The sequence below is a fragment of the Gossypium hirsutum genome, chromosome D01 (genome assembly GCF_007990345.1).
Source record: "Gossypium hirsutum isolate 1008001.06 chromosome D01, Gossypium_hirsutum_v2.1, whole genome shotgun sequence".
NCBI lineage: Eukaryota > Viridiplantae > Streptophyta > Magnoliopsida > Malvales > Malvaceae > Gossypium > Gossypium hirsutum.
Genome location: NC_053437.1, coordinates 42,667,955 through 42,740,043, shown reverse-complemented (window position 1 = coordinate 42,740,043; position 72,089 = coordinate 42,667,955). Strand labels below are relative to the sequence as shown.

General features: G+C 32.1%; 2 protein-coding genes and 1 long non-coding RNA gene across 4 annotated transcripts; all 3 read left to right on the top strand.

The window, feature by feature from the left end:
* Nucleotides 1-8,939: 8,939 nt before the first annotated feature.
* Nucleotides 8,940-11,239, top strand: LOC121213681 (non-specific lipid-transfer protein 4). The gene is made up of 2 exons (XM_041086568.1): nt 8,940-9,699; nt 10,954-11,239. The coding sequence occupies exons 1-2, from the start codon at nt 9,351-9,353 to the stop codon at nt 10,968-10,970; spliced, it is 366 nt and encodes a 121-aa protein (XP_040942502.1). The 5' UTR covers nt 8,940-9,350; the 3' UTR covers nt 10,971-11,239.
* A 963-nt stretch (nt 11,240-12,202) lies between these two features.
* On the top strand, nt 12,203-14,625 carry LOC107937129 (uncharacterized). 2 transcript variants are annotated; one of them, XM_016869950.2, is made up of 6 exons: nt 12,203-13,206; nt 13,332-13,498; nt 13,602-13,686; nt 13,815-13,994; nt 14,090-14,365; nt 14,467-14,625. In XM_016869950.2, exons 1-6 carry the CDS (start codon nt 13,101-13,103, stop codon nt 14,487-14,489), a joined length of 837 nt encoding a protein of 278 aa, XP_016725439.2. In that variant the 5' UTR covers nt 12,203-13,100; the 3' UTR covers nt 14,490-14,625. The 2 variants fall into 2 exon arrangements, with proteins under 2 accessions (XP_016725439.2, XP_016725438.2); XM_016869949.2 differs by having other exon boundaries at nt 12,824-13,206; nt 13,599-13,686.
* A 44,126-nt stretch (nt 14,626-58,751) lies between these two features.
* LOC121213680 (uncharacterized) lies at nt 58,752-62,120 on the top strand. The gene is made up of 2 exons (XR_005909127.1): nt 58,752-60,326; nt 61,830-62,120. It is a non-coding gene; the product is annotated as an uncharacterized lncRNA (long non-coding RNA).
* The last annotated feature ends 9,969 nt before the right edge of the window (nt 62,121-72,089 follow it).

The following is a 72,089-nucleotide window of genomic DNA, read 5'->3' as shown; positions in this document are numbered from 1 at the left end:
ACTATTATCACAATGCAATGATATAGCTTTTTCCATACCAGGAATGGCTTCAAGATTGGTTAAAAATCGTTGCCTCAGAAACAACCACATACTTGGCCTTTATAGTAGAGTCAGCAATGTAAGTTTATTTTACACTTCTCTATACTATGGCTCCATGGCCTAGGACGAATACATTTCCCAATGTTGATTTCCTCAAATTTTTACAGGTTTGGAAGTCTAAGTTTACGTATCCAATAGGAGTAAGGTTCTCCCTAGAATACACAAGCATATAATCCCTATTTTTTTTAAATATACCTTAATATATGCTTTACATCTTGCCAGTGCCTAAGCCAGGATTCGCCTGATATCGGCTAACCATTTCTACTGGGAAAAAAATATTTGGATGTGTGCAAAGCATCACATAAATAAGGCTTGCAACTGCTGAAGCATATGGAACCTTACTCACATGCTATCTTTATTCTGTTGTCTTAAGACAATCATCTAAAGAATCGCATTGGTCATTGCAAAACGTTCTAATACCTTATCGATGTATGAAGCTTATGATAGAGCTATCATTTTATTCTTTCAATCATTAATGATTCGAATTCCAAGAATATAACTAGCTTTAGCCAAGTCATTCATGCTAAAATGTTTATCTAACCATAATTGAACTGATGACAATCCTCCTACATCATTTCCTATAAGTAGAATGTCATCGACATACAAAATAAGGAAGTCCACCTTTTCGTCTTTTATACATTTATAAAAACAAGGTTCATTAGTGTTCTGCTCAAACCCAAAAGTATTGATCGTTTGATCAAATCTTTTATTCCATTAGCAGAATGCTTTCTTAAGTCCATAAATGGATCTTAGTAGTTTGCAAACTTTCTCTTTCTTTCTTTTGACAACATAGCCAGTGGGTTGAATCATATAAATGGTCTGATGAAAACAATCATTCAAGAATGTTGTCTTGACATCCATTTTCTAGATCTCGTAATTGAGAACAACGACAATGGATTAGAGAATGTGGATAGACTTGAGCATGGCTACTGGAAAGAAGATCTCATCGTAATCGATGCCTTCTTTCTATGTGTAGCCTTTCCATGCAAGTCTAGCTTTATGCGTTTCCAGTTTCCCTTCCATATTTCTCTTCTTCTTGTAGATCAACTTACACCTTATGGGTTTAATCCCAACCGGTAAGTCTATAAGTTTGCACACCGTACTGGATTTCTAGTATTTTATTAAGTGATTTTTGATGAATTTTTTGATTAGAGACTAAATTATTAAAATAGTAAAAGTACAAGGATTTGATGTGAAATTGTTACAAATATGGGCTGATATGGGTGCCATGAATATTTGGCTATTACAAATTGACATAAAAAATGGTTAATTTGCATGTTTTGGGCCCAAAGACTAAATTAAATAAAAGTAAAACTTTAGGAGAAATTTTTTAAAAATGTCAAAAATGACTAAATTGCATAAAATATATTATTTTATTGTCTAAATTAATAGGTTAAATGAAATTATTAATTTAAATCAAGATTAGGTAGAAAATTGAGGAAAATAGAAAATTACCAAAATGTCCCTATATTTTGACATTTCTGCAATTTTGCCAAGTAAGTTCATATGAACTAAATTCTATATAATGCTGATTAATTGAATGTTAGTATGTGATTCTTTTGTGATTGAATCAATATATATGTGTTATTTTATACAATTTATTGAGTAAATGGATGATGGAAATCCGACAATGTTTCGACAACTATCGAGCCCCGTTTGAACATTAAGAATTCGTAGGATGCAAATGACATGTCACTAGGGTTTACATGATTCAAGTGCTAGTCTTGAATGTCCTATCGATGATTGTGGTCCGGCATGTGTTGCGAATACTCCACAGCTTGTGTGAGCAGACCCATTTTCATAACTCGTTGATAGCACAAAGAACATAGGTTTTCCTGCTTACCTATTCGTTAAATTGTTCCCATTTAGTTATCCTTAGCATATATTTTAGCATTTTTAGTTTAGTAAATATTGTTTTATAACTCAGTGAATCCTAACCTATTTTATCTTTAATTTTGCTATCTTTTTGCATTAATGTCGCTGCATGAGTTAATTCCAGATTGCATCCAGAAATTTCATCGCACATGATAGCTGTTCAGATAAGAACTAAAAATACGTGAACTGTCTAGTCCGGTATAACCAACCTGTACGTACAAGGACAGAATAATTCTGAGGAAAGGACACTTGTACTGTTAGAGGAGGAGGAGGACATAAAAGGTTGACATGAGAAAAAAGGGGAAACTTGTTCTTGACCACCATCTTCTTCATCTTACCTTGAAGCTTGACAACTTAAGCCTCTCACGGGTGAGCCAACATGAAAATTGATGCAGATTAGCTTCTGATGAGGAGACCTAAGTAAGAGACAAGAGGGAATAGGGAGATTCAGTCGATTTGTCTAGAAATAGTATTCTCCACTCGATTCTTTCTTATTTCTTTCTAAATGCTGGTGATTACTCTCTGTTTTCTGTTTGTATGGAAGTACAGATGAATTCTTGGTTAAATGTTATCTTATTCAATCTTACTTTTATTGTTTAATCGTGGGGTTTGAATGTTTCTTAACACGGAAGTGTTATTGTAGTCACTGACACTGGAAAGTGCAGTGATAGTTCGAGCCAACAAACATTACAACGGAAGTTGAGTGAGGAATAGAGGAATTTAGTCCACTTTTTCTTAATAGTGCCATGTTGCCATCATCGGAAGGTTGGGTTAATGTGCATGTTTAAGTCTTAGATTAAATAGATGAGTGATGCTTGGTAAGATATACATTGAATTTTATTGTCTCGACAATTACCTATCCTTTTATACCTTATGAGCACTTAGTATTCTGCTGAAGATTCATGTTGGGGATCCTAGTTTATCAGTACCATATTTGATTTTATTGTTTTCAAGTTATTGCATCAACAACTATTCTTACAATTTATCTCATTTTTATCTAGTTATTGCACCGACATTAATAGACAAAATACAACCATCCCTATGGGTATGTGTACACTGCATATGCATGGGTCGGGATACTGTGAAGAAGGAAGTACTTTGATCCGAATTAGTGGCTAAGCCACAATGCTGATAGCTTTAAATCTGGCACTTAGACGCATTCTGATTTAGCAGTTAAGCTGCAACTCTGTAAACGTGTCAGATAGATACCCCAAGGTGTGTAGGTTGGACAGGCGTTGAATGCCCTTATTGGTGTGTTAGGTTGGTCGAAGATGATGTGTAGAGGCTGGGGGTAGGAAAACTTGCATATGAAACTGATTTGTTCTGTAAATGAAACTGAAACCGCTTCTGCTTCTATACTTGAACTGTTCTGTATCTGAACTGGAAAGACTTTCATTGCTTAATCAGATGCCGAGATTCAAGAATGATCTTTCAATTGTATTACACTTGTATGAACCTTCTTTTATATATTTAGTTCACAACTCATTTATTTTCTGATTGAATTGTAGGTGGTTCACAAACTTGAATGGGTTAGCATTGCAGGAGCTCGGTTAAGATTTAGCCTTTTGTTTAATAATTACTATTAGGGCTTTCTGTATTTTATGATAATATGATGTTTTTGGAAATTGCATACTTAATTAACCATGTGCTGGCTAATATATGATGAATGGTTTTGTGTTATTACGTTATAACTGTGAGATTTTAAGATTGATGATGTAATTATCTAGACTTGGTTTGGACGTCCAAGCTGAGTTTTGGGTGTTACAATGGAGGCCGTAGGTCTTGTTCAAGGATCTTCTCCCACTTAATATTTTAAAATAACATGCAATGTTTTTTTATCTCATATTTCAAGAATGATTATAAAATAGTCGTAGTGGCATTCTTACCTAATCTATATGATATGCTTCTAACATATGAATGGTATGCTATGATAAGTTGATAATATTCACATTCATTTATTCACAAGAATCAATTATATTATAAATAATTATAAAACAAATACATAATGAGATAGGTAATTAAAATAAAATTGTCAGCCAAGATTTTCCGGATTCTATTTCTAGAAAATAAAAGAAAAATAAAATTACATAGTTTTTTGCCACAAAGCATTCATTGGGTCTTCAACCACCAGCGCTCCATCTTCTCCTCGTCATGGACTCCTTATGGAAAAATTACATTTAAGTCCTATGTCCATTTTCGGCTCATAAGAATTCTATGAATTAAAAAAAAAGCAGTCTTACGTGGAGATGATAGTCCACGGTCTATTTTCTAAGAACCATAACCTTCGCAAAAAAAAAACAATTATATAACAAATATATAATATTGCATCCATGCCCATATAACTCAAAGCATGCATAAGATCTAAATAATGTCACTTTTTATGTAATCAAATCATTCAATAAGAAGAGATATTTATTTTGGCTATCTATTTATACTTATAGATAAAGCACAACCCGGTTATGATACTAATTCTTGAAAAATCGGGTTTGGAAAACGCAGGTGAAAATAAAATTAGGGAAAAACTAGAGTTTTAATTTTTTTTCCAAAACAAGAACTTGGTTGTGATATCTAAAGTAATAAAGACTTAATTAAAATTGTACATTTTCAATTCGTCTAGGATGAATGCTTTGACCGAGTAGTCTTCTCCATTATCTTAAAGGTCACGTCTGTCGAGTGTGGGCTCGTTTCAAATCAGAAAATTTTTCACAAAAATTACTAGTGTAATTTCGCAATTTCTCTAAAATTTTGGGTCGAGTTGTAAATAAGAAAAATATCTCTACAAATTTTCTGAAATAATTTCTTTAGAGAATTTTCTCTACAACTTTCTCTTGAATTCAAATGTGAAAAATAATTACCTAAGACTCTCTTTATATAGGGAGAGTTTAGAAAGTTCAATTATTATTAAACTTAATCACTTTAATATTAAATTAAATTAATATTAAATCTTATTAAATTAATAGATATTTATCTAGAAGATAAATATTAAATTTAATTTAATATTAAGATAATCACTTTAATATTAAATTAATAAAATACTATTAAGATAAGTATTAAATTAAATTTAATATTAAATCTATTAAAATAATATTATTTTTGGAATAGTTAATCTGAAATCAAAATTCTCTAGTAGAGGCCCAATAGGAATGTAAATCTTCCACTACTTAACCACCGAAGACTCTCTGTCGTCGACCATTTTTCGGCCACCGGAATGTAGCCGTCGTAGCCACTGGCACCTCTAGCTGGTTCGATTTCTGCCGGTTCGATTCGAACCAGTGACGATCTGACTGGTCTAGTTCAGCCACCGGTCGAACCATCGACTCAGTTTCACATATCATGCCCGGTTCAACCAATTTTTGGGTCTTGGTCTCAGTTTTGGGTTCCCGTGCCCAATTTACGATCTTAGGTCTATTTTTCAAATTGAATTTCCCATTAAGCCAATTTTTTGACTTAAAAATTAATTTCTAAAAATATCGTATTAATTTTAATTGATTTGATTAATTTAATTTTACTTAATCAAAATTAATTTTCCCACAAATCACTTAGATTTTCCAAATTAATTTTTTAAGAAAATTCTTTAATCAAATTCTCTAGTTGAACAAATCTTACACCCACCCAATTTAATTCCCCCATCAAATAAATCAACTCAATTAAATTATTTCCAAACTCGTAGAATTTACTTCTAATTCAAATGCAGTCCAAATGAGCTTTTGTTGACCTAACGGAGAGACCAGCCGGACATATACAATTAAGTTCTAGTAATTGCAATTATGTCTAGAAGCATCATTACGAAAGCAATTCATCCAACTACTTTGTCCAATGGCCTCGTCATGTGTGTGTTACCCTCATATGATATCCTTAATTCCTTTAAGTTAAATTCGTTCACTCAATACAATCCTATTTTATCTCATTGTCACCATTGTGTCTTCTTAATGATTAATATGACCACTTTCAACAAATGGCTATGATAAATTGCTCGTTCAAGAACTAGCAACCTGTGACCACGTTTCATATTTATCAATCCACGCAATGCTAATGAGAGGATATCGTTAACTCTTTCATTGAGCTATGAATTCCACTGTTGCTAGTAAAGTCATGCTATTCACAAGTTATGTACCCAACATACCGATTATCGTCCCAATCATCTTTAGAGCATAAGCCTCCACTTATATTAAAGCACATGAGTTACATACGCATGGTCTGTGACTAACTTAGGATTTAGGTAAATCACACCATGAATGTCACAAGTAAATTAATTTACAAACGAATTCAAAATTAATTCATCTTGGGTCTAATCCAATGTATTATTCTACAAATGAATATATCTGTGTCTCTACTCGTGCATTCAACTGCTCCGATAGTCAAGATTAGTAATCTCCTTAATTAGAATTGTAGACGACATAATAATCCTTTTCAGTATTTGAATCAAATGCTCACTTTGATTCTCTTACGGGATTACAAACTCGTTTAGATTATCTACTGAAGTAAGTTGTCTTTCTCACAATAAACGTTCTTTCAACGCCATTTATCATCAGTTTGAACTTTAACAATCAATGAGAAAATATTTGATTGTCACAATTTTTCTATGCATGCAAAATATGAAAGACAGAAATACAAAAGGCATAACAGTGAAATGTGAAATTTATTTATTCATTGTTCAAATAAATAGAAAACAATTACATGTTTACTACAATATGGGAAGATTTCCCAATAGATGGATACCTTTAGGATGGGAAATTCATATTGGTAATGGGCATCTTGATGCCCATTTGCAACAACATTGGAATCATCTCCTCAAATTTAACTATGCATCCAAAATTATTACTCTCGATTTCATTATTATTTGGCCTAATGTTACTGATAAGTGGTAAAAATAACATTTTTAACCTCATTCTTATCACATTTTTTTGCGTGATTTTTCGATGTTAATTTTGAATTTTATACTCCTAATCTTTTAAATTCATGTTTTAATGCTTAATGGGGAACTTGGGCGAAAATTGAAGTGTCAAAGCAAGTTGAAGGAACCACACGAGCTACACTTTTTCAACGGCCAGACCATATAGATTTGTTGTAGGTCATGTCGATTTCACAAGATTGTGTACTGAACAGTGAAAAATCATGATTTTTAGGTTTTTCTAGCAATCTAAAATGTACATATGAAAAAAAAGGAAGATAAGAGGGAGTCGGCAAAGAATACTTAAGAAAACAACTTGAAAAGCATCATTGAAGCCGACTTGGAAGAAGATTTCTATCAAGATTGAAGATTCCTAGTTGATTTCTTAGGAGATTATCATGAGTTTCTTTATTTCTTTCGGTTATATTGTATCTTGGATTTTTCTATTTTCGAGCATAAACTAATTTTCTAAATACCTAGGGGAGATGAATCATATAATTGATTATGTCATTTGATTTTTATTTTATGCAATAAATACTTAGTTTCTTATTCTCAATTATGTGTGCTTAATTCTTGGTTTGATATTTCTAGAGTATTGATCCATGGTCGATGTGCTTAAATCAGTGGTGAAATAGACTCTGTTTACGATTCGATCTTGTGTAATTGAGTGGAGTTGTTGCATGCAATCCTAGAAATAGGACGACATAAATTTACTGGATTAGAGTCAAATCTAATAAGGGAATCTACTGGATTAGAAAGAAATTTCATTTAATCAACCTAGAGTTAGTTGCACTTATGCTCGAAAGAGATATTAGCATAATTTAGGGATTTTTACAGATCAATGTGTTAAGTAAAGAAGTAATTTAGATTGCTGGTGAAAGATTAAATCTAGACAGATTCTTTTCTGGGTATTGTTTCATTTATTGGATGTTACTTGATTTTTTCGTATTTTGCATTTTGTCGTGTTCGTTAGTTAATTAAATTAGTTAATTTTAGTTTTAATCGATCATTCGAATTATTCAGTTAAATAATTAAAAGACAATAATTACAAATACTTATAGTTACAATTGATAGGTGCACTTGTCTTAGTTAAAATTTTAGTTAATCTCGTGACCATTGGTTACTTGCATTAACCAATTTACCAGAAAACCTAGTTTCACTTCTTTCACAAACTAGCAAATTTCAAAAAAACAAAAAAACCACAATACAAAAAAGCTACTAAAAAATCACCTTAACTAAAGAGGACAATTAGTGAAAAGAAAATATTGAAGTGCACTCAACAATTAGTAAAATCAAAACCTGTCATTAAAATTTAAACAGTTGGTGGACCTTTCATTATAATATTTTTGTCAAGAAATTAATATCAATCTCAAGACTAGAAATGTGGTAATAGTGAATAATATATATTCTCTTAATAATTTATAAAATAAATATTTTATTTTTAATAGTAAAAAAGTATATTAAATTTAGAAAAAAGGTATAAAATGAAATAAATAGTAATGATGTAATAAGATGTGGAGAAAGGATTGTATGAAAATGTGATTCCATGTCATCTTTATCCCTGTCCAATGTGAGAATGACAAATCAGATTTTTCTTCTTGATTTTTAGCTTTTTTTCTCTTGAAAAAAATTCAAATCCAACTAAAACTGCAGAAAATCAGGAGGAAATCTGATTTGTCATTCTCACATTGAAAATGGACAAAGATGATGTGGAATCACAGTTTCATATAATCTATTTCCATAATATGTATTCTTTTAGCTGGAGTGTGTTTTGGGATAATAATGACTAATAATTAGGTTGTAATCCAATTTACTTGACTCTTGATTTAATTTCAGATTTTTGGTTGAAATCACTAAATATATGTTGTTTTATTTATTTTCTGCTTTGATTTTCATTGATGATGCATGGTGTTGATATTTAAGAAACAATTAGGATATGAAAGTATATAGGAGAGCACATACGTCATGTATATGCTTTTCTTATTGAGATAAGGTCATATCCAGCAGTAGGTTAATAAGTTTAAGCCACGTATAGTCTAATATATTTCAATATATCATAGTGGAGCAAATTATTGAAAGTCTCCAAGCATGCCAAAAAGATAACGGAAACCCTTCGATGCATATGTTCACACTGCCACCTACCCTAAGGCAACCTGAAGAAGAGAACATAACAGAAAAATTTAACAAAATAGCCAAGGAAATAGCATTCTATTTATGAACCAAAATCTACCAAAGTAACAAGCGATGGATCCTTTCAGTGGGAACATTCAACTAATCATTACATCTTGAATAACCTAAGGGAAGAAGAAGACACAAAATGCTTCCACGTAAGTCTCCCACAACCACCGCACTAAACCCAAATTTTACCACCCCTAAGGTCGAACCCCCCCCCTTTTTTTTTTTTAAATGTGTGTATAAATATGCATTGGTGGAGGTCAGCAAAATCAGTGTGGAAAAAGAGTGAGTTTCGCAGAGTGTAACAGAGATGGCTTTGAGCTTGAAACCTTATTGTCTCGTTGTTTTGTTTTTGTTTTGGATAAGTTTGAATGCATTGGTCAGTGATGTAGGTGCAGCAGGAGAGTGTGGAAGGACCCCAATCAGGTCGGCTGCAGCAAGCTTAAGCCCATGCCTGGGAGCGGCTCGGAATGCAAGGGCTAAAGTTCCTCCAGCTTGCTGCGCCAAGGTGGGTGCCTTACTCAGGACCTCTCCAAGGTGCCTTTGTGCTATTTTGTTATCACCATTGGCAAAGCAGGCCGGGATCATGCCTGGGATTGCTATTGCCATTCCCAAAAAATGCAATATTAGGAACAGGCAAGCTGGCAAAAAATGTGGAAGTAAGTACACTACCCCATTCTGTTTACTTTTTACCCTCCTTTTTTACTGCTTTGCTCTTTATCTTTTGAAAGTGGTGGTTAAATTTATCCAACTTTTACATAAACTAATGCCACGTTTTGGGCTCAAGACTGGCAAATGGTAGGTTATTTGCATATTTCCTTTTGGGGCTTTTGAAAATTAATGGGATAAGCCTCAAGTGATGAGTGGTCCAAGACACCCTCATTCTTTTCAATGGGCTTTTACTTTTTTTTTTCCCATTTACTTTAACAATGAGTCTTTTAGGAATATAATAAAATCCATATTGTAATATAATTTAGGCTTAATGATAAATTTGATTATTAATGTTTACATTTTTTTATCAAAATGATTCTAATTGTATTTTTAAGCCTTTTTTGGTCATCAACTTTTGTTTTTCTTTAAACTGTTTTTTGTAATAGATTTGATGATGTGAAATATTTTTAATGAGATGTAATTTATTACTTAAGTAACCCAATAAGATAATTACATGTGAAAAATAATAAAATAAATAAATCACACATGAAATTAAAAAAAACTCTTAATTTAAAGAAAATAAATGTAATTATCTAAAAAGGATTTCAAAATGAATGCATACGAGAGGTTTCAAAAAGATAATTAATAAATCAGACTGAAAATACTAAGTGTGTGTATTCATTTTGAAACTTTTTTTAGATAATTACGTTTATTTTCTTTTAATTAAGAGTTATTTTTTAACTTCATGATTTATTTATTTATTTTATTATTTTCCACATGTAATTATTTTATTGGGTTATCTAAGTAATAAATTACATCTTATTAAAAATATTCCACGTATGAAATTTCACATCATCTTGTTAACTTTACTTTCATCAAAACGGTTAAAAAGAAGCAATTTGAAAAAAAAGAACAAAGGTTGATGGCCAAAAAAAACTTAAAAATACAATTAGGAATATTTTGATAAAATATGTAAAAGTTAATGGTCAGATTTGACATTAAGCCTATAATTTAATAATATCTTTTTTATGTCTAGAAACACTAATTAACCCTAAACCCTAAAGAAATCCCACTATTTTCACTTTTTTACTTGATTGGTTGTCAAGAAAAGAAGTGAAGCAAAAAGTAAAATCCTAAATTTAAAGTGCATATTAAAACACTAGTTAATTACTCTTCTTCTTTTTTTTTTCCTTTAAAGGTTTTATTAATCTTAATTATGCTAATATGCTGAGGCTAACAATTAAAATTTTGATACTTTTCAGGGTACAACGTCCCATAAGAAAGAAACCATGAAGGAGAAAAATTATGAGTAATCTCAGTTATTTACTAGTAGGAGAGAGAGCTAATAAATAAAGTATTGATGCTGCATTACTGCACGGTTACTGGATGATTCACCCCTTAATTAAGGCAGTTCATACATATATATATATATGTATCAATTTTAGTGCAATCTTGGGAAATTGTGTTAGATCTCGAGGTTACTTCACCATGTTGTTATTTCTTTTATATGTGTTCACCTTTATATTATAGTAATCAGTGTTCTAAATATAGACTTCTCTCTCAATACATGCAAAACATAGTAATAATCATTTATGCACCCAAAAAAAAACATAGTAATAATTTGTTATTGGTGAATTATTATGTTATAGAATGCATATGATATGGGTGGATTTGAAATGCCAGGTCAAAACAAATCATTATCAATATATCAATTATGAGAGTAAAACTAAAACAACAATCTATACTGTTGTGATATATTTTGTTTGGTGAATTATTATGTTATATAACCCCCCCCCCTCTCTCTTAATCATTCATTCAACATTTAAATTCAAAACTTTCAAAATAACTATTAATATTTTATATATAACGTTAGGCTAAAATCTATTGTTTATGAATTAGTTGATGGCTATACTGGTTGGCACAATAGTATTTGTTGATACAAGTTTTAAGTTGGGAGTTTGAGAATAGTTCATCTTTAAGGAGCGAAGAATTGCAAGACTGAATGGGGTTGAAAGTATGGTAGAGAAAGAGGGAAAAGAATATAGTTCTATGATAATATAAACTCTCTTGGATATTCATAATATCTAAAAAGAAAACCGGGGGTCTCTCGTGGGGGTGAAGAGACCCTTCTCTTTTGTCCTTTGAGGATATGTATACATGTTTTTTCTGTTTGGGGCTCGTGTAATCATGCCCTACCATCTATAGGGTGGCTATAGAATATGGAAGATGTATAATATTATTAAAGATTCTTAGAAGCTGTGAGTTTGAATGGACACACTTAATATCCTCCTTACGTGAGTTTAATTAGCTAAGGATTTAGAAATTGTTTGATACATTGGTGAAGGGTGTTTACCTACATGCCCATGTTGTGATTATTTATTATTGATAAATGTGGTAATGGTTTACTTTTATTAATAATATGTAACGTTATCGTCTCAAGAAATACAATATATTATTAAAGGCGTGATCTTATTATTATTATTGTAACAATTAAGAGAATTGATTTAAAAATTAGAGAAAATTATAGATAATAGCAAAAATTGTATAAAAAACCTTATAACCAACGCGTACTGTATGATATACATGATTTTAAAGGGACACTTCACACAAAAAACAATGTGGGTAACAGAGATGTTGAGACAAAGTTTTTGGACCATCGAAACTCCATGGAGTGAAAAAGGTTTGGACCCACATCTCCACCTCTCATCTTCCTTGCATGTTGCTGAAATGCTGCACCTGGACCCCACAAGCATGCTAGTCTGTGGACCCTATCGCCACCTAAATGGAGAGGGTGAAGGATGAATTAGACAAAGATTTGCATTCCTTAATTTCAAATTTGATAATATAATTACATGGATATATAAAAGAAGGCACAATGGTGAGAAGGTGGTAGGGAAAAAGTTGCCAATAGGAGAAACGGTTGGTAACCATATATCAGAAGGAATGGAAAAAGAATAGCTGAATTTTGAATTATGTCTATCTACCCATGTTTTCTTTTGTCCTTTAATCTCAAAAACAATCCCTCTGCTTTTACATGAAAAACAACAGCATATGATATCATAACTTTTTCAATTATTTAGTCCCCCATATACCAAACCCCACATTTATGATTAAAATTCCAATCCCCAGCACAGAGAACAGAAACCCAATAAATATTTAGAATATATATTTCAAAATAATGTTTTTTTTCCATATCCCAAGAAACACTCTTTTTTCTCTCCATTGCCGTTGACTGATTCCCTTCCTTCTTTCTTTCTACAATCATGTAGTTTTCACCTTTTTTTTTCTTTTTTTTTCTTTTGGTTATTTAGAACAACCCAATCAAACCATTACAAGAAGTTGGAACCAATGTTATATTATAAAATGATTTCTTGTTTAGCTATTTAAGAGACCCTAAACCCCAACAAACATGGGTGAGCTTAACTCTATGGCTTACACTAGTAGCAGCCTCCATAGCCCTTCCCTAGGTTGGGATCTTCAAAACCTTGGAGTTCTCAACGCAGACATGTCTTTAGGTACACACTCTTTTCTTGCTTTATTGTCTTCCAGTCTTTCTTTCACTGTTTGTTTTTCCTTTATGTTTTTAGTTTAAAGGGAGTTTAACCCCATTTATGTTTCTCTGCATGTGAATGGAATGCAGTCATGGATGGAAGTGGAACTGCCCCATTCTTTCCACATCTTGACTCTGATTTCTCTTCTGGGTATCTGGAAGATGCATTGCTTGAATTCACTGAACCATCCAAACGAAGACGCCTCTTGTTGTACAATGATCATAATCAATTCAATGGTTTAAATGATCTTGCCATGGTATTTTTCCTTTTTTCTTTTTTTCTGGTTTTCTTTTGTTTTTGTTTTACCAAATTAACAATGTGATCTGAACATGGCTAGTTCCACTGTTATCATGCAGCAGGGATATTGGAATTATAGCTGCAACTGGGGCCTATCTGAGAATTTCAGCTGCATGAGCCAGTTAACAAGCATTAATGGAGTTTCAGGTAATGATTTACTATTCATTTTTCTCTTTTACTAGCCACCACGTACTTTCTCCCATCCCATGCATATATCAAATCGTATACAATGTTGAAATGATGCTTTGTATGGATTTTTTCCCCTTATACTTTAGATGAACCAATGAGCACATCGGTGAGCAGTGAGGAAGCAAACATTGTCACGGAGATAAAAACACCAGAAGAGGCAATACCACGCAGCCCTGAAGAAGCTTTTGATTCATCATCTTCTTCTTACAAAGTATCAACAGCCAAGAGCAAGTCATTTTTCAACAAAGACACCCAAATTTCTTCTGGTAAATACGAAGGGAATTGTTACAATGCTTCTGTTGATGTTATTATAGCTAAATGATTTAACATTGATTTATGGTTTTATTGGTGGGTTTTATAGGAAGTGAGGATAAGATGAAGAAAAGGGTGATAACAAGGGTTGTTTATCCATTTGCATTGGTTAAGCCCGGAGGGATAGAAGGGGATATGACACTAAACGACATTAACGAAAGGATTCTAATGCCACCGACAAGGCCGGTAAGGCACCCAGTGGGGGATTTCGCTTGTAGGCCATGCGTATCTGCGGATGGTCCTGGGCTTTCTGGAAAAGCTGTGGTGGCCCTCACCAAAATACACACTCAAGGGAGAGGCACCATCACTATTATCCGAACCAAAGGTTAAGGAAAGTCAATTTCAAAAACTTGTTTCTGCTTGCTTTTTTTTTTTTTTTTTTTTACTTCTTCACCATTGTTCACGCTTTTGTTTGAAATTGTATAGGAGGAGAGGGAGGAGGTGTATGAATCATGCATCGATGTAAAATATCATCCACTTTTTTTTCTTTTTACACACATTATAGCTACCGTTAATTGTTGGGTTTTCATGCTTAAATTTAGATTTGTACCTTTACGAGGGAAAAGAAGTTAAATTATGCTCTTACTCTCTTTAGTACGCATAAGTCGGTATTTTTAGTCCTTTTAATTTTTAAAATTTTAGTCCTTGGTAGTTATATTTATTAGATTAAATTATACTATTATTTTCTTACTATGTGTGAATTTAAACTATATTTTAAAATTTTAATATTGATTTAAACCGTAATTGTTAAATATATTAACTAAAATAACGCAAGTTTTTGTGAAAAAAATAAGCTAACATGATATTAGATATATTATAATATTTTAGCTATGCACGATTTTGAAAATAGTAAAATTTAACTTAATATATGTACCCATCAAAAAAATTTTAGGTTAAAGTTGAAATTTCAAAATTTGAAAAATACAAAATCTAAAATACTTAAATTAAAGTATAAATATTAAATGGTAACTTATAGTTACATAAACTAGTAGAATTTGACAGACTTAGAATCAAATGGAACGTGAAGAAGAAGCAAGAAGAAAGAAAAGACAGGGTAAAAAGAGGAAAAGAAGGAAAAAGATACAAGCAAAGGAAAAGGTAGCGGAATTATTGTTTTCCAATTTTTGATTGACAAAGACAGCAACCAAAGGGAAGCAAAGCCAATTCTAGCTTTCCCTTTGATGTTTGAACCATCATGAACCTTGACCGTGTGTGAAGCCGTTGGTGCTTTGCCATATTCAGGTTTAGTAAACTTGAAAACCATCCACTATGCCAACCAAATTCACCTGAGCCTTGTTTGAAACATAAGATCACTGCATTTGGCTACGTATTTGCCACCACTCATTGTTGATTTAGCTCCATTTTTGTCCTTGCCTTATTAATGAAACAGAAAATCACACAGTCCCTTTTTTAACTTTTTCTCCAATTCCATGGCTAATAAACAATAAGCACTAGTGGATTTTCCAGGGATAAAAGGAAAATGGGTATCTTATAAATTATAAAATTCATGAAATGCTCCAATCATTAGTCTAACATGCCATTTAAAATCTTCATGTCTCTTAGCTACTCAACATTGATATTTGTCTTCTTCCCCTTAGGTCAATACCCACCCATTTGCAACCTGCAGACAAGAATATTAAACGAATTGGGACCCCAAAAGTAAACCTAATATGTTCCCACCATCTCTTCCTTCTCACCTGCACCCTAAATCACCACCACTCATACCCTTTGACTTCTCTATGTGATGGAATTATCATCAAATCCATCGGTTCTGATGAGAGGCAGTGGGAAGTCCTTAATTTCTCACAGCTGTAAGGCAAAAAAAAAAAAAAGTCGCAGCACCTACGTGGTTGGAAAAAGAAAACCATTGAAATGATGGAGATTTAGGGTTTTGTCTCTTTAAAACATTAAAAATTATATGTTTAGGTGAAGAAGATATTGACCTTTTTAGGTTATGTATACCTATCCTCGTTGCAATATCATATTAGATAGACCCCCCATTCAGATGTTTTTTCATAATTATTTGAATTTTAAACAAAAAACAAAACAAAATACTAATATTCACTTTTCCATAAAATATATAAATAGCATCATATAGTTGTGATATGCAAATTTATATACCAACATATTAATAGCAGGATGTTCACCTCAAGCAGGTTGTTTTAATTAAATTTGGATTTTTTTTTCTACTTAATGATAAAATGTTTAAAGAAATAAAAATTGATTTTTAGTGGGTAAATTAAAAAAAAAAAAAACAAAGCCTTGTATATGATATTGGAGATGGAAGAAATAGTGTGAATCAAAAACATAGATTTAGGAGAGAAAAGTTTAATTTTTAAAACTTAAAATAATAATTGAATAAAACTTAACAGATCCCTATAGCTATAAGCAAGATTTATGTTTGCGTTAGACCTTTTGGAAAAGAAAAGAAAATCTTAGGTAGACGTGAGAATATATCTTGCTTTTCTGCCTTTTATCTTTTTTTACCAATCCCAAATTGGCGTGATTTTTTATATTGCAATTCCAACATCATTTAAAAAAAAAAAAAACCATTAACTAACATATTTTCTATTTAAATACTCGTTTGTACGGATATTAAAACGTGTAATGACGTCATAAAGAACACCTGGTGACGTTGCAAGACAGTCTCCTCAGTAATCTTATTTAAATATTTAAATAATGAATTGGCTTCAATTTTTTTTATTCACTTAAATTATATTTTGATATAAGTACAAGAGGGTACTTAATATATAAACAAATATAAATCTTATTTAACATTTCTTCTCTACATACGGTAGAAGTTAATATATGTAAACTACTTTTAATAAATTACTACAAGATGATAATTATTTGTTTTCTTCCTTTTTCATTTCTCTTTACTTTTTCTTGTTTTGATAAACTTTTTGGCAAGTACATATGATTTTTTTTTTGTAAAATTTTATGATACAAATTAATTTAAAAAATACCAAAATTAAATAAATTAATGGTGTTATGTAATAAATAATAGAGTAAAAGAATAAGAAATATGAGAGCAAAAAGAGGATTACATATTTTTATTGATTAATAGAGGATATTTACAATGTTTCTTTAAAGTTTATATTTATAGACATAACAAGTATAAATGAAATAAAACACTAGTTCTAATTAATCTTAGAGTTCTAAATTATATCAAACTCATCTTGATTTTGATGGCCATCTACTTAATAAAAAAAATTTCATAACGCTTCCCTTTAGATATTCATTGGTAGATAATATGTCTTCTTAAAACCTTATTAAGATAAAAACTCTATGGAGAAAAAAATATTATTGAAGGAAAAAGAGTTCACATTTTTATAATATGCATAACATATTGTCTCATTAAAAACCTCGCCAAAAAAAAACCCAATGGGACAAAATCTCGGTTAGGGGAAAAATGTTACAACGCATATTTAGTACCCCTCATGACAACATCACATGATATCTCAAATTCTACGTATTCTAATATTGAACATTAGCTTTTCAAATGATCACTTGAATCTATTCGCTAAACATTTATATCACCATTCTTTTGAAAGTCATGAGTGAAGAAAAATTTGGGGGAAATATATTTTGATCATTTCAGGAGTTCCAACAATAATTATAACAAACTTTCGTTATGATCCTTCTATACATGCGCATGTTGGATCATTTACCACATATGTTCAAATCAATTTAATTCATATAAATATTTACACAAATATGTTGAACAATTTTTCAAAAAATCTATATGCTTCCAGCATTCTATACCCTTCAAGGAATTTAATATAAATTTCACTATATAGCGATTCATATAAAAGCCTGTAATAACAATGATTAGATTGCATATTAAATTTTCATTAACTGTCATTCTAATAAGATATCAAAAGGTTATTGGATCTACCACAAAGGAATATTTTTCATTATCAATGTCAAGACTTAGTGAAAAACTTGATATTTCTTATTTCGTTTTAGCAAAATTGCTCGTTTGTACGTTAATGGCTTTATTGTACCTTTGATGTTTGGACTACCGGTGCAAAAATTTTTCGAATTTAATACTACTTGAATTGCGTCTTTCCATTTTGGCCAATATGTTCCATGTCTATATTTCTCAATGAATTTATTCAAGATCCCCGTTTTCTTTCATTATTTCAACAATAATATTGCTTGCAAAACTGTTGTTGACAACTTTTATTTCCACGGTTTCATATTTCTTGTACTAACATATAACTTATTGAGATTTTTTTATTTTCATCATTTTCATATCCAGGTACATGAATCTCTTATGGATTTTGAATAATTAGTTATGTCTTGGTTCTCTTTAGGAACACCTGCCTCCACTATATGACTATCTTGATTTATTATTTTCTTTTACGATAATTTTCATATTTGAAACCAATGGATCTACCAAGCATGCATTACTTTCAATTTATTCTAACAGGTTGTCTTACTGAGACTTCAACACATTAGTTGTTATTTTCATTAGGTCAAAAAATACATCTGGCAATCAACTTACAATAAATTGAATTATCCTTTTGAACTTCTGGTTCAAATTACTTTCTATAAGGATCTAAATAATAATAATTCTTCCAAGTAATTATTTCATCCAACTACTATTTCTCTCCCCTAATGTTGGAAAAATTATCAAATGAAAATTACTATAAACACATATCATAATTAAATCTCTAATTTGTTCAAAACATCTAATAATATAAAGAGATTCATAATAAATATATATTCCCAGCATTCTTTGAAAACCCATTTTTGTAACACTTCTTAACCCAACCAGCGTACCGGATCAAGGTTTCGAAATGTTACATTCGTCGCCAAGGCCATTATGCTAGGTTTATAATACTTATATAACAAGTTTATATGCTTAGAATTTAGAATACCTACTTACTAAAAAAATCATTTTATGTTATTTTAATATGGAGTATCAATACCAAATTTATTGGTATCGGTACCTTGGCACCATGTATCGATACCCTTTAATGGTATCCATACCAAATTAAGCCTCAATGTTTTAGAAATAAGTGGGCAAAAATTCAAAGTATCAATACATGTTGTTAGGTATCGATACTATCTGTACAGTACTAATACATTTTAAAGTATCGATACAATTTTGAGTTTTGATGTTTTTAGAAAAATCGATTAAAAAATGATAGTATCGATACCTTCACTAAAGTATCGGTACCTTTTACCAAGTATCAATACTTTTAACTTAGGTATAGATACTATTATGAGGTTTGATGTTTAGAAAGATTTGGAAAATAACTCATACCAAAAACATCATGCTATATGTTTTAAAATGAACTTTTTCAATTACCAATAATTTCTCATCTCATCCAAAAACTACTAAGAGCATAACCAAAATACAAAATTTAACAACAAAGTTCGTTACCCCAAGGTTAAAATTCTTGACCTCTTAAAGCACTTCCAATGGCTCCTATGTACATGCCAAGACTATATGCCAAAATGTAAAATTACATACTTCCTTTGGTCGGGAGATGTGATAAGATGAGTTAGCTTTGCTTCTCATCTACTTCCTTCAAAAAGATCTACACCTACGCGTTGAAAGAAATGCATTAAGCTCAAAGAGCTTAGTAAGTATATCAAGATTTATACTTGTAACACACTTGACCCGTCTCCGTCGCTAGATTAGGGTTACAAAGCATTACCATAAAAATTAGAACATTTAACTTTAAAACAAAAAATAATTATGCAATTTAATATCAACATCCAATAGCTAAACATAACCATAGTAAAAATACAAAATTAGGCCTTAAGCCGAGCCTTCGAGGCCCTAAAAACAACTTGGAATCAATCAGGGATCAATTTGAAACAAAATAATTTTTTTTGAAAAAACATGAAAATTTGGAAAACAGGGGTCACACGGCCGTGTAGCCAAGCCATGTAACATAGCTCGGACCATGTGGGCATTCGAAATCTGGACACACGATCGTGTCCCAGCCCGTGTGTCTACCCGTGTGAGTATTCGAAATAGGGTCACACGACCATGTCGCAGGCTGTGTGCCAGATCGTGTTCATATTGATTGAAGACACATGGCCATGTGGCAAGTTGTGTCTCAGACCGTGTGAAACTTGTACCTAAAACAATAATGACACATGGTCGTGTGACTGCCTGTGTCCCAGGCCGTGTGTAGCTTAATTTTCCCCTAAAATAAGCCAAAACATTAACCTTTTCTTGCACAACAAACCATACCATTTTCCATCATTTTCACATGACCAAAACACTTTAAAACATACCAAAAACATACCAAACCAACCATCCTATAAAACTAACTAATATGCCACCAAAAGGAACCATAATTCATACACTAAAAATCAATCCAGCATCTCAAGTTCATTAACTAAGCACATTTCAAACATACCAAAACCATTTCAAACATACATGCCATTCAACCATGGTTTACCTATTATCACAAGGCATGCATAAGTATTTAACAACCTATCAATTTATACCATTAATTACGATCCATTAGCTATAAACATTAAGGCATAAATAAGCTTGGCATCACTCAAACATACCAATTTGCCAAACTACAATCAAGCCTTATTACATGCCAAAATACACATATGTCATTTAATTTAAATATCTATCCAATGTACCCTCATTGGTACCACAATTTAACCACAAATCCAATGCCACAAATTCATACCTTAAACTTATCATTCATTTACCATGTAACCACTTCATTCACCCTTCAAAGAACCATAAGCCATCTAAATCACAAAACATTCACAAGTGACCAAAACCCATACTTACATAATATATATACTTATAAATCAACATCAAAGCACATAGGAAAATAAACTTTAAACCACATTACATTGGCAAATTGCATAAAATAAACTCCTATTACATGCATTTATAACCGATAACCAAAACTACCAATGTGACAAATAGATAATGTGATGATGCTCCGACGAGATTCCAATCGATTGAGTTTTCTGATGACCTACAAAATAAAGAAAACAACTATATAAGCAACTAGTGCTTAGTAAGCTTGTATAAAGGAACTTAAACTTATCAAAATATTAAGTTAAACAATCAACATACTTTCAATATAACACATGCCAAATTTCCTTCCCTATATACACAATCTCTCAAGGTTAGTAAATATAACATTACTTATAAATTCCAAGCAAGTCAAGACATACACATAATAAGCTTTTAGACTTTATATATATATATCATCCATCACATACTTTCAATACACATTCTTCCCTTTTCATAAACTTATATCAAAATTTCATATCATTTCTCAAAATCGGGAATTATATCATGTATTCATATACTCATAAAGGCTTTATTTAGCCGTTGAACCAAATGAAACAACGTTGGATACTTAGGAACCATGCTCACACAAAGTGTGCATGCACATGTAACTATAACCGTATCTGTAATACTCACACGAGCTATGAAATGGGCCTGTTCACACGAGTTGTGGGTCAGGATGTTAGCTACACGATGCTGCTCACACGAGCTGTGGAGAATCTGCAACAAATGCAGGACCTCAAGCATCGGTAGGACATCCAAGACCAGCACCAAAAATCGTATAATCCCTAATGACATGTCATTTGTATCCTAAGTATTCATGAGGTTTAAACGGAGCTTTTACATCTCCAATCCTTTATTTACATTTCATTATAACATTTCAGTATATTTTCATGAATTTCACATTTCTAAATTACAAACTTTAAGTAAACTAACCTTATAACTTAATCCACAATGTCAATTACCAAATTAATTACAAATCAGAAGTATAATTCACATAAATGTTCATAGTAACTCATCCAAAACAAGAAAAAATGACAATTTTAATCTCTATACGAACTTACCTGTACTAAAAAATGACTTCTAACATAAACCGACCACCAATACGCTACTTTGACTTTTTTGTGATTTGTGTCCATTCGAGTTGTTTCTTGATCATGCAATGGACTCAAGCATGGCCGAATGCTTCTCCTTATCTAAGGCTTCTATTCGGTTTCCAAACAATGAAAAAGGAGAGAAGATGATGTTATTTCTTTTATCATCTTTTATTTTATTTTTTAATTTGCCTAATTACTAAATTAACCTTTAAAATTAAACTAAATTTCAACAAATGCCAAGCCATATTTGTCCACTATATTTAAAATAGGTAGAATTATTACTTAAGTCCTTTATTTCATGCTTTTACACCTATTTAATGCAAATAAGCTTATAGTTATTAACTTTTGTAGTTTTTCAATTTAGTCCTTTTTACCTAATTAACTATTTAAACGTTAAAATTTATTAACCAAATTTTAATATGACACTAATAACACCCTGTAAATATTTAATAAAAAAATTACGGGCTTGGTTTATAGAAACGAGGTCCAGATAACTCCTTTTCTAAAACCACTTGACTTTAGGGATATATACCACTTGAACCTAATTATTCATTCAAATAAAATAAATTATCAAATAAAAATTTATTATAATACTATATTTGATTCGTAGACATTAAATAAAAATATTTACGGAGTCGTTCGTCAGATTTGTGGCCCCGAAACCACTATTTTCAACATCACTGAAAAACGGGTTGTTACAATACTATTTTTTATTAATTTTTTTATAACCATGCATAAACTAGTCCATAATTTGCTAACATTAATACTTATCATAAAAAATTTGATTAAATACAACTATTACAATGCACCATATCCCCAATTTACATTTCACTATCTTTTATACCTTTATTACCACTTACCTCAATATTCAATTGCCCAAATGTAGACACCATAAAACGCGATAGGGTATGCAGAATTGTCACTACTCACACTAGAGTGCCACTTATCTTCGCAGAATCGTGCGAACATCATTAAGCATTATAATGCCACTTGCGCGTTTAATTACTTTCCTAATGGCATGCCATTTATATCCAACTAGTTCTCATTTTGTCTACTAGGGCACTTAATACACACAATTTCACTATAATTCGTACAAGAATTAAAAATAAATCAAAATTTACTCTTTTTACAATTTAGTCTTTTTTTCTATGTACAATCAACTATCATAAATTTTCTCTCCATATTTACTTCAGCATCATCAAGCTTCATACTTAAATTTTACTATTCATTTCACTTATTTAAAATTTTCTCTCTTTATTTTATTTTACAATTTAATCATTGTTTAATTAATATATCACACACAAATATTTTCCATTAACCACATAAATAAACTTTACTTTTCATTTAACGTTTCAATTTTTAATGTATCCTATAGATATCACTAGATTAAGTTATCAAAATTTCATGTAGGATTTAAATTATTCTAAGAAAAATTCTTGATATAGTTACAACAAAATACTTGGATGAAAACTTCTTCTTCTTCCTTACTCCTTTGCAACTTTTTTGCCTTTATCCACCATTTTTTCTTCACCTTTCTTCTCTTTCTCTTCTATAACATAATACACACATAACATGCAATATCCAAACAATAATCTCATACTATTTTCCATGCATTAGAATGAAATAAATATGAAACCTTTAAGAATCTCATCATCTTACCTTAAACTCTTACTCAAACCCTTAACTTTTCTTTTCTCTTCAAGATGTGTTCTTGCTAGTTTTACCAAAACTTAGCTTGCCTTGAAGTTTCTCTAATAGTTTTGTCAAAATTTGGGAAGGAATTTTTGGGGGTTTAAAGCTTGTAAATAGCTGAAAATGGTGAAGGGACTAAAATGAAGGAAACGAAAACTTGGTGAAAATGGGAAGAGTGAGGCCTAGGGGAGAAGCCTTAAGGAGATGATGACTCAATGTTTTTCCTCAAGTTTTTTCATCTTTCTATGTTAATATCTATCTATTTAATTATTTATTTTATTTAGAAAAAAATATAATTCATCATCATTACCTATATCATTTAGAAAATCTATTTTTTTAACCCTCCCTGTAACACCACTCGCCCAACCCGATTGTCAGGTCCGAGCTATAGGATGTCACATCCGTTGTCGAAGAAACTACTGCCAAATATTCAACAAAAAATCATTCAAACATCCAATTATAACACAAAAACATTTACTGTAACAGCTCGGTTTAGACCTTAGTCGGACAGTGGTTTCGAGACCACGAATATGAGTCAAAAAAATATTTTAAAATTACTTTTGGTGTTTATACTATCTGAATTTGTGTGTGCTAAATTTTTGTTTTAAAATTTTATCGTTTGGATGCTTGATTTAAATTAAAAGGACTTAATCGCGTAAAATGTAAAAGTGGCTAATTAATGTGTAAGTGTTAAATTGCTACTGTTCTTATAATGTAGAGTCCTTAAAATTAAATTAGGCCACTCTTAAGGTGAGTGGACGGTAGTGGGCATGTATTATATGGTTTTTAAATTAAATTATAAAGGTTAAATTGGTAAATGATTAATAAATGGTTAATTAAATAAAACATAAAGTAAAAACACATGCATATTCACCTTGTAATTACCGAAACTCAAAGAAAAAAAAATTGGAAATCTTTAAGGTTTAGCACACTTGGCAGCTTGATTTAGGTATGTTTTGAGCTCGATTTTTGATAATTTCTACGTTTTTATGATCGTTACTTCGAGTACTACAAAGCCCATGCTTTAATTTTTGAATTTGATGATGATTTTGTGTTTTGCCATTGATGATAGCTTGTGATTTTTTTTGTTTGATGGTAGAAAATAAAAGATATGTGATAGATTATAGTGTTTCGTTTTTGGATTTTTGATAAATTTGAGTAATTTGGACTAAATTGTAAAAATAATAAATTGAAGGACTAAAATATGAAATAAATGAAATATATGGACTTGCATAATCATGGGTTAAATTTGGCCTAAGCATAGGATATTGAAATTTTATATATTTTGTGTTTTATGCAATAGGGAGTAAATTGTGAAAGTGTAAAATGTTAGGGACAAAAATGCAATTTACTCATTTATGTGTTTTTGGACTATATTGAATGAAATTATGTTTGAATGAGTTCAATTTGAATATGTTTAGATTAAGAATTAAAGAAATCGGAATTGGATCGGGGGAAAACTAAAGTCGTTGATTAATCGTTCTGTTTCGGTTTATCGCTGTCCGAGGTAAGTTTATAAGAAAATAGATGTTATAATTTCTAAATAAATATTAGTTATATATATGCTGAAATGAAAATATGCAAATATATATATGCTCGGGAAGTAGAAATAGACGTGAATGTGATTTATCGATATTTAGCACTGAGTGTGCGAGTATGGAATAGCTACGACTATATGAATGACACTAAGTGTGCGAAATTAAAATGATGATGTTGAATAACGAGCACTAAGTGTGCGAAATTATAATGATGATGTTAAATAACGGACACTAAGTGTGCGAATCTAAAATGACGATGTGAATAACAGGCACTAAATGTGCGATACCGAGATCAATTTGGTTAAATGAGAGAGAGCATTAATTGTGAAACTTCATTATGGCCTCGATAAATTATTTAGCACAAATTCTGCGGAACCAATGAATGATAAATGTGACATGTAAGTACATGATAGTACAACTATGTAATAGTTAAATAACATATGATATCAAGGTAAGTTGGTTACTTCAATTGTGATACAAAATTATATGATGCAATGTAAGTATGTGTATGTGTGAGAAGGTTATATTCGGCCAAAGGGTAAGTGTATGTGAAATCATAATTATGTTTTATATGTTTTTATAAATGAATATGAATTGAATAATTCGGTTATGTGATATTGAATTATTAATGACATTAAATTGTTTATTTGCTTATGACTTACTAAGCTTTAATAGCTTACTGTGCATATGTGTTTGCCTCGGTTTTATAGATTTTGGATCTAGTTGCGGGCTCGGGGATCATCAGCGAATTCAATCACACTATCATCCGTTATCTGTATCTATAAAAGTTAAACTTAAAACTATGGCATGTATAGACGATACCACCTTTTTGAATATATTTTGAATGATGTATATATATATTATAAGCCATGCGAAAATGGCTTGTTTATTTTGATATGCATGGTATCATGTTTTGATCAAACAATATGATTAATAGATAAGTTTAATATGATGGTTAAAATTTATGTGTATTTGATTGTGATTTAAACTGTTTTAAGGTATGTTTCATAGTATATATATATGTGATTCGATTGGTATGTTTTACTAATGATTTGTTTGAAAATTTGTCATGGATTGAGTTGCATCAAAAGTCAAATGCATTTCATATGTATGTGATGTATATGTTAGGATTATGCTGGGTGTTAAGGGCTTGAAATATGAGTTGAATAAATAAGTAAATATGCTAAGTATATTGTAGATGAAATGATAGTTAGGTTCGGTTATAAGATATGGAAAGACATGTGTATATTAGGTCTTATGAATTGTTACCAAAGTTGTTAATATGTTTGGTCAATGAATGGTGAATAATTGGTTGTTGGTTTATAACTTGTGCATAAGCTAGTTAAGGTTGTTATGTACTAATTAAGTTATAAACATGTTATATAAGTTTATGATGTATTTGATAAATATTTGATTTGTACTTGTGAGTATTATTGATGTGGCTTAATAAGGGTAAGATGATATGTTTTATATGGATTAATGATAGTGGTTCAATTGATTGATATGTATATGCGCAAGCTAATAATAAGAAAATATGTACGTTTTAGTCTTATAAATGATATGTAATTGTCTTTAAAAAAATTGTATTCAAAGTTAATAAACAATGTATATGTTAATTCGGGTAGTGATAGTTAAATGTGTAATAAAATAAAATTTTTAATTTTAATTTAGCTTTTGTAATCTCTAAATGGTCAGCCGAATTGAGTATAAAGTGAATGGCAATGTATGTATTTTTTTTAAGTACATAATTCATGCTTAAATTTTGGGTGCATATATTTTGTATGGTTTTAAGGCAAGTTTGTTTAAGTGATAATATGATTATATGTAAGTGAATATTATTTGTTTCATGATTAATAATTTATGTTTAATCTTTAATCAACTATTTTTTTAATTATGCATATATGACATGTGTACATATATAATATGATTATATACATTGATTTTGGTTGTTCCGAAAGAATGGGTTACCTGGGAATTCTTTCAGATAGAGTTTTGTAAGAAATATATCAGCCAGAGATTTATCGATCAAAAACGTAAAAAATTTCTCGAGCTTAAATAGGGTCGTATGACCGTAAGAAAATATGAGCGGGAGTTCGTGAGACTTAGTCGATATGCCTGATAGTGTGTTTCGACTGAAGCTATAATGTGTAAACGATTCGTCGAGAGTTTAAATGAAGACATTATACTTCTGGTTGGAATTCTCGATTTGACTGAGTTTGTGGTTTTAGTTAAAAGTGCTTGTAAAGCCGAAGAACTTAGCAAAGAAAAAAAGAAAGCAAATTTCGAAGTTAGAGACGAGAGAAAAAGATCAATGAGTAAACCATATCAGTCTTCGTTAAAAAGATTTAGAGATGCACCCAGTCGTTCAAATGCTTCAGTTGGGTATGCAAATAGAGAATGTGTGAAACAATATTCTAACTCCAAGCGACAGATTACACAAGAATCAAGTGTTGGCAGTGTCCGAAATAAAAAACCTGAGTGCCGACATTGTGGAAGACGGCATGTTGGTGAATGTTAGGGCAAGTATAATAATAGAGTTTGTTACAAATGTGGTTTGCGAGATTATTTTATTCGGGATTGTCCGGAGCTAGTTGAGAAAGATAATGTTCAGAGTGTGAGATCGAGTAGTGCGAAAGCTAGAGGTAGACCACCCAGAAACACGAGAGTTAGGAGTGGTACTTAGAGAGGGACTACGGACACAGCAATTTGATCTGAGGCTTGTGCACCTGCCAGAGCATATGCTATTCGCGCTCGCGAGGAGGCTTCATCTCCATATGTTATTACTGGTATATTCACTCTCTATGATACTAGTGTAATTGCATTAATTGATCCTGGTTCGACTAATTCATATGTGTGGGAAACTTTAGTATCCAGTAAGACTCTTCCTGTTGAGTCTACTGAGTTTGTGATTAGAGTATCGAACCCCTTGGACCGGTGTGTTCATGTTGAAAAAGTTTGTAAGAATTTTTCGTTGATGATTCGAGACTCGTGTTTTCCGGTTGATTTAATGCTATTACCATTCGACGAGTTTGATATAATTCTAGGTATGGATTGGTTAACTGTGCACGATGCTGTTATAAACTGTAAACGAAAGACGATTGATTTGCGGTGTCAAAATGATGAGATTATTTAGATTGAATCTAATGATTTAAATGGGTTACAGATAGTGATATTCTCGAGTTAGCTCAGAAGTATGTGAGAAAGGGTTGCGGAGCTTACTTTGCATATGTACTTGATAGTAAAGTGACCGAAAAGAAGATTGAATCAGTACCAGTTGTGCGCGAATATTCAGATGTGTTTTATGAAGAATTGCTGGGTTTGCCACCTAATCGAGAGGTAGAGTTTGGTATCGAGTTAGTGCCTGGGACGACTCCGATATCGATAGCTCCATACATAATGGCACCTACTGAATTAAAAGAGTTGAAAGCATAGTTGCAAGAGTTGATAGATACAGGTTTCACGCGACCAAGTTTCTCTCCCTCTAGTTCACCAGTTTTGTTTGTGAAAAAGAAAGATGGAACTATGAGAATGTGCATCGACTATCGACAACTCAATAAGGTGACCATAAAGAATAAATATCCGTTGCCACGAATTGACGACCTATTTGATCAGTTGAAAGGGGCCTCAATGTTCTCGAAGATAGATTTGAGATCCGGCTACTATCAGTTACGAGTTAAAGACTCTGATGTACCAAAGACTACTTTCCGAACGAGGTACGAACACTATAAGTTTCTGGTAATGCATTTCGGACTTACTAATGCACCTGCTGTTTTCATGGATTTGATGAACCGAATCTTTAGACAGTATTTGGATCGGTTTGCGGTCGTATTTATTGATGATATTTTTATCTATTCCTGTGATGAAACCGAACATGCCAAACATTTGCGACTTGTGTTACAAACTTTGCGAGATAAATAGTTGTATGCAGAATTCAGCAAATGTGCGTTTTGGTTACGCGAAGTTAGCTTTCTAGGACATGTTGCATCCGCATCAAGTATCCGGGTTGATTTTAGTAAGATTTCGGCCATACTTGATTGGAAACCTCCGAGAAACATTTCAAAAGTTCGAATTTTTCTGGGACTTGATAGTTATTATAGATGGTTCGTGAAAGGGTTCTCTATGATTGCGACCCCGATGATGAAGGTACTAGAGAAAGATGTTAAGTTTGAGTGGTCAGAAAAGTGCCAAAAAAGTTTTGATCAGTTGAAAGTCCTATTGACCAAAGCTCCAGTGTAGTTCAGCCAGAATCGGGTAAAAAGTTCGTTATCTATAGTGATGCATTTTTGAGTGGATTAGGCTGTGTTTTGGTGCAAGAAGGAGAAGTTGTAGCTTATGCCTCGAGACAATGAAAGCCGCACAAAAAGAACTATCCAACTCATGATCTGGAATTGGCAGCTATTGTGTTTGCATTGAAAATATTGCGCCACTATTTGTTCGGTGAGAAATGTCACGTTTATTCCGATCACAAAAGTCTAAATTATTTGATAACTCAGAAAGATCTGAATTTGAGACAGCGCCGATGGTTAGAATTGCTAAAAGATTACGAGCTTGTGATCGATTATCATCCGAGAAAGGCTAATGTTGTTGCTGATGCTCTAAGCAGAAAATCACGTTTGCATTGCGTGCAATGAATGCTCATATGGCTATGTCAGATGATGGTGCAATAATAGCCGAGTTAAAAGCAAGACCGTTATTTATTACATAAATTTGCGAAGCTCAGAAAGCTAATAATGATTTACTAGCAAAGAGGGCTCAATGTGATTCGGTTGTTGATTCTGAATTTTGAATTGATGCTGAGTGATGTCTGAGATTTAGAAATCGAATATGTGTTCTGAGAAACCCAGAGTTAATTCAGATTATTTTGAACGAAGCTCATAACAGTCAGTTGTCTGTTCACCCGGGTAGCACGAAGATGTATAGTGATTTGAAACAGTACTATTGGTGGCACGGCATGAAATGAGACATTTCTGACTTTATTTTGAAATGTTTAATCTGTCAGCAAGTTAAAGCCGAACATCAAGTACCCTCTAGATTGCTTCAACCGATCATGGTACCGGAGTGGAAATAGGACAGAGTCACGATGAATTTTGTGTCCGGTTTACCGTTGACACCGAATAAGAAAGATGCGATCTGGGTTTTTGTGGATAGATTGACTAAATCTGCTCACTTTGTTTCGGTCCATACAAATTATTCGTTCGATAAGCTTGCTGAATTGTATATTTCTCAGATTGTGAGATTGCACAGAGTACCTATTTCTATTGTTTTGGATAGAGATCCGAGATTTACATCGTGATTTTGGAAGAAACTGCAAAATGCATTAGGTACTAAACTGCATTTTAGCACTGCTTTCCATCCCCAGATAGATGGTCAGTCCGAACAAATCATTCAGATACTTGAGGATATGTTGAGATGTTGCATTCTTGAGTTCAAAGGTTCGTGGGAACGATACCTGCCTTTGGTTGAATTTGCGTACAATAATAGCTTTCAATCAAGTATTAAAATGGCACCTTACGAGGCTTTGTACGGTCGTAAATGTCGTACACCATTATATTGGACTGAGCTCAGTGAAAATAAGATACATGGGGTAGATTTAATTAAAGAGACTGAGCAGAAAGTAAAAGTGATCCGCGAAAGTCTAAAAACAACATCAGATCCTCAGAAATCATATGCGGACTTGAAACGAAAAGATATAGAGTTTCAGATCGGGGATAAAGTGTTTTTGAAAGTATCTCTATGGAAGAAATTGCTTTGATTCGGTCGTAAAGGCAAGCTGAGTCCGAGATTTATTGGACCGTATAAGATTATTGAGCGTATTGGGCTGGTTGCTTACAGATTGTTGTTGTCATCTGAGTTAGAAAAGATCCATAATGTATTTCATGTTTCGATGCTTCGACAGTATAGATCCGATCCTTCACATATAATTAATCCGTCAGAGATTGAGATTAAGTCTGATATGACATATGAAGAAGAACATATTCGCATTCTGGCTCGCGAAGTTAAAGAATTACGAAATAAGAAAATTTCGTTAGTAAAACTGCTGTGGCATAAACACGGAGTTGAGCAGGCAACTTGGGAGCCGAAAGGTGCAATGAAAGAACACTATCCGAACTTTTTCACTGGTATGATTTTCGGGGATGAAAATCCCTAATGGGAGAAAGTTGTAATAACCCAGTTTAGACCTTAGTTGGATAGTGGTTTTTGGGACCACGAATCTGAGTCAGAAAAATATTTAAAATTACTTTTTGTGTGTGCTAAATTTTCGTTTTAAAATTTTATCGTTTGGATGCTTGATTTAAATTAAAAGTTGCTAATTAATGTGTAAGTGTTAAATTGCTATTGTTCTTATAATGTAGAGTCCTTAAAATTAAATTAGGCCACTCTTAAGGTGAGTGGACGGTAGTGGGCATGTATTATATGGTTTTTAAATTAAATTATAAAGGTTAAATTGGTAAATGATTAATAAATGGTTAATTAAATAAAACATAAAGTAAAAGTACAAGCCTATTCACCTTGTATTTGCAGAAACTCAAAGAAAAAGAAAACATTGGAAAGCTTTAAGGTTCGGCACACTTGGGAGCTTGATTTAGGTATGTTTTGAGCTCGGATTTTGATAATTTTTACGTTTTTGTGATCGTTACTTCGAGTACTACAAAGCCCATGCTTTAATTTTTGAATTTGATGATGATTTTTTGTTTTGCCATTGATGATATCTTGTGATTTTTTTGTTTCATGGTAGAAAATAAAAGATATGTGATAGATTATAGTGTTTTGTTTTTGGATTTTTTTTGAATTTGAGTAATTTGGACTAAATTGTAAAAATAATAAATTGAAGGAATAAAATATGAAATAAATGAAATATATGGACTTGTATAATCATGGGTTAAATTTGGCCTAAGCATGGGATATTGAAATTTTGTATATTTTGTGTTTTATGCAATAGGGACTAAATTTTAAAAATTTTAAAATGTCAGGGGCAAAAAGGTAATTTACTCATTTATGTGTTTTTGGACTAAATTGAATGAAATTATGTTTGAATGAGTTAAATTTGAATATGTTCAGATCAAGAATTAAAGAAATCAGACTTGGATCGGGGGGAAACTAAAGTCGTCAATTAATCGTTATGTTCAGGTTTATCGCAGTCCAAGGTAAGTTTATAAGCAAATAGATTTTATAATTTCTAAATAAATATTATTTATATATATGTTGAAATGAAAATATGCAAATATATATATTTGTGTAGCCGAATGTGTTTAAGCTCAGGAAGTAGAAATAGACGTGGATGTGATTTATCGATAATTAGCACTGAGTGTGCGAGTATGGAGTAGCTACGGCTATATGAATGGCACTAAGTGTGGGAAATTAAAATGATGATGTTGAATAACGGGCACTAAGTGTGCAAAATTAAAATGATGATGTTGAATAACAGGCATTAAGTGTGCGAAACTAAAATGACGATGTGAATAACGGGCACTAAATGTGCGATACCGAGATCAATTTGGTTAAATGAGAGAGAGCATTAATTGTGCAACTTCATTATGGCCTCGATAAATTATTTAGCACAAATTGTGCGGATCCAGTGAATGATAAATGTGACATGTAAGTATATGATAGTACAAGTATGTAATTGTTAAATAACATATGATATCAAGGTAAGTTGGTTACTTCAATTGTGATACAAAATTATATGATGCAATGTAAGTATGTATGTGTGTGAGAAGGTTATATTCGGCCAAAGGGCAAGTGTATGTGAAATCATAATTATGTTTTATATGTTTTTACATATGAATATGAATTGAATAATTCGGTTATGTGATATTGAATTATTAATGACATTAAATTGTTTATTTACTTATGACTTACTAAGCTTTAATAGCTTACCGTGCATATGTGTTTACCTCGATTTTATCGATTTTGGATCTAGTTGCGGGCTCGGGGATTGTCAGCAAAGTCAATCACACTATCGTCCGTTATCGGTATCTAGAAAAGTTAAACTTAAAACTATGGCATGTATAGACGATACCACCTTTTAAATATATTTTGAATGATGTATATATATATTATAAGCCATGCGAAAATGGCTTGTTTATTTTGATATGCATGGTTTCATGTTTTGATCAAACAATATGATTAATAGATAAGTTTAATATGATGGTTAAAATTTATGTGTATTTGATTGTGATTTAAACTGTTTTAAGGTATGTTTCATAGTATATATATGTGTGATTCGTTTGGTATGTTTTGCTAATGATTTGTTTGAAAATTTGTCATGGATTGAGTTGCATCAAAAGTCAAATGCATTTCATATGTATGTGATGTATATGTTAGGATTATGCTGGGTGTTAAGGGCTTGAAATATGAGTTGAATAAATAAGTAAATATGCTAAGTATATTGTAGATGAAATGATAGTTAGGTTCGGTTATAAAATATGGAAGGACATGTGTATACTGGTTTCGGTTGTTCCGAAAGAACGGGTCACCTGGGAATTCTTTAATATAGAAATAAAAATGAACGGGTCACTGGTGGAATTCTAGCTTGTTAGAAGTGTGAAAAAGAAATAAAAATGGATGGAAAGTTCATTTGGTACTTTTGGACATTGTGAAGGGGAAGTAGAGAACATTGACCACTTTGTGTAAGATTGGTGCTAAATAATAGCTTGTGAAGCAGTGAGTATTCTGGTGAAGACAGAATTAAAAATGAATAATCGAGTCGAAAGATATGCGAATTTTGGAGTAGGATACTTAAGTTGTTAACTTGATGAACCATGCATAATTAAGTTTGTTTTTATTAGTTTTAGTATTAGAATGGATAAATGACATTGTTTCATATTGAATTTCTCCTATTATACCCAAAAACGAAGTGAGCATCTTGAAGGAGAAAGGCGAAGAGAAAGTGTAAAGTGATTGAAACTTCAGTTTGTGCTAATATCTTATTTTCATTACATAAAGCTTTAGATATTTAGTTTACTCTGACTAGTTATATTTATTTTATTGTATTTTATTTTATTTTATTTTTATGAGTTTTGGATGATTTTGAATGATTTAGTTAATATTTATAAAATTATGTTTTGAGATGAATACTATGTTTTTCATGTGATCAAATTAGTAATTCATAGTTATGATTTGGATTTGAGTATTATGATTTTAGATGATTGAGCAAGAAAATGATTAATATGTTTTGAATTGGAAGCCTAATTTTACATTAGGCAATATGTGATTTGAACAAGAAATGAAATTGAAATGAGAATTATATAAAAATGGAATTGAAAAGGATCATGAAATTCGGTTTTTACCCACGTTACAATATGTTAGACTAAATCAAATATAGTTGGCATGCCATAGAGTCTTTATATCAGAGGCTTTAGAACTCCACAATTCCTAGAGAGTCGTGGGTAGTCCCAATTCCTAGAGGGTCATGGACTACTCTGATAGCCATAGTTGTTGAACAACTCGGCGTGACGGATTCGTGTATATAATTATGATTCTAAACTTCAATACGAGGTCTAAATTAAAAAGAAAAAGAAAAAAATTCATGCACTCATATATTTTCTTTAGTAATCATTCATATAATCGTGTATCTATCATATTCATGCTATAATTTCCATAGTTTCGAAATTCATAGTTCGATCAATCTTCTACAGACATATTTCGATGTAAATAATATACATGCAAGAGACAACGTAGGACTCACCTACTGCAGTTCAAAGCTCTAGATCCAAATATCCACCACGAACCAACAACAACCACTGTTTAGAAACATAATTTTACTAATAAGACTCTTGTACATACAAATTACTTATCAATTCAATCGCTGACAATCTCATGCAAAAGCCTTATACTTACAACTTACTGTTCAAAAACCACATATAGACTTTCTCACTCAAAACTTAACATACATAGCTAAAGCACTTACCCTAATGCAAAGTAACTACCGATTATAAAAGAATCATAGCCTCTAGATCATTAAAGTAGGATACATTTGAACTTAAGGAGAGTTTCAGTAAATACTATTTAAGGAAGAAGAAGAAAACAGAAAAACCCTTTCAGAACTCATCCTTCACACACATATATATAGCATAACTTACTTAGTGGAGTTTAACAAGTGTCATATGTTTCAGAACTTGTCTTCTTCATGGCCTACAGTTTTCGAAAGAAATATTAATAAATATCTTGAAATCAGAATTACCCAACTTGGCTATTTCGTTGATTTCTAACCAAATTACTTAAAATCTAACTAGCACAATATTCTAGACAAATTAGGTGTACTATACCTTTGGAAAATACTCATTCCATACTTACCTTTAATCTCCTAACACGTACTTCTCATTAATATAGTAGAATATCATGAAATAAAGTTCTTACTTTCTTATGTGGTGGATACTATATGCCCACACCTATAGGCCTAAATAATCATTTGGGCGTTTAATACTATGCTAGACAACTATTTGCAACTATACACCAAAACTTTTGACCCGCCAGATTTAGGGTGTTACATGAACCATTCATAATGATCCACATATATGGCTTATCATATATCAAAATCATACAATTGTGCATATGTGGATATTATTTTACAAAATTAACATTAACCAAAGTTTAGACCAAAACCATCCATTCACAAGATATCACATAATATAACACCTACGCACATGCCAAAAAATTGAGCTTTAAACGATATGAAAACTATGGAATCAATAATAAGATAGTGTGAGCTCCTCGATGATCCACTAGACACATTCTACAAGTTAGTGATCTACAGGGAAAAGGAAACAACTGGTAAAGGTATCAAATGCTTAGTAAGTTCACATATATTTAAACAATAACTTACGTCGATTTACAATCTAATAGATAAGCTACTACCTTGTCAGGTTTGCCTAGACATGACTACCACATATAAAAAAAGTGAGTTCAAAATATATCAAATCATATAGTAATTCAAACATATAATATTCCAATTTATTTATAATAAACATTTGAATTCCATTTATATACTCAATCAACATTAAATCAATTCAATATCACATCCATATCATTTTACATACATATATGCTCAAATCTATATTCCCATTTAAATAATTTCCGAGTTTATAACCATCTTTTGTATCAAGTTAGCTCTTGAGGCTCCTTTTTAACTTAATTCGAATATCATTTATCCAATTTACATTTTATATCTCTATTAAACTAACTTAGACTAGGACGGATACACGGATCCAACTCATCACACCAATTTGACACCTAATGCCTCATCGAACAATGCCAAAGTAAATAGTTTGCACCCAACACTCATCAATGTATTTGGCACCCTGTGCCTCATTGGTATAACTGAAGTGATTTGGCACCAAGTGCCTTATCAACACATAGTCAAAGTAACCCTGAACACTTCTTATCCTATGACATGCCAACTATATCCGACTCTGTCTAAACAGATATAGGGTAACAATTTACTCAATTTTATTTATAAGCTAATTTCTCAATTCAATGTAGTCATTTCATCAATGAATTATCAATTTGTATGCATAACTTTATAATTCATCTTAACATAAAGCCAATTTTGCAATTACAATACTATACAATATTTCCAGATCTATTCAATTTAATTCCCTATCCTGAAGATCAAACATAATCATATCAATTTAATTCGGTTCAACTAATTAATCTCATATTGCAATTCATTATATTCAATTTATTAGTCAATTTGTCATTTATTTATGATTTAATTCATATCTCACATTTTTGTACCAAATCATAAACAATCTAAATTTCAATTAAACATATTTACAATTATAATTCTAAATACATAAACATTTAACACAAACATACCGTATGAACTTACCTGGTGATGTGATTCTGGACTCAAGCCTTATGGCAAATTCTTGTGTACCTTTGAAAGATGATAATAGGCCTAACATTCAAAGCCCAATTGCATAAGGAACGTATAAGGCATTGGTAGATCCTTTCCAAGTTTCTGTTAGGTCACTTATGATGGCCCAAGCCGATCAGTGCAAGGAAGCCTTTGATGGTTTAATTTGTGGGCTTTAGAACCGAGTTCAAGTTAATAACATTCAAGATGGACCGAGCTTGAATCCAAACTGATTTAGATGATCCAAGTGATGGATGAACGTGCTAGTGGGCTTGATTTATCCATTCGACTACTTTGACCCATTTAGATTAATTCTATCTTTAATTTTATTTCAATAAACTTGCATTTCATTTTATCCATAGATTTATTATATCTTGCATTTCAATTATGTGTTAAGTTGTGTCATGCTTAATCATGTGTCCAAGTTTATATCTTTGGGTTTTTTTATCTTGAATAATGTGTATTCCACTTTACTTATGTCTTAGCCTAGTTCTTAATATTGAGTTGTCATGTTCTTGATTAAATAATATGGTATGTTAGAAGTTTTATATGTTGCTTTTTTGGGTTCATTTGTGTGTTTTGATTTGTGCCTTGCTTGAAGTGAGCTCATCTTCTATTTATATTTTTTTTGTAAGGACTGTTCGATTGGCCACTTTAAATCCATCATGAACCTTCATTTAAGGCCAGATGCATGCACAAGTCCATTCGTGGAATGATCAAACTCATGCAATTGTTTTGTTGCATATGACCATTCATATTTGGAGGCCAAATGCATTGATTCATGCATTTCAACTTTGGCAAAATTCAAGGGACATGCTAGGTGCATGGACGGTGGCATGATGGGAACTTAACTTGTCCATTCAGTTTTCATTCATGCATGGGCTATATGCATAAATGTCCAAGGGGAGGGGATGTAACACCCCTAACCCTTCTCCATCGTCAGATTAGGGCTACGGAGTATTAGCGTACAATCAGAAAAAAATTAACATCTTAATATTTAAATGAATTAAACATATTTTAAATGAATTAAACATATTTTAAATCATTTAATCACATGCATTTTCTCCTAAATCGAGCCTTCAAGGCCCTAAAACTAGCTTAGAAGCAATTCAAGATTAATTTGAATCAACACAAGAAGTTTAAGAAAAAGTTTCAAAAAATTGAAAAACAGGGGTCATAGGGTCATGTGGCCAGGCCGTGTGACATCGCCCTAGGCCGTGTAACATTCAAATAAGGGACACACAGTCGTGTCCCAGCCCATTTCCTCACTCGTGCAACTCATTGAGTTACCCCACATGCCCGTGTGCCAAGCCATGTGCTTGGCCGTGTAACTCACTGACTTGGAACATTAAAAAATCTCAAATGACACACGGCTGTGTCGCCAAGCCGTGTGTTTCACACGGTGTGTGACAGCCTGTGTCCCAAACTGTGTGAACTCAAAATTTACCTAAAATCTAGCCATTTCAAAACCAATTCTTACCTAACCATTTATACCATTTTGGCACACAATCAAGGAGTTCAAATATCATCCAAACATACTTAAACATGTCATTTCAAACAACCTAATTCACCTAACCAATATGCCATTCAAAGGCACCACAATTGTACCAAAACATCAACCATCAAAACATGCCAATATTGCCACATTTCATGCATGATAACCTAGTTCAATTTTGTACCAAATCACATCACAAATAACTATTTTCAAACCAACATCAACATACCAATAAGGACCTTATTTACATGCACTTGCAAGTGACCAACATGACATAACTAGGTAACATTGAAATTCATTAAACCAAACTTAACATCAACACTTGAACACACCAACACATACATTACACATCATGAAATAACATTACAAAACATCCTATACATGTCATTAATAACCTTGGCCAAAATTGTAACACCCTAACCCGTATCCTTCCCCAGAATAGGGTTATAGAGCATTACCGGAGTTTACAAATTAATTTTCCGACATTTCATTTCATCAAGCATTCATATTTATAACCAATCAGAATCAAAACATTTAGGAGCTAACATTAACCAATTTAACTTATACAATAACCAGAATCAAATCATCCAAAATTTCCGATAGAACCAATGGATAATGTGATATATCTCCAACAAGCTTCCAACCCAATCGAGCTTCCGATAATCATTTCAAAACATCCAATAATAATTCAATTCCAAACACACATATATAAAATATTCATAACCAAATAGCATTCAATTCAATTAAAATTATACAAAATATAGTTCATACGAACTTACCAGGCTAAATTGCAGAAATACCAAAATTCAGGGACATTTTGAAAAATTTTTATTTTTTTCGAATTTTCACCCAATATTGATCTAAATTAATATTTCATTCAATTTAGTAATTTAAATAATAAAACAATTCATTTCATGTAATTTGGTCATTTTTGACATTTTTCCAAAATTACCCCTAAAGTTTTACTTTTATTCAATTTAGTCCTCGAGCCCAAATCATGCAAATTAACCATTTGAAATACAAATCCATGCTAGCATAATATTCATAAATTTATTTTCCTCCTCCTCCTCTCCATTCCACATCCTTAATTTACATAACATGCTTATAAGTAACATTATCTATAATTTCAATATTTTCTTGTAAATTTATTCAAAGCTGTCCATTTGAGTCATAGTCACTAAATCATTTATATCTTGAGCTACAGAAATCAAAATTAAGATCCATTAATTTTCCCTGAAACTAGGCTCACATATATTCTTTCCATCAAAATTTTCAAAATTTTTAGTTCAGCCAAATAGTACTGTTTATTCTTTAAAGTTTCCCCTATTTTGCTGTCTGGCAGTTCCGACCACTCTTCACTAAAAATGAATTATCTAATTGTAAATAATTTTGATGATGTTTCCATTTATTTCATTTGAAAATAGATTCATTAAGGATTATAAAAATATAAATTATAACTCATAATTATTTTTCTTAAATTTTTTATGATTTTCCAAAGTCAGAACAGGGGAGCCCGAAATCATTCTAACATTGTCTCACAAAATTTATTATATCTCATGATTTACAATTATATTTCTTACACCGTTTCTTCTATGAGAAACTAGACTCAATAATCTTTAATTTCATATTTTATTCATCTTCTAATTCAATTCCCACAATTTTTGGTGATTTTTCACAGTTAACCTACTGCTGCTGTCCAAACTGTTTTAGTGTAAAATATTGATTACTAAGTTTATAACACTCTTATTTTCTTTTTCTACACTATTTCTCATCACTCTCTTATTTTCTCTTCACTAACATACCAAGAACATAAAACCTTATATAATAAAACTATACATTAACATCAATTTCATACCTTTTCAATAATATCAAACTCAAAAATATATTGAAATCTTGATGTTATTACCTTGCTCAATTGATTTCAATCTTTAACTTGATTTTCTCTCTCCTCTAGCTTCTATTTCTTGAATCTAACTTGAGGTTCTAGCTCCCGATAGTCTCCTTGTTATCTTTCTCTCTTGATGGATATGGAAATTCTTTTGATTTCTAAGTGAAAATGGTGAATTTTTGATAAAAGGACCAAATTGTAAAGAAAAGAAAGTTTCTTTCTTTCTTTCCTCTTCATACGTTGGTTGCATGGGGAAGAAGATGATAATTCCTCATCTTTCCTTTCATATATATATATTAAATAGAATAATAATAAATTAATAAAATATCATTTAAAAATCATATTAAAATATTAATAAACTAATATTTAATTAATTAATTAATCTAAAATATCACCAACATCATCATTGCCTTCTAGATTTCTCTCTCTTCTAATTGACCATTTTGCCCTTCATAATCTTTTAAAATTCCATCATTGAGTCCCTCATAATTCTTATCTTATTCAATTTGGTAAAATTATGATTTAGTATCTTAATTTGGTAAAATTATGATTTAGTCCCTCATAATTCTTATCTTATTCAATTTGGTCCTAATTCATCCATTTTCCTTAGTTTCTAGATCATTCCACCCTTAAAATATTTACACCTTTGGTCCTTCAACTTTTCATATTTACACTTTAACCCCTCAAATTTTGAGTATTTACTATTGGGCAACAATACTTTTCTCACTTTTGCGATTTAATCCTTCCTTGCATTAATATGTCATAATATACTTCTCAATGTTGACATGACCCAAAATTTCCCTTTTTGTTACTTTATTTCCTTATTTTACTATACCAAGGATAATATCTTACAGTAGAAATTTTCAAAATATTACATTTGCGGTCTCGAAACCACTGTTTCGACTAGGCCCAAATTCGGGCTATTACAAAAATGCTCAAAAAGTACTAAAATGATTGTTGGATAGTGTGATAGGTTTTTGACGAGCTTTCAACTGACCGAGCTTCCGATAATCTATAAAATAAAGGAAAGACACTATGTAAGAAACGAGTGCTTAGTAAGCTCATACAAACTAAAACATAACTTACCATATCATTTATACAATTTAAAGATTAACATAATTCATCACCAATTCCATAAGCTTAGTATAAGCCTAAACAACATCACTATCTTACAAGTTAGTATACTTGTCCATGATACAAATAAAATTAATCATAAGATATGTAAATTTCCATAAGTACTAACATTATTTAATTCTTAAATCCTTTCATAAATTCATGATTCAATCCATTTGCATACTTACCATTTGTTCCTTTTTCTTACCCGTTGAACCATCTAGAATTACATCGGATATTTGGGAAAGCTCACACATAGTGTGCCTTTACATATAACCATAACATTTCCTTTACTTCAATGCTCACACGAGCTGTGAAATGGGCCTGCTCACACAAGCCGTGGGTCAGAATGTAAGCTACACAATGCTGCTCACACAAGCTGTAGAGAATCTGCAACAAATGCAAGACCTCAGCCATCAGTAAGACATTCAAGAACAGCACTCGAAACATGAAATCCATAATGACATGCCATTTTTATCCTAAGAATTTTTAAGGTTCAACCGGGACTCGATATCAGTCAATTCATCATAGCATTGATACATTCATATAATAATTCCTTTATATCAAACAACATAGTAAACATTCAATTTAGTTATCATTAAAACGATTAAAGTTCATACAAACTTACCTCGATAATTAGGGTGTAGTAGTTTAGTTGAGCTAATCTGAAGCTTTTGTTTTTCCTTGATCTAAGTCCGTATGTGGTTTATCTTGATCTAAATAAATATTTTCATTTAATTAAGTACTTATATAATTCAATTTAATCCATAATTCATATCTATGCAAAATTATAAATTTCCCCTAACATTTTAAATTTTCACAATTTAGTCCTTAAGCTCATAACATAGAATCTAACCATTTCAACTTAATTTAAACTTAACCCATGTTGTAAGGGACCTTATAGAAACTCATATTTATCAAAAATTCACACTAAAACCCATAGATTTTCACTTTTAACCATTTAATCCCTAATTCTAAATTTCATAAAAAATCACTTAACAAAACATGTTTATTTTTCAACAAAGATTCATAATATATCAACTAACATAAAAAAATCATTCAAAAACATCCATGTCAAGTCCCTAAACCTTTAAAAATTTTGCAAATTAACCCCCGAACTAGTTAGATTAAAGTTAAAACAAACTCAAAAACATAAAAATCATTAAAAACGGGACTCGGAATCACTTACATGTACAAGGGAATACCAATAGAACCTTCAAACCCTAAAAATGGTTATTTTCCTTCAATTTTTGGTGGTGAAGAAGATTGAAGAAGATGAAACAATTTTTTTTTAATTTAAGTTTAATTTATCAATTACCATTTTAACCTTTAAAAACTAGCATAGTTTCATTTAAACCATGTCCATGCACATGCACTATCACCTTAAATGGTATATTTACCATTCAAGTCCATTTACTTTCATTTCCATAGTCATTTGACCCCTTTAACTAATAGAACTCAACTTTTACACTTTTTACGATTTAGTCATTTTCACTTAATGTTAGTAAACTTCAAAAAATTTTTAACGAAATTTTAATATAACCTTAATATAATCTCGTAAACATTAAATAAATAATAAAGCAATAATTTACTCATCAAAATTGTGGTCCCGAAACCACTATTTCTGACATCACTAAAAACGGGTTGTTATAGGGGATTCATCATAAGTGCTGCACATTGAACCACAACATTCATGCATGAGTTTTGTGAATGAACTAATAGATGCATACAACTATTCATGCACATGACATGCTTTAATGTAAGACTTAATGAAGGGTGTATGACACTTACAAGGTCAAGAACGACCAAGGGGGAATAATATGAGCTATTGATGAGCATTCAACGCACAAATAGATTCTTTTACCTTAAGTATTCATGCACAGTCTAGGCGGGAAGTATGTGTCCATTCATGTGTTCAACGAATTTGATTTTATTCATGAATTTAATTTAATTTCCATGCATGAATTACTTAATGGTTGAATGTAGCCTTTAGTCTCCTAGGTCTATGTATTGTTTTTCATGCCATTGTAAATAGTTACACAACTTTGATTATAAAACTTATTGTGAGAAGTTTCTCTCTCTGTTCTTAACTGAACTTTCGAACTTATCAAAACTTAACGGTTTTGTGGCATCCAACCCTGTCTTATCACTCCATTCTAATCCATCCCACAATATGGTGACTTCACATACCAAGGTTCAGCCAGTTTACTAAGTTTAAGCGGGTCAGGTTCTTATAGCTTCGGTTCTTTAAAACTTGAAGTACCTTGAGTCAAGGTTCCCTCCATCTGCTCCTAATCAAGACGGTCTTTAACAAAAACATGAATTTTTCTAACTAACAAATACAGGCCTGATTGGCATATTTTTGAGGTTCTATTCGAGTTCAAGAAATCACATCACTTGGTCAAGACTGTAAACAAACAACTCTCTAAGGACTAATCATCAAATTTTCCATTTCCTCGATTATCTTCAATTTGGTTCAATTTCTAGTCTATTCAATAATTCAATTCAATTTATCGATTCCAAACATCTTATATCATCCTATTATAAGCATACATCAATTTAATTTTATTATTCTAATGCTCCTAAACTTTTATATTTTATTCAGTTTAGTCCCTAAAATCGAAATTATCGTAACTTTCAATTTTGAGCTTCGATTTTGAAACTGATCTCAATTTCATCCTTCTATAGCCCTCTATTATCTATAATTACATAAATTTTATGCCAATTTTGAAATGTTTACACTATAGTCCCTATGTTTAAAAGTAATAATTTTCATTTTATAAACTAATCTTTTTTTCATATCTAAGCTTAAAATCTAACCATTTAACACCAATTTCATCAAATATTCAACAATGAAAAATTTTGTAAACTTTAACAGTTTTGCAAATTAATACTCAAGTTAGCTAAATCAAATTCCCAATACCTCAAAAACATAAAAATTAGAAATTAATTGCAATAACTTACCAAGGACCAAAAGCTTGAAACTCAAAACAATGGCTGCTAGGTTCCCCTCGTTGTTTCAATGAAAGAAGAAAAGAAAATAATGGATGATAACTTTTAATTTTTACTTATATATTTGTAATTAAACTAATTAATCTTAATTAATTTAACTTAATTAATTAATTTTTAATCTAAATTAACATGGTTGGTGGATGCTAGATGTATCCCACCACCGTTTGCCACAATTAAAAAGGCCCAATTACTTAATTGGTCGTCCACTTAATTAAAAATTTATAACTATTAACTTTATAAGTTTTACAATTTAATATTTATACCTTAATTAGTCACGAATTCGACAAAAAGTACTTATTCAAAATTCAAATCACCTATCTAATAACTCCATAAATATTTAATTAAAATATTTACGGGCTCAATTTATGGAAACGAGGTCCAATACCTCATTTTCCATCATTGTTGACTTTAGGGTCAATACACTTGTACCATAACTAACTATCCAATTAATAAATTCGTCAAACCAAAATTCAATATAATATTATAACTGATTGATAAATAATTAATTAATAACATTTATGGACTCGATCATCGAAAAATAAGGTTCCAAAATCACTGTTTCCGACACCACTAGTTTTCAGGTTGTTACAAATCACATATTCAAAACTTTTAAAATAAATTGTATTTGCATCCTAACCAAAAATCAATTGTAATGGGGAATATTTACCATAACTTATTTACATGATGTGTACAAGTGTTGGTTTATATAAAACATTATATCTTTATACGTATATTCAAAAAGTTTTTACATATAAGCCGTTATTATGAATTATGTGATTTGATATTTTTATGAATATTATTTGCGGCTATGGCTTTATAAAATAAAGTTTTTTTAATATTTATGATAGTGCTTGTGATAATAGTCATGATGATATTAACAATCTTCATGTATATTTTATTATTGTTTATTTTAGTATAAAATGTTGATTATAATTTGAGCGCAATAAATCAATCATCATAAAATAATAAATCAATCATCATAAAATAATTTAATATAAAGTGGTGGTTCATGGCATATATTATAAAATTATAGATTAATATTTATACTTTTTATTGATAAGGCTTTCATGAATAATTGATTAAAATTTTTTTGAAGAGAAATAGGAGAGAAAAAGATAACTATGTATTTTTATAGTACTGGTAACATGTTATGAAATAAATAATAAAAAGAGTGAAAGAATAAGAAATAGGAGAGAAAAAGACAACTACGTATTTTTATTTATTAATAGGAGATATTTTTAATGCTTCCTCAAAGTCTATATTTATAAACATAAGAAATATAAATAAAATAAAATAAAACTCCACTTCTAATTAATCTTAGAATTTTAAAGTATATCAAATTTACCTTGATTTTGATAAATATTCATTTAATAATAAAATATTTATACTTTTAATATTAAAAGTAAATTTTGAACAAATATTAGTATGATTAACTAACATTATTTATTTCTCAATAAATATAACGAGTTTGTATGAAAATTAATACATAAATTTAAAAAAAAAGCTCAAAATATTTAATTATTTACTTGAGTTATAATATAATATAATATAATATAATATACTAATTTTAATTATAATTTAATTAATAATAATTAAAGATATTGTAAAATTAAATTTTTATTATTTTATAATTAGAAAAGTGTATTAAATATATAATTATATAATTAGTAATTAGCAGTGTTGATTAGTCGGTTGAGTCTTAGCTATATTGATATTAACATTGTTGTCGGTATAGGAAGACGTGGGTTCGAGTGTGCTGAATTACATTATCCCCTATTTAAGGGTTAAGTAATTTTATACATTGTATCAAAAAGAACATATATAATAAAAACATATAATAAAATTAAATGTTAAAAAGAAAAACACAGACCAAACTCTTTTGGATTAAGATAGTAATGTCTTCTATCCTTTCATAAATTTGACCTAATTAATCTAAAATATGAATTATACTTTTTCTTTTATCAAATTCAACCCAAATTAGAAGAAAGATTTTTGGACTAGCTCGACCAAATAAAATTTTAAAAAATAAAATTTAATACTTGTTTTATACAATAAAAAATCATATCACACCAAATTTAACACAAATCGTCAATTAAAGTAGCAAATAGCAACCAATAAACAACTCAAAAATAATTTAGTAACGTTTGAATTGATATTTTAGTAATGCTTAATGGGCTTGGATTAATATTATAGGTAAAGGCCTAACAATTTTGGGTTCAAGGCATAAATTAATCATTTTAAATTATACTAGAAATTTTATCACACGCATACATGCGTGAAAATTATGTATTTAAAATATAAGTGTGTATTTAAAAATAATATACAATAAATATTAAACATAAGGTTTGAAACTAATAATGATAATAACAACACATATGCAATATGTATGAATTAAAATAAAAAAGAGTTTAAATTGTGAGTAAAAGAAATTTTAAATAAGTAAATACACCATATTATGATTGTTAAATGTACTCTAATTATTTATCATGATATTGTCATTTTTCTATTGCACGTAAAAATTTTATCAAGTTAGTGAAAAAAAAATGAATATTAAAATTCTATCTTCTAAAAATTAAATATGAAGTGAACTTGTGACACCAATGCAATCAGTGACATTATTTATACTAGAAATCCTATCACATGCATATACGTGTGGAAACCATAATTTAGGAAACAGATGTGTGTTTAAGAATAACATATAATAAAAATGAAACATATTGATAACACATGAATATGTACGATTTTAAAATAAAAAATCAGATTAAATTGTGAGTAAAATAAAATTTAAACACAAATACATCAAACTAGCAATCTTAAATGCACCACAATTATTTATCATGACGTTCTCATCAATTGTGAGTTCGTGTTGAGTTAACCTGAGACACCATCTCAATCAGTGACATTATCTATACTAGTATTTTTATCACACATAAATGCGCGTGGGCACGATGTATTTGGAATACATGTGTACATTTGAATATAAGATATAATAATTAGAACGTAAGTTTGAAATTAATTAATAATAACACATGTAATATGTATAGTATTAAAGTAAAAAGACAAAAATAACCCATCAAAATAATAATAGTGGTCATTTTTTTGTTCAGATTATTTTTTAAAAATTTAGATTTCAATATATATTTTTACACAATGCTTAAATTATCCATTACCTGTAATCTAATAGGGGACATTATATATTTAAAAGTGCATTTAAACTCATGTCATTTAAATTGTTGCAACAAAAAAATACCAACTTGTTATACATCAGTGACCACTAACCCGAGTCCCAGATAGGATCTGGGTTACCTACTTGTGACCCGGACAGGTCCCACCAGATGATCGAGTGAGAAGCGAACCGTGAAAGGATAGCAAGGGGTGTTCGCGGTCCCAGCTTGCATGGTAGGCTCATGGATATAACTCGCACGAACCATGGAAAGGTCGCGGTCTCAACTTACATGCATCTAATTAGCTCGCAAAAGAGGGACCGTGTGCTTTGTAGGCAACCCTAAAGGAAACACGTGTCTAGCAATCCTGATGCCCGTACAAAATGTCAGTACTAGGAACAAAAATAACTGTGTACTCCGCAAGCAACCCAGAGTGAAACACGTGCCTAGCAGGCCTGAAGCCCACACAGATTGTCAGTGCTAGGAACATTGGAGTCAAGACAAAACAGTAGGATCCTATCGTGAGTTGTGATAATATGTATAAATATCCAAATACTCTCATTGATAAGGTACGAGAAAAAATTACTCAACAATTGGTGCGGTGAGCTTGGACAGACTTTCAATCATCATATTTCGATAAGTTTGGTTTTCTTTTCTTCAGTCGGAGAAGAGAAATAGCCTATCCAAGTGAGAATTTTCCCTTCAACCTTTCATCAGAACATATTGGAGCCTCATGCTGTGACGGTCAGCACAATGAAGCGTATTTGTTTGCCAATAAATTGGAGAACTTTGGCAATGCAGTTCATCAAGGAATTTTTGACCCTCTAGACCTGAATTTTTCCACCGGCCAGGGGTTGTCGCTCCCTCCTAATCAAGAGGTACCCCCGCAGCAATTCTTTTCCCTTTAGAAGGAGCAAATGAGGTTCATGAGGGAGTAAATGGCCACTCAAGAGGTGCGATTTGAGCAACAACAGGCTCTCCAACAAGAGCTGTTGAAGCAGAATGAGGAGCTGAGAAGAAATGTGCATTCTAATAACTTTGGCTTTCATGACAACGTGAACACACAGGACGAGGTCCCGAGCATGCAGGTGAAAGAGTGGTAAAATGAGATGGATGAGTTATAAAGGGATGTGAGGGCATTGCATCCTAAATCTCGGGATATGGATTGGCTATTCTGCTCCAACAACCCATTAGTCCTAAAGATCACAACAGTGAACTTGCAACGTGACTTCAAGGTCCCAAAGGATATGCTCAAGGGAAGAGGGGCCCGCGAGCCCACTTGATGTAATACAATGACTACATGAATGTACTGGGGGCATCAGACGTAGTAAAGTGCAAGGCCTTTTCAACGACGCTTAAGGAAAACACCAAGGTCTAGTATTTTTCTCTTCCCCAAGATTCGATTAAGAGCATCTCATAGTTGGGACAGATGTTTTTAGGAAGGTTTAGAGCCCACAGAGCAATCATGAATACACCTATGGGGTTAATGTCAGTAAAACAGAGAGAGAGTAAATCTATCTAAGATTACGTAAAGAGGTTCTATGCAGCAACCCTCAACACGAAGAATTTGGAAGACTAATAGTCCATATACGCTTTCATAATGGCAGTGCAAAATGATCATGTGAAATACTCCTTTACTGATAACAGACCACAAATTTGCGGATACAGAAGGAAATCAAGATGGCATACTGTGACACCTTTCAAAGAGAAGATAGACAATTCAGGAACAGGGAAGGATCTCGCGTTAGATAGGGCCCTACTGACCATTCGTTGTAAGTAAGAAGTAATAGGCTATAGAGAAATCAAGCTCAAGGTGTTTCTCCTCGGGCCCCGAAGAATCTCAAACAAAGCACACCAAGAGGTACATTCCCGAGAGTAAGTTTGAAACTTATACCCCCTTAAATGCCACTCGTACCTACATTCTCAGCCAAGTCAAGAGCCTTGACATCTTACCCAAATTGCACCCGATGAGGAGCACGGCGAGAAGATTAAATTCAAGGGACAGATGTACCTTTCACAATGACATAGGGCATAAAACCAAGGATTGCTTCACGCTAAAAGATTATATAAAAGAGGTAATGCAAAATGGCGAGCTCGCGGATTCATAAATTAGAGTGGCCCCAATAGGGTCAAGGCTCGCATAATGATCCTAAGGGTAAGCAGAAGGTTAGAGGTACCATCCACGTGATTGTAGGCATGGATAAAGAGTGGATAGATTCCAAAGCAAAGAAAAGAGCACACATAAGAAGTGTGATATCGATCAACGCTTCCAAGAGGTCGCGTCAACAAGAAAGGTGGACTGTTGAATTTAGTAGTGCTGATGGGGAGTTGACTTGCGATGAAGAAGGTAATGATTCAATGGTTGTCTTGGCGACAGTTACAGGTTTCGAAGTTAAAAAAATACTTGTAGATAGTGGTAGCGCGGTCGAGGTGTTCTCTTGGGATGCATACCAAAAGATAGGGCTGAAAGAGGTGTTGTCCAAAGTTAGTCTACTGTATGGCTTCGTAAACCATTCCGTCGAGGTGAAAGGCTTGATCACCTTACCAATCACGTTAGAGGATGGCAAGGACACAACAACAGAGTATGTTCACCTTACTAATCACTTTAGACGACTAATAATGATGATGGCAAAGATGATGGTCGCAACGTTCTGCACGAAGATTAAGTTTTCAACGAAAATAGGGGTAGAATTCTTTCGCTTAGATTAGTAAATTGTGAGGCAATGACATATGTTGTCTGTCAATCAAGCAAGGGTGCCCATTGTCGAAGGACAGAGTTCGCGGGGGACAGTGTTAGCGAATCAGGTCCTGGATTTAGATAGTTTGGATGTAAGAGACAAAGAGAGAAGTAAAAAAATCTTAGGTCACTGAGCATACCGAGACTTTATAGCTATTTGTGATAATGAGGAAAAAAACTATCAGAATCTCGTCAACGTTGGTGGAAGAATAAAATAACATTTTGGCTTGGTGTTTCAAAAAGAATCCAGATGTTTTTGCTTGGTCAGCAGCGAATATGCCAGGGTAGACCCTCAGGTAATCGTCCACAGGTTGAACATCCTCCTAGAAGTAAAGCTAGTGAAGTAGAAGAAGAGGAAATTCGTGTCACAAGTGGTAGAAGTAGTAAGGCAAGAAGTAGCTAAATTATTGTTAGCAGGTTTCATCAGGGAGGTAGAGTATCTGGATTGGGTCTCGAATGTGGTGAAAAAAGCAAATGGCAAATAGAGAATGTGTATTGACTTCATTAACATCAATAAAGTGTGCCTTAAAAATATTTTTCCCCTACCTCCGGTTGATCGTTTAGTCGATGCTTCTGCAGGTCACAGGTTCATGAGCTTCATACACACTTTCTCGGGATAAAATCAGATTCTTTTAGACTAGAGAGATTAAGAAAAGATTACTTTCATCACCGAATATGGGCTTTTCTGCTATTGGGTCATGTCTTTTAACCTTAAGAATACAGGAGCAACCTATTAGAGGTTAGTGAACACAATATATAGAAACTAGATAATTCTCGATCTTAAAGTCTATGTAGATGACATGTTAGTAAAAAGCGAATCAATGGAGGAACATGTGTGCATATTGTCTGAAACATTTCCTAAAGGCTCATAACATGAAACTGAATCTACAGAAATGTGCCTTCGGCGTACGAGTAGGCAAGTTTTTGAGTTTCATAATTTTTGATAAATGTGCCTTCAGCGTACGAGTAGGTAAGAACAATGATAAAAGTGCAAGTGCTAGTTAATTTCATGGTGGAATGTTCTTTTGAGAAAGTTGTTGACACAACAGGTAATATAGTTTATAATTTGAAATTCTGGATAATGATATCCTATAAAAAGTGTATATCGCGTGAACATTGTTAACAATTCAATCTCTTATATATTTTATGACAAGGCAGAATGAGTTTAACACTTTATACTAAGATTTCTTTTTCACTTCTTATGTGCCATTTAGTAGTTAACATACCTTCAAAAAGTGTACATATAACTGATAATTCAAAATGTTAGCTAGTTTATATCTACGGCTCCACAACCAAAATAGGATTAAGAGCGGATGCACTCATAATTGACCTTAATGGCAATGAATGGCAGTACAGATTATCATTTAGGCTCCAAATGTCCAATAACACCGCTGAGTATGAAGCTTTGGCATTGAGATTGCAATTAGCACGCTTGCAAGGAGTGAATGACCTAACTGTCCACACAGATTCACTACTGGTGGCAAAACAGATGAATGGTGAATACAATGTCAAGAAGGCAGTGCTAAAAAATATCATACTATCACAGTCTAGCTGCTTGCAAGGTTTGACAAAGTTTAGATTAAACAACACTCGAGAAGTGACAACACACGTGCCGGCGCTTTGTCCAAGTTAGCATCCTTTATTGTCAATGAGCAAAGATGGAAAATTCTATTCCAGCACAGAGAGACCCTGAGCTATGACGCACCATGAATACTATGTATACATCAAGAAGAAACTTGGATGACCTCGATAGTTCATACTCTCTGAGGAGAACAAGATAACTAAGACAAGAAGGAACTCGCGAGACTACAACACAAATCTGTGAGGTATGTCATTATCACAAATTACAAATACCTGTATAACTCCTAGTGTGTGAATCGAGTATTTGAATATTGTGAACTCGTTTAATTGCATAATGAATTAAAAGAACATTTTTTTCTGCGTTTGATAGATACACTCTTTTAGAGGGTATACTATATAGAAAAGGATTTCACATCCACAGTTGCAATGTCTATCATTGCTTGAGGATGAATACGTAATGCAAGAAATTCACAAGAGGATCTACGGTGATCACTTGGGGGTAGACTTCTTGCACAGAAAATCTTTAGGCAATGATATTATTGGCCAACAATCCAAAAAGACACACATGAACTAGTTCGCACATGCGATTCTTGCCAGAGATATGCCCAAGTGTAAAGACAATCAATAGAACCTCTTCAAGTCATGTCAAGCCCTTGGCTGTTCGCAACATGGGGAGTTGACCTACTTGGCTCATTCCCTATAGCTACGACACAAAAGAAATTTATAGTGGTTACAGTGGATTATTTTATTAAATGGATTAAGTCTAAAACCTTGACAACCATCACTGAAAGGAAAATAGAGTCTTTCTTGTAGAAGTTTGTTGTGTGTAGGTTTGGCATGCCACGTTTGATTATCACGGATATTGCAACATAGTTCCAAGGGAAATTTAAGAGCTTTTGTATCGACCTACATATCTTAACAGCCCTGAAAAAAAGTGGGAGAAACTAAAAACGTATGGTTAGAAGAGCTGTTTGGAATTTTGTAGGCCTTGCGAACTACAGCCCATACTGCAACATGAGAAACATCTTTCTCCCTTGTTTATGAAACAGAAGCTGTAATCCTTGTAAAAATTGGTATGATGACACAGAACCCAATAGTTTAATGAAGAAGTCAATCAAGAGGCTATCAGCTCAACCTTGACCTGGTTAATGAACTCAGAGAAATAGCTAAAGTCAAAAATACAAGTCAAAAATACAACACCTGCTTAGCAGGCAGCCCTCTACTATAACACCAAGGTTAAAAATAGGTAGTTCCAAATCGACGACCTTGTCTTAAAAAATACCGAAGCCAGTTTACCAACTTTACAGTAGGGAAAAATGTCTCTAAATTGGTAGAGACCATATAAAGTCGTAGAAAAAATTGGTTATAGAGCATACAAGTTAACAATGGTAGATGTCACAGTTATACCGCGAACATAGAACGCTAGACACCTCAAAAAATATTATATATATTTACTTGCTCCTCTAATAAAAGATGTTTTCTTGTTGACACTTGTGCTCATAAAAAACCCAAACAGTTAGTGAGAGTTAAAAGCTTCCAGCTACCATTATTAAGGCTCGCAGGTTCAATACCACAACCCCTTAAATATTTAGCGAGAGTTAAAAACTCCTAGCTGTCTTCATTCAGACTCGTAAGTTTAAAACCACAACCACCCAAACAATTAGTGAGAGTTAAAAGCTCTCAATTGTCATTATTAAGGCTCGCAGGTTTAAAACCACAACCCCCAAATAGTTAGCGAGAGTTAAAAGCTCCTAGCTATCATCATTAAGGCTTGCAGGTTTAAAATTGCAGCCCCCAAACAATTAGTGAGATTTAAAAGCTCTCAAATGTCATTATTAAACCTCACGAGATTAAAATCGTAGTCCCTCAAATAGTTAGCGAGAGTTAAAAGCTCCCAACAATTATTATTAAAGCTCGCAGGTTCAATATCACAACCTCCCAAATAGTTAGCGGGAGTTAAAAGCTCCTAACTATCATCATTAAATCTCACAGGTCTAAAACCGCAGCCCCTTAAATAGTTAACGAGAGTTAAAAACTCCCAATTGTCATTATTAAGGCTCACTTGATTAAAAATGTACCCCCTCAAATAGTTGGTGAGAGTTAAAAGCTCCCAGCTGTTATTATTAAAGCTCATAGGTTTTAGGCTGCAGCCCTCCAAGCAGTTAGCGAGAGTTAAAAGCTCCTAACTATCATCATTAAGGCTCACAGGATTAAAATCGCAGCTCTCTAAATAGTTAGCGAGAGTTAAAAGCTCTCAGCTGTTATTATTAAGGCTTGCAGGTTCAATACCGCAACCCTCCAAACAATTAACGAGAGTTAAAAGCTCTCAGATGTCATCATTAAGGCTCGTAGCTTTAAAACTGTAACCCCCCAAACAGTCAGCAAGAGTTAAAAACTCTCAGATGATGATTTTGGAAATTTTCATCAAGTCCAAAATGGCTCGCGAACTAAACTTCTTAGCTGTTGATTTTAAAAAAATTCCTTAAAGCTCAAAATAGTTCACGAACTAATATTCCCAGCTGGCGATTTTGGAAATTTTCTTTAAGTGTAAACTACTCGTAGTATTGGTGATAACAATATAGTCGCGCAATAGATATGAAAGACTCGTAAAAATAATAACATTATAGCAATAGCTGACGGAAATAATTTTTTACTTTATTTCATGGCAGAAATACAAAGAGCTGAATAATTAAATACATTAGCTTCGTCTTCTCCCCCATCAGCATCTTGGCCCACTTTGTCATTCTCAGCAGGAAGGGCCACATTATCATTCTTAATAGGAGGGGCCACATTGTCATTCTCGACAGGAGGGGTCAAGCTGTCATTCTCAACTGGGTCCTCGGCTAAGTAGAAATCTTGTGAATTTTTCTAGGTGCACACGAACGAGTCCCATGCAGCACTCAAAAGAAAACATACATTGAACCCTAGTGCACCTATATCCACATCGTAGAGAGCGTCGAGGTCAACCCTGCGAGCATCAAAAGGCCCACCTACAACCTGGGTGTATAGAAAAATGTTCATCTTCAGCTTAGAGATAAAGTTACACACATTCCTACTGGTCTCTTACTTAAATTTCTCTAGAGCCTCAATTTGTTTGCTCTTGGTCCTCACCACTTTAGCGCGACACTCCCTGATGATCTTATCTAGTTAAACAGTGTGCTCCGCAATAACCCTATCCAGTTCAGCTTGCGTGTCCTCTTTATCCTCCCTCTCAACAGCCATCTCATGTGACAACGTATCAGCCTTGACCTCAGTAACCCCCAAGCGCTCCAAAAGGTCCACATTTTGCTTATTGATGAGTTCATTCCTCTCTCTCATCTTGAGGTATAGTTTGCGAACCCTTTCCAATTCTACCTTATTTTCGGTGAGCTCACTTTGATAAACCTCATTTAGCCCTAGCCTAACAATATTAGCTTTAGAAAGTAAGAAATTTAGAGAGGAAGCAAGGTTGGACACTGAGGGTTTTCGGACACTATCTGATGACTCCACGATATGCGTATCTTTCTTCCCAGTTTCAAGCATAGACGCCTTTCATTTTCGGGCCACATGAGTTGGATCATAAGGATACTCTAGCGAGCTCACATGACCACTCCACGGAGACAAATCACTATTACATTCAAATGTTGCCCTTTTATTCGCAGTCAAGGTTGGAGCAACATAAGGAACAATAAGAGAGGAGTCCACATCAACAGGAATCGGCAAGCTGATAAGGGGCAGTGATGGCGGGCTCACTGAAGGAAAAACAGAGATATTAACTAATGTAGTTATGAGAGCAGCAGGATCCATCCGTATCTTATGACGCTACTCCAAAAGACCACTATTCCCCTCTTCCTCACTAGTGGAAACAATATTTACAACCTCATTGTCTTGTACTTCTTGCGTACGCCCCTTATCAAAGCATTGATGTCTATGGCCTCGTTGATTTCATGAAAGGTACTGTCAGTCTCGCTCGAATTATTCCCGAAGATGCGATCGATGCCTGCATCAGCAACAAGTCTAAGATCAGTGGGAGTAGTTAGCAAATTAACATTCTGCTTACTATCTTCCTCTTGCAAAGACACAGTAGAAGCCTAGGGACAAAGTTTTATCTCGTAGAAATGATACAAAAAATTTAGTGGTTCCTCATTACCCCATAGTATTAAACCCAACTCGTCCGTAGAGTAATGATGCCAAGTATTACTTTCAGGCTGAGAGTCAATAGACTGGGTGACCTCCCTATTATCACCACGCCTTCACCTGTTGGGGTTGAAACCCTTTAAACAATAGCGAAACACATTTCTCGTCGTTATAAGGTTTTTCAGAACTAGCAAACGTAGCGAAACCTCTAAAATTAAGTTAAAGATTCTGGTATGGAGAGGGTTCGTTGAAACGAGCACATGTATCGGCTCGGCGAAGACCACTTGATGGAAAATTCAAAGTCATCGTCGAGTTTACTGTGGACTTGGATGTACTTCCCCTAATTTAGGCGAAGGTTGAAACATTGGTTTACGATAATACTCCTCACCTTTTCTCTGGGGGAGAAGTAGTAGAACCCCGATGAGTTCTCCCGATTGTGGCTTTTCAACTAGTACAAGTGTTGGAAATCGGCGAACAAGGGAACCTCATTACACTGACAACAATCGATGAAGTATGCCACAACGATCCACCATGAGAAACCCAAAAGTTGACCAGGGGCAACTTTGTAGTCCTTAAGCAGGCTGCAGAAGAAATGGTGCAATGGTAGATGGAACTTAGCCTCGAAAGCGTGAAGGAGTAGGAAGCTATCCTCGTTGACTTTGCTCAACCTGTGAAAACCCTACATGATAGAAAACTCGTAGGAGAAATGAGGAATCTTTATCCCCCACACGGTCAAACTCGCCACATTTCCTTTATTTTCGTAATACAGGCATAGAAGTTGTCCGTCACTAGAACCCTCAATGATCGTTTTAGTGGTGGATGGCTTGAGATTATGCAGTTATCGACTCCTCTCATTCTCGGCATGTCAACGAAGAAAAGAAAAGAAACAAGCAGAGAAATATTTTTACCTTGAGAGAAATCTTCAACTGGTTTTGATTTTGAAAATGTTAGAAATGAATTTAGGGTTTCAGAGCATCCCCTTCTTAAAGAAATTTTTTTTTTGCGATATGACAATTCCAATAACGAAAAAATCTCAACGATCAGATCCATGCAAGCACGATCTACCCATACATGTGGCAAGGTAGACGTTAGGTTCTAATAACTCGCAACGTACCCAACAAGTTGCATTTAAACTCGACATGATGATTCCAATAACCAAAGAGTCTCAGCGGCCAGATTCATGCGAGCACGATCCACCCATACAAGTGACAAGGAAGACGTCATGTTCTAACAGCTCGCAGCATACCTAACAAGCCACATTTAAACTCGATATGATGGATCTACGAAGCGCCACTTTGTAACCCTCTTCAGACCCACCAATGGAGGACTATGGTTATACATCAATGACCATCAACTTGAGTCTCAGATAGGATCTGTGTCACCTACCCGTGACCTAGACAGGTCCCACTAGATGATCAAGTGAGAAACGAACCGCGAAAGGATAGCAAGGGGTGTTTGCGGACCCAGCTCACATAGTAGGCTCGCGGATCTAGCTCCCACGAACCAATGGAAGGTCGCGGTCTCAGCTTGCATGCGTCTAAGGAGCTTGCAAAAGAGGGATCGTGTGCTCCGCAGGCAACCCAGAAGGAAACACATGCCTAGCCAGCCTGAAGCTCGCACTGAATGTCAGTACTAGGAACAGAAAGAACCGCGTGCTTCGCAAGCAACCAAGAGCGAAACACGTGTCCAACAAGCTTGAAGCCTGCACAGAATGTCAGTGCTAAGAAGGGCAAAGTCAAGACAAAATAGTAGGGTCCTATCGTGAGTTGTGATAACATGTATAAATACCCAAATACTCCCATTACTAAGACACGAGACAAAATTACTCAACACAACTAAATTAAAACTTAATTTACTTGAACTTGAATATGTTAATAAAGTAATAAATATGAAAATCAAGTTTACAAAGATTGAAAAAAAAACATATTAATTAGTTACACACCTATTTATAAGCTGTCCTACTCGTCGAAGCATAAAAATTTAGGAGGATAAGCAAAAATATTAGATTTAAAAAGTAGTCTTAAACAAAAATTTAATTCCATTTGAAATAAGCTCAGCTTAGTTTATTTTTCTAATTTTGCAATGTAAAAATTAAGTTTATAGTAATAATAGTACTGTAATTGTAATGTAAACAGTAAAAAAAACATAAGACATTGAGTTTTTTGATCACCTTGCTTGCTAAATCTTGACACATTGAGTATTGGTCAAAGCTTTACTTTGATCAAACTTCAACCAGATCATAGTCGGTTTTTCCGTACAGTATGTATATGACACGTCAGCATCCACACGTTATCTTTTTGGTTAAAAATATAAAAAGTCACCGTATTCTTTATAAATTAAAAATTTAGTTTCTATATTTTTATGTTTAAAAATTTAATTTTTAATTTTTTTAGATTTTTTAAATTATTAACACTGTTAAAATTATTTTTTTAAATTTAAATATATTATAATGTTATTTTTTATTTACATAATTATTAAGTGAATTCTTTTTATTTTAAAATCTCACACCAATAAATTTAACAAAAAAATTAAATAATATTAAATACTAAACTTTAATTTTGAAATTTAGAAAGTGAAAAGTTAAAAATAAAAATATAAAAACTAATACTTTGACTTTTTTTTAGGTCAATAAACAATTGTTGTGTTTCGTAATAGTAGAATAAATACAATGATGAAAATCAAAACAGAATGCAAATTAAAGTTTTATTTTAACGAAAACAAAAATATCATTACGCTTCGGTCTTGGTTAATCAATTTTTCATATTATTTTCTATTTCTGTTTTGCAAAGAAAATTGAAATATATGTGAACTTTAAAATATATAATTATTGGGCATTCTGACTTTTGAGCATTTATTCTGTGGAAAAATTATAAGTTGACATGGTCTTTGTTGGTTTGGAAATATTTTACGTTTTTTTTTCTTTAGTAGTAACAAAATAAATATGATATTAAAGTCACATGCTTTGATTAAATCCTTAAAATTCAATTATAAAGCAAAATTGCAGATGGGTTGCATCTCCAGTTATCCCCTAATCAAAGCTAAACCCCAAAAGAATATAATTTAAACAGTAAGGGGGAAAAAGAACCCAAATCTGCATTGGGTTATACATACGAACAAAACAAACTGTTTTCTTCCTAAAGAAAAAGAGAGCCATTAATGACCTTTTACAGAAATAAAGAAGAAAACATGATAAACAAAAAAGGGTAGAAAACCCATTTTTGCAACTCCTCTAATATTCATCCTTTGTTAAAAAAAAAGAAAAGAAAAGAAAAAGAGTTTTGTATTTGTTTAATGTGCTAAACGAATAGGTAGGAAAGCTAAAACGAGGAAAAGGGTATCTAGAAAAGAAATGCAAAGACGAAATCAAGAAGGAAACACCATGGAATTGGTGTGTGTTGGTGGTGAAGTAAAACAGGGTTTATTGCTGCAGAAACAGGAAGAGAAGACGAGTTTGAGGACTCTCTTGAGGACTTGGCCACGTAAAGGAATCCAACGAGGCGCTACGCCAGTTGCCACAGCAGCAGCACGTAGGGGATATCCAGGAAGCCCCGCAGTTGTAGGTCGGTAAGTGGGCGCATCCATTGATTGCAAGTGGGCAGCGAGAATATGCCGGGGAGGATCGTTGGCTTTTGGATTTTCAGTTTGGCACACAACCAATTATAAAAGCGTGGGCAAACCGAGTGAAGCAGCGTGTGAAGGCCCAAGGGGCCTAGTCCTCTCACCCTACCATTCAATTCCTTTCCAATTTTCCAAGCAGCTAAATACACGCTTACTACACGGCTGGGTCGGTTCAATGTAAACCTATTAATATGTCATCTATATATTTCCAAAACGTTGCTTCTTAAAGCTCTTACCCTTTAAATTTTCCCTCTACAATCCCCAAGACATGGTCATTTCTTCCTTTTATATAGGCATAATAACTTTTTTTGTCCTCAAAATTTATAAAAATAATCATTTTAACCCCATTTAATTTTTCTGTCTCTTTTTATATCAATGATTTAATAGCACATTGTTAAGTATCAGAGTTTAAAGGCCCATTTATATCAATGGCGCCTTCAATGCGTTAAATTTTCAAAGTGTAAAATTTCCCAACATAAACCTAGCCATATATTGGTGTGATTGGCACACCACCAATGAAACGACCACAAAATTTTGATAGGAGTTCCAAGGACCAACGAACAGATAGGAAGCTCCAAAATAAAGGTATCTTCTTATCCTCTCAATTCTTTACTTATTATTATTATTTATTTTGTTTTAAGTATAAATATAAATATATTTTTATTTAATATAAATAACATAATCCTAATATATTATTATATAATATAATATAAATAATTTTTTATAATTTTTATTTATAATTTAACATAATTATATTTTGTTATTTAATTTATAAAATATTTTGATATTTAATTATATATACATTTTAACTTAACGTCCTTAATACTACACTAATTTTTTATTCTCATCTCATTACAACTAAAGCCTCATCCTTTGTAAATCATATGTAGTAGGCAATATCCCATACGCAAACAGCTCCATGCATAACTTTCCACCTTAGGTACCACATTTCCCTGTCCTAATACGGCCTTGGTCGAACAATGAGAATTCCTCATAAATCATACTAATAGGAATGCGAAGAACAAATTCAACACCCACTACATAACTTATACTAATTCTAATAATACTCTTTCGTATATTCTCTTTATCTAATCCTTTATTAACATTCATCTATCCAACCCAACAACAAAGGAATGCCTAAATACTTTTCATTCTCAATGCTCCGTTTAACTCCAAGGTTGTTCAAGAGTTCCCCTCTTGTTGTATACATCTGATATCTCCCATACTAGAGCTAACGGAAATCCTCCGTTTTGTTTTTACATCATCAGGTATACACCTATTTTACGGGCCATGCTACCCAACCAAATCTAAATATCCACCTCAAATTTAGTCCCATTTAAAATATAGGACAAGTTCGGGCTCAAACATTCGAAGCCCAAGCTTGAATTTTCCCAACCCATTTTTAAATTTGTAATTATTATATTATGTTATTTTTATTTATTATGTAATTCATAACACATAAAAAATAAATATATAGTAATATATAATACTATAATGTAAACATTAGAAAAATGTTAAGTTGTTTATATATAAAATTTTAATAAATAAAATATATATAAAATTATTAAATAATATAAATATTTTTTAAAATCTTAAAAAATAATATGGATGTGACTAAAATAGATTTAGGTTAACCATTTACAAATATGGATGGGCTTTGAGCAAACTTTTTGGCCCATATTTTGGGCCAAGTTGAACTTGAGTAAATATAAAATATGTTAATATCATACTTAAATTGTATTTAGATTGGACTAGGCTTGCCCAAGAATACCTCTAACCGAGTAAGGCAAGTGCTTTGATTTTGGTATTTTTTATAACATGCATGGTAGAGAAAAACCCTAAAATCCTAACTTTTAGTCATGTACTGTGACTTTTTTTTTGGGAGACCAACCTCATATTTTAGATAGCTCTCATTCTTAGGGTTCCAAAGAAACATGTTTCACTTAATTTGGTAATTGAGTGGATTTAAAGTTATGTTTATTCTTGCTTTATGAGTTTTATTGTTATGAACATCTTAACTCTAATGTCACCAGCTGCAAAAAAAAATTTACGACTAAGTTATATTTTGATCTCTTTTGTTTATTGGAGGTCATTCGGTCCGACAAGACTGGGTCATTGCTTGAAAAGGACTTAAAACTCATCTTCTCCAATCCTAGTTAAACTGTATTTTTACCAGGATAATTATTGTAAGTACTAGAGAATAAAGATGTTTAGAGTTTAAATTTCTTAGAACTCTCTGGTTGTAGATGAGAACTAATCTCAGCTATTGATGTAATTCAATCTGTATTGTTGGATTTGGGGAAGCTCAACTATAACTAGAGCCTTCTCCTTTCATTTGTAATCATTTCATTCTTTGAATTAAAAATACTTTTGAGAGCATTTACTTGGTGTGCTTTTCTTTTATTGTGGTTTTTTGTTCATTCGTGGCTTCTTTCTCTTTTCAAGTTGCTTCTACTTTATTTTCAATGCCTTAGAGAATTTTCGAGAGAACTCTCACTTTTCGAAAGTTAGGTTGATTTAGGCGGATTTGAAGTAAAAAAATTGTTGGAAAATACGTAATTTTTGGAAACTTTGAGGCATATTCTCGATTGGTAAAGGTGGAGAGTTGAATCATAAAATTATGGTTTTATGTTCTACCCAATAAGACCTTTACAATGGTATATCATATGCTCAAAATGGTTAAGTGATGAATGAGAAATTGATGCTCAAAGTAAGCTATTTGTGAATATTTGTTGAGGAAAAGAAAAACTTAGATCTCACATTGGTTAAATAAGGTTCCTCGTAAGAAAAGGGACAAGGCACCATATAAGTTATGGAAATGTAGAAAACCTTCATACAACTACTTGAAAGTGTGGCAATGTCTTGCAAAGGTAATGGCTCCTTCACCAAATCAAATGAAAATAGGTCCTAAAACGGTGGATTGTATTTTTATTGGCTATGCAGATCATAAAAATGCATATAGGTTTCTTCTGTATGAATCAAAGAATCCTGACATCCACAAGAATACTATATTGGAATCAAAGAATGCTTTATTCTTTAAAAATATCTTCCCTTGTAAAGCTAGAGAAGTTTATTCAAGTTCAATGAAATGAACTTCAAAGACTATAGATGAAAATGGTCAAGACTAGGTTAAAACTGAGATAGAGCCAAAGAGGAGTAAATGAGCAATGGTAGAAAAATCTTTTGGATCGGATTTTCTAACTTTTATGCTAGAGGCTAAACCTAAAACGTATAATGATGCTATACAGTCGTCCGAAAGCACCTCATAAAATGATGCTATTAAAAGTGAAATTGATTCCATCATGCAAAATCATACATGGGAATTAGTGGATATTCCTGCGGGAATTAAACCATTAAATTTTAAATGGATTTTCAAACGGAAAATGAAAGTAGATGGAACAATTGATAAGTACAAGACCAGATTGGTTATAAAAGGTTATAGACAAAAGGAAGGCCTTGACTACTTTGATACTTTCTCTCTAGTATCCATGATAACTTCTATAAGGATGATACCTGCAATTGTTGCCTTGTGGAATCTAGAAGTACATAAAATGAATGTTAAAAAAGTTTTCCTAAATGAAGATCTTGATGAAGAAATTTACATGGAACAACCTGAGGGTCATGTAATTCCAGGACAAGAAAGGAAAGTTTGTAAATTTGTGAAGTCTTTATATGGACTTAATCAAGCACAAAAACAATGGCATGAACAGTTTGATAATGTCATGATGACAAATGGCTTTAAGATTAATGAGTGTGACAAATGTGTGTATGTTAAAACTATCGATATTAGATATATAATCCTATGCTTATATGTTGATGACATACTCATTGTTGGAAGTAACAATGAAATGGTAAAACGTACCAAAGACATGTTAAATTCAAGATTTGACATGAAATATATTGGACTAGCTGATGTGATTTTGGGTGTCCAAATTAAAAGGTCATCTCAAGGTCTCATATTAACTCAGTCAAGCTATGTGGACAAGATTCTTGGGAAATTTAGCAAGGATGATTTCGGTATAGCTAGAACTCCAATAGATACGAGCCAACATCTGTCCAAGAATAAATGTGAAAGTGTTAACCAAGTGGAATATACAAGGGTCATAGGCAGTCCAATATACCTTATGAGTTATACTAGACCAGATATGTTTTCACTGTAAGTAGCTTAAGCAGATTCACAAGCAATCCAGGGGAAAACCACTGAAAAATAATTGTGAGGATACTGAGATATCTCAGATATACTCAAGACTATGGATTGCATTATTTCAGAGATCCTACTGTTTTAGAAGGATTCTTCGATGCCAGTTGGATATTTGTAATACCGCGAAAATTTCTACAGTAAGGAAAGTAAAATAATATCTCTAATATAGTAAAATAAGGAAATAAAGTGATAAAAAGGGTAATTTTGAGTTATGTTAACATTGGGAAGTATATTATAACATATTAATTCAAGAAAAGATTAAATCGTAAAAGGGAGAAAATTTTTGTTGCCCAAGAGTAAATACTCAAAATTTGATGGGTTAAAGTGTAAATACAAAAAAGTTGAAGTACCAAAGGTGTAAATATTTCAAGGGTGGAATGATCTAGAAACTAAGGAAAATGGATGGATTATGACCAAATTGAAAAATGTGAAGAATTTTGAGGGACTAAATCGTAATTTTACCAAATTAAGTGATGACTCAAGGATAAAATTTTAAAAGATTATAAAGGGCAAAATGGTCAATTAAAGAGAGAGAACTCTAGAAGGTAATGATGATGTTGGTGATATTTTTATTAATTAATCAGATAAATATTATTTAATTAATATTTTATTAAGATTTTTAGTATTATTTTATTACTAAATGATTAATATAAAAGGGAGGAAAGATGAAGAGAATTCATCATCTTTTCCATGCAACCAACGTGAGAAGAGAGGAAAAGAAAGAAAATTTTCTTTCTTTACAATTTGGTCATTTTACCAAAAATTCACTATTTTCACTTAGAAATAAAAAGAATTTCCATAGCTTCCAAGAGAGAAAAATAATAAGGAGACAATGGGGAGCTAGAATATCAAGTTATATTCAAAAAATAGAAGCTGGGGGAGAGAGAAAATTAAGTTAAAGACTGAAATCAATAGCACAAGGTAAGAACATCAAGATTTCAATATATTTTTTAGTTTGATATTATTGAAAAAGTAGGAAATTAATGTTATAGTAGAGTTTTCTTATACAAGTTCTTGTGTTATTGATATATTAGTGAAGGGAAACAAGAGGAATTGATAGAAAATATTGTAGAGAAAGGAAAGGAGGGTGTTATAACATCTTGCACTAAAACAGTTTTGGACAGCAGTGATAGGTTAAATTTGAAAAATCACCATAAATCGTGGAAATTGAATTAGAGGATGAAAAAAATTATGGAATTAAAGCTTATTGAGTATAGTTTCTCATAGAAGAAATTTTGTAAGTAGTGGAATTGTAAATCATAAGTTATAATAAATTTGTGAGATAAGGTTAGAATGATTTTGGGTTCCCATGTTCCGACTTTGGAAAATCATAAAAATTGAATAAAAATAATTAGAGACTTAAAATTATATTTTTAAAATCCTTAATGAGTATATTTTCAATATAAACAAACGGTAACATCATAAAAATTCTGTAAAAATAGATAATTAATTTTTAGTGAAGAGGGGTCGGAACTATCAAATAGTGAAACAAGGGAAACTTTGAAGAATAAACAGTACTTATTGGCTAAACAAAAAATTCTAAAATTTTTATGGTAAGAATATATGTGAGTCTAGTTTTAGATAAAATTTTCAGATCTTAATTCGGAGTTCTGTAGCTTAAGATATAATTAATTTGGTGACTAGGACTCAAGTGAACAGCTTGTTATGAGTAAATAAGTAAATAGTGGTATTATGTATATATCAAGGATGTGGAATGGAGTGGAGGAGGAGGAAAAATATATGTGAACATTCAGCTAATTTGGTTTTATTTTAAAATAGCTAATTTACATGTTTTAGATTCAGGGACTAAATTGAATAAAAGTAAAATTTTAAGGGTAATTTTGTAAAAATGTCAAAAATGACCAAATTGCATGAAATGGATTGTTTTATTATAATTGAATGAAATATTAATTTAGATCAAGATTGGGTGAAAATTCGTGGAAAATGGAAAATTACCAAAATGTCCCTAAATTTTGGTATTTCTACAATTTAGCCCGGTAAGTTCGTATAACTTGAATTATATTATTAAATGCTTGAAATGTTTGTTATTGATGTGAATACGATTTGAATGTTCATTGTATGAAAATTGATGAAACGTTGATATATTTGATAAAAAAGGGGAAGAAATTCTGGTTAAATGAAAGAAAAATTCGATGGATCTCTGAAAATGAATTGACGGTAAAAAGGATCTAGCCCGGACAAGTGATCCTATCCTAATATAGCCCTCCCGAAGAATATGTGGAAAATGGATTTAGCCTGGATGGGTAATCCGAATTAGGGTTTGAATTTAGCCTAGACTGGTAATTCAGATCCAAGCTCATTAGAGTAATTGTCATTACAGGGGATTTAGCCTGGATTGGTAATCCCGACAATACTCTATGAGTTTATATTACAGGGGGTTTAGCCTGGACTAGTAATCCTGCTATAAGGATAAGGTTCACGGGAGTGTGATCTCTGAAATGGAAATGTGTGCACATGAATATGAATTGACGGACTCGGATTTGTACACTAAAAGTGTACCTCTAAAAATCCATCGAATTTTCGAGAAATTCAATGGGATAAATATGGAAAATAGTAATAGAAAACATGGAATTGAATTATTATTGGAAATATATTATCAAATTTAATACCTAGTTTGGATTGAACGCGGGATTGAGGGCAATCGTTCTGTGCCAAAGGATGAATTGACGGATAAGACCATAACTGGGTTATGCCATTACAAATGTAAAGGATGAATTGACGGCAAATTACCAAAGTACACCAAGGTTCAGCATTTGTTGTAGATTTTCGTGTTTACTATCTGTTTAGCTCGTATGAGCTTAAGTTCAGCCTTCGAGCTTCTGAAAACGATGTACTCATATTCGTAAGTCGTTCTTCAATACAGAAAGAAACGGTAAAAGACTTATGTGGTTGAATTGAAAGATTTATAGATTATTATTGGTATTGATCTAAAATAAATGTAACCATTGATATTTAAATGATATAACGGGTAAAGTTCTGAAGTGAGATAACATGAGTTTGAAATGAACTATTACCGGTATGTACGCAAAATTCATGAAAATGATGGTACATGAAATATCGAAATAATGAAATGAATGATATATACCTATGAAGAAACGATAAGAGAATGATATGTATCATGACATGTAAATGTATGATTATCTTTAATATGTTGATATAAGAAAATTATGCATGATGAGTTTATATGTAATGTGTGCAAGTACACTAACCAATGTTGTTGCTTGATGCTTAGCAAGTGCCAAGCTATTGGTTGAATAGTAATATGATTATTTAATGGAAGCATTAAATTGATAAGTATTTGAGGGAAAATATGCTAGTGTTCATGAAAAAGTGGTATGGTTTAATTTATGCAATTTCTTATGAAATGACTTATCATGTAATCAATTCGGAAAAGGCTTTAGTTAAATGCACTAGCTTGTGACTATGATTGAATGATATGTTTATGACTTGTGTGTCACGCATATGGAATAAATGTGGAAAGTAAAGAAATGCAAATGAAAATAAAGAAATTATGAAGAGTTAAAGTTATATAAAGTCCTACTAAGCTTGGGATAATATGTAAGTGATACTGTGAATTTATTCACCTTGTGAGTTAATGAATATAGTTTCATGAGTACTATGGTATTAATATTGGATTATTCTTGATATGTATAGATTTCATATTTTAAATGAACTAATATGATTAAAGACTACACGAGCTTATTAAACATCCATTGCTTATGTATTTATTTATTTATTTATTTACCCTACAGATTATCGGAAGCTCGATTAGGTTGGAAGCTTGTCAGAGATATATCACACTATCCATTGGTTCTATCGGTAATTTTGGATGATTTGATTCTGGTTATAATGGCATTTATAAGTTAATTTGGCCAACGTTGGCTCATTAATGTTTTGATTTTGGTTGGTTTCATTTATGAATGCTAGATGAAATAAAATGTCTGAAAATTAATTTGTAAATTTTGGTAATGCTCTGTAACCCTATTTCGGCGACAGATTCGGGCTAGTAGTGTTACAATATCTGATATTCAAGATACCAGAGGCACTAGTGGATATGTTTTTACATTGGGAGGAGGAGTCGTGTCATGGAAATCTTCAAAACAAACGATTATTACTAGATCCATAATTGAATCTGAGTTTGTAGCTCTAAATAAATTTAGAGAAGAGGCAGAATGGCTTCAAAACTTCTTGGAGGATATTCCTGATTGGCCAAAGCCTATGCCTACAATATGCATATATTGTGAAAACCAAGCAACAATTGGTAGAGCACAAAATGCAATGTATAATGGTAAGTAGAGACATATGTGTCGTCGACACAATACCGTTAGACAACTGATCTCAAACGGAGTTATCTCTATTAATTTTGTAAAATCAAAAGATAACATTATGGATCTACTAACTAAAGGCTTAAATCGAGATCAGGTTGATAAAACATCGAAAGGAATGAGAGTAAAGCCCATGGAAATTAAAGGCACTATGTGAAGGAAAACCCAACCTAGTTGACTGGAGATCCCAAGATCTAGGTTCAGATAGACAACCTAATTGCATAGACCTTGTGAAGTCACTGTGGGGGTTCTTATCCCAAGTCTGTTCTTATGATATAAATAGTGATTTAAAGTAAGATAGGTTAAGCAAAGCTTTTAATGACCATTATGTGTTTCAGAGAGCCGAGCAACATAAGTCACCTATGTGCGAGTGAAGTGGGGCCGCTTCGAGGAGACTATTGGGGCATAGTTCTCTCAAACTCTTGTAGAACCATGAGATGTTCACGGCTATATGAACATACCCATAAGAACTAAAACCTTGTCAGTGAGGTAGTTGAGTGAGGTATATCATCGTTTACACAAAAGGCAGAACAGTTCAAGGACATCGCGTCTACTAGTCATCTAGTAAAGTAAATATATTTTCACAAGGGAAGGTTTAAGGGTGGATGCCTACCTATCCTATGCAACTATCAATCATAGATTCTATCACCATATTGAGTCAATGTTTTTCGTTAAAACTATCAATTTTCATTCATGTGGGGGATTGTTGGAAAATATGTAATTTTTGGAAACTAAGGCATATTCTCGATTGGTAAAGGTGGAGAGTTGAATCATAAAATTATGGTTTTATATTCTACTCCATGAGACATTTACAACGGTATATCATATGCTCAAAATGGTTGAGTGATGAATGAGAAATTGATGTTCAAAATAAGCCACTTGTGAATATTTGTTGAGGAAAAGAAAAGTTTAGATCCCACATTGGTTAAATACTAAGTGTGAGATAAGTATATATATGAGAACCCACTTGAAGGGTGATTGAATGACTAAGCTTGAAACCTTGCCTTGCACGTAGAGGGGTGCAGATCCAAACCCATCGGGGTTGGGGTGCACCCGCATGACGTAGCAACGCGAAATGTTCGGGCCGGTCAGGCCAAGATAGGCCTGTAGATATTTTAAGCCTAACACGAAATTTATTTTTCTCAGCAAATATTATACATAATCTGTTTTAAAAGGACATATATCTTGATTTGATTCCAATCAATTTTGTTGATTTTATTCAAAGTGATTTAAAGGGGTTTTTTACAAAAATATTATAAAAAAATAAAAATTTACCAAAATATTACAACTTTTTTTTATTTACCAAAATATTACAACTTTTTTTTTATTTACCAAAATATATAAACTTTTTTTTATTTACCAAAATATATCAAAAAAACCAAAAAACAAAAAAAAAAACCTAACACCAGCCAATTAAATTGGCGGCACCAAAGGTGCCAAATAAATTGGTGGCACCATTGGTGCCAAAGTCATTGGCGGCACCATGGTGCCAAAGGAAAAAAAAATGTGTAATTGCTTGCTAAGTCCTCATTATTTATTATTTTCTTTTTATTCCCCTTCAACTCATTTTTTTATTTAATAACTCTATTTTAATTTAATAAAATATTCTCATTTAGTAACTCTATTTTAATTTAATAAACTATTAAGTAATACTTAATTTTTTTAAATTAAAATAGAGTTATGAAATGAAAGAATTCTAATTAAGTGACCATCTGCAGTTTCAAGGACCTGACATGCAAATTTACCATTTTGAATTTTGAAAGTGAATTGCTGCTGCTTGTGCACTAAAATTGAAATGTGGCTAATTGCCTTCTAAGCCCTCCTTATTTATTATTTTCTTTTTATTCCCCTTCAACTCATTTTTTATTTAAAAACTCTATTTTAATTTAATAAACTATTAAGTAATTAAATAAAAAATAGAGTTATTAAATAAAAAATTAAAATACTTAATTTTTTAAATTAAAATAAAGTTATTAAATAAAAAATTGAGTTGAAGGAGAATAAAAAGAAAATAATAAATAAGGAGGGCTTAGAAGGAAATTAGCCACATTTCAATTTTAGTGCGCAAGCAGCAGCAATTCACTTTCAAAATTCAAAATGGTAAATTTCCATGTCAAGTCCTTGAAACTGCAGATAGTCACTTAATTAGAATTCTCTCATTTAATAACTCTATTTTAATTTAATAAACTATTAAGTATTACTTAATAGTTTATTAAATTAAAATAGAGTTATTAAATGAGAATAGTTTATTAAATTAAAATAGAGTTATTAAATAAAAAAAAATGAGTTGAAGGGGAATAAAAAGAAAATAATAAATAAGGAGGACTTAGCAAGCAATTACACATTTTTTTCCTTTGGCACCATGGTGCCGCCAATGACTTTGGCACCAATGGTGCCACCAACTTATTTGGCACCTTTGGTGCCGCCAAGTGTCAGGTTTTTTTTTAGTTTTTTTTATATATTTTGGTAAATAAAATTTTTTTTATATATTTTGGTAAATAAAAAAAAAGTTGTAATATTTTGATAAATTTTTTTTTATAATATTTATGTAAAAACCCGATTTAAAGGCTCATTTAATGCAGATTTGTATCTTTGTTCATGGAAATTTCTAAAATTCCACCATATTGAATGCCTATAAAAGGCTAAAGAATTCTACATAACTTTTTAATATACACACATCGAATTTATTTTGCTCTCGAAAATTCTTCTCTTTCTCTCCATTTTTGCATGCGTTTCTGTGATAGAGGAAGGCAAGGTCTGCTCGTTGATCACTACAGTGGTGCTACTGCTTCGATTATCTTGTTGTTGTATCCTGGGAGACAGTTGACCAACGTTTCTCCAAGTATCATAGGAGCTGTTAAATCTATCTTAAGGAAATTGTAAAAATAAGCTTCAACATCTAGTAAAACTCAATTCCTTTTATTCGATTTTTGGTTTTTCTAAAATCTTGTTTATTTCATTTGTTTCATTTAAATATGGTATATTTTTCTTTAAATATAAATATTTGTTTATATAAATATTTGCTTATATTAAGTTGTCTTATTTGTTTATATAATTATTTATATTTATATTTATATTTATTTGCTAACGTGTATTGTCTAACAAAAATTACTTGAGATCAAGTGGTTTGTCAAAGTTAAAATCTAGCTGGTGAGGACTATAAAATGATGTTCAAATGTGTGAACTTTAGTTGGTACCAATGGATCCAACTTTGGCCTTATGTGGTAACATAACCTAGACCCCCCAAATTGTGGCCTTCGAAAATTGCATCCACAGTGTCCTAAGAGACTTCCATTTTGAAATATGATGTATGAGATTCATTTTAGTATAAAATATATCCCTAGAGCCTTTGTACAATGTGAGCTAGATGGGCTCGGAATTGAAATTTAGAAAAGGTTTAAACATTTATGATTTCAAGTAGTTCATTTTCTTTATTTATTTTTATTACAAAGTGTTGGGATTTTTATCATATATATTTATAAAAAAAAATCGATTTAAAACAACCATTGGTTTATAAGTTCATCTAGTATTAGAAAATTTAGAAGCTAAAATTATTTTAGGATACGTGTGATTTTGATAAGTTGGAGTTATTTTGTTTAATTGGAAGAAACCATATTGAAGTATACATTGAATTGGGTGCATTCATGTGACTTGATATCTAGTTGTTTTATCAAAGTATGTGTGAAAAACAGAAAAATCGTTTTTTATTTTATTTTATAATAAATTGTAAAAAAATAGGAGATTAATGCTATACACAAAGTTTTAGGTCTTTTAGACTTCAAATATTTATTTACTTATGCT

What these genes read in the sequence shown, in the direction of transcription:
- LOC107937129 (XM_016869949.2), top strand. Translation starts at nt 13,101, where the DNA reads ATGGGTGAGCTTAACTCTATGGCTTACACTAGTAGCAGCCTCCATAGC. An exon ending in AGACACCCAAATTTCTTCTG is followed by an intron (nt 13,995 to 14,089) that starts GTAAATACGAAG and finishes TGGGTTTTATAG; the next exon opens with GAAGTGAGGATAAGATGAAG. An exon ending in CACTATTATCCGAACCAAAG is followed by an intron (nt 14,366 to 14,466) that starts GTTAAGGAAAGT and finishes GAAATTGTATAG; the next exon opens with GAGGAGAGGGAGGAGGTGTA.
- LOC121213681 (XM_041086568.1), top strand. Translation starts at nt 9,351, where the DNA reads ATGGCTTTGAGCTTGAAACCTTATTGTCTCGTTGTTTTGTTTTTGTTT.